We start from the raw sequence: 72,089 nt of genomic DNA, 5'->3' as shown, positions 1-72,089 counted from the left end.
GAGCGCTATAGCATCCAGATGGAACAGGAAACTACAACAATGAGCTGAAGGTAAGTGGAGCTGTTAGCAGTATTAGCGAAAGCAAACCTTTCAAAGGGTTAATTTGGTTGATTACAATCAAACAAAAAGAAAAGCAAATATCTCAATGGTGGTTTTAATATCATTGTATCTGTTGGCTTTTCCATTCAAAAGTGAATTGTATGTTTCATGGTGACTGGCCATATCTGCTCTTTGTTTAAACTCCACTCATGTAATCCTGTTCCCAAGATGTGAGGTGCTTTAAGCTGAGCACCAATCAAATGCTGCCCTCTCTACCCATACCTGTCAAAGAAGGCTGCTAATGAACCATGACCACTCAGAGCGACAGGAGGGATTCCATTCTGATTTATGAGCATTCATTAGCTGACACAGACACATTGCAAATATGATCAACTGGACAGGCCTAAAGCCAGAGAAATGTCTCCAAGCACTGCCTGTTGGACAAACTGAGACAGGATTTAACCTGATTTCTTACCAATCTGGCGTATTTGAGTAACTCTTTGTGTATTTGTACTTGTGTTTCTATTCTCCTGAAGTTAGTAATGTTTTTGGATTTTGCTGCATGCTAATGTTTTAGTTTAACTTTATGGGATGGAGCTCTCTTGGGTCAGTGTGTAGAGAGACTAAGAGTTTAGTTCTGTCTTTGGTGACGGTTGGAACATAGATCAACTAATAACTAAGAGCTTCATCTTCATGTGACAGTCCAGTGCAATGGCTGCATCACTGCTGACACTGCACCAGCCCACCTGCTGATCTTGTCTGTATACTTCAAACTTTAATCATGTCATTCAATAGGAAAATATTTCTGCCACACAAAATTCTATTCAATAGGTCCATTTCAAACTTGACCTACTTCAGTAACTAAAAATCGAAATAATTTGGCGTTTAGATTGGTCTCTTTCACATTTCTATACATATAAAGCTTATGTTCCTACACTGGCATTGAACATTGATAAAGATAATAATGTTGAGAGTTGTCCAGTATAAATGTAATTCTTAGGATAATCATCTGGGTGATTTACAGTCTGTCCTTTGGAGCCTCATGAACCTTGGCAGAATATGCAAAAAGTGAGTTATGATAGCTAAATAATATCTTTTATCTATTTTTTGTATTTTGTGCAAATGAATGTGGTCTGGAAAAATGGACAAAGAGCTAGGTATGGTGCTCAGCGTAGAAGAAGCTGACATTGCCTCTACATGAGGGGATTCAGGGTGATGTCATGATATGTAAGTTCTCTATCACCCATCTGTCCAACTCATGTGTAGCCTGACTCCAGTAACTCAGGAGATTTTGATAAGCGGCCTCAATTTAAAGAAGACTTTTTCACTTTTAATGTACTTAAATTAAACTTTCTCTTGAGCTCTCCTCCCTTATTATTTGGAGCCAAATCCTCCTGCCTGCCTGGTACTGGAACAAAATGTATTGTTTGCATTGTTCTATAATTGAGATTCTACTTATACGGTAGAAGCTCATGACTCTAAGACAGTATGTCTAAATCACAAGATGGGTTTATTATGTTTAATGTTTTTAATGAATGGATGGATCATTGAAAAGGATGGCAGCTGCATGGTGTATTGTTCTTCTGTTACCTTCATGATTTCTTTGTTCTCTGGTCTCAGCCTCTCTCTCAAAATATACCTCATTTCATTGAAAACAAGTGAGAAAATGAAATGCATACTCTGCTTTAAGGCACACCAGAGAGCATACACTAAGAATTAAAATGATCACACCAGTATTGGTGTGTGTGTGTGTGTGTGTGTGTGTGTTTGTGTGTATGCGTATGCGTGTGTACGTGTGTTTATGTGCATTAAGGGCTGGGATACTGATACACTGGTGTTTGACATAAACATTAAGCCATAGGTGTGATAGAATGGAATTACACTATATGAATTACTAATACCGTCAAGCCTGTGTGGATACATGGATCACATCAGGATATTGTCAATTATTACACACTGTATACATTGTAGTAATAGTACACAGAGGGGTAATTTTTTTGTTTGCATGCCTGTGTCTGCTGCATGCCAAATGCCTGTCGCCTAGCTTCATTACAGTTTAAATTTTATGGCCAGTCTCCATGAAAAAAAGTCATTATCTTCCTTTCCTGATGCTGAACACATCTATAGACTTCTGTAAGAATAGCCCTGGATGATAATCAGTATGCAGTATGCAGGCTTGCATAAAGACTGTATGTGTGTGTGTGTGTGTGTGAGTGTGTGTGTGTGTGTGTGTGTGTGTGTGTTCGTGCAACCCACTTTCAACCTTGAGTATGACATTAGAATTAGGTTTAGGATAAGGGAGGGGAGGGCTGAGTTAGGCATGTAGTTGACATGCTTAGAATTAGTGGAAAGTGAAAGTACTCATCCAAACGTGGCTGCAAATAGGCAAGTATTTGACTATACAATTACATCTAGTCATTTGGCAGACGTGTTTATCCAAAGTGATGTACGTATGAATTCACACACCGATGGCACAGCATCAGGGGCAGTTTTTTGGGGTATCTCACCCAAGGATTATTTTTTACGCCAATTTTTATGTTCCGCTTTTAGATTCTGGTTGTTTTACCAATATGTTTAGGTAAAATATTTTAGTTATTGGACGTAAGGATCTTAAATTACAGTAATAATTCTAAATTGGCTGTCGGCTAGATATAGCTTGACTTGACTGCCTCAACTGCTGCAAGCTTGTCTTGGTTTGTTTTTAGCCTTGTGGCTAGGTTAGCTAATCACTTTTACTGGACTTTACTCTTCTCTGTCTGTGGTTGCTTATTACCATGCTGTTGTCATTCCTGGAAAAGCTGAGGATAAATTGGGCCCATGGCATCTCTGTCTAAGATCTTCAGCATCAAATCTGGGCTGCTATCATTGAGAAAATAATAAATGATCTTTTCTAATGGCAAACACAGCTCATTGTTTGTCTAGCCACTCTGGAGCGTCCACAGCGTGACGTGCTGTACTTTGTGAAGCCAGCTCACCTGGATGAACCTCTAAACAACTCCTGGGCTGATGTTGTAAAGGTGAAGAGTAGGATCTCCCTCACTTTCTTTGACTCAAGCAGCAACGTCAATATCCTGCCTCTCTCAAGCTTCTTTTTGTTGCTAGCTGAGCATGCCAATAGTCTGGCTCTAGCCAGCCGACCCACCACGTGTGACTGGAGAGCTGCAAATGCTCAATACCAAGTGCCAACTCCCATTCAGCATCCCAAGGTGCTGGATCTAGACCACATCTAACATGTTCATTAAAATAATTTGACTGCTGCTGGAACGAAGGACTTTGTGGGTGGTTCAGTAACACTAAGGCATCTCTAGTCACTCACTAAATGAGCTTCTGAGTCCATTAAACACACTGAATGAATGGCCTTCAATATATGAATCCATTTTTAGTTTGACCCATGTTCTCTTTTTAACAGTGACGTCAAGTGAGTCTGGGCTTAGGCAAATCACTGAGCCAGCCTTTCTGATCATCTTATTGATCCTGTTTTTTTATCATCTGCAGTGATGCTGACCCTGAGCAGAGTAGAGCATAAAATAGGACACTAGCTAAGATGAAAAAAAAAAAAAACAACAACTAAGGAAGCTTCTTGTTGATACCAAAGATCTGAACTTAGGAAGAATAGACTGAACACCTTGCATACAACCTTAGTGACCTTTTTCCAGTTTAACTTTATGTCCAGGCACCAAGATATTGTCAGACTGGATAACCTCTCTCTGCTGCCCTGTAATATTCACTGAATATATAGAAGGCAAACCAAAGTAACCTGTGTGATTAAGTGCAGCCATAATTGCTCACAAGGTGTTAAAAATATCAAAAACACATAAAAGCATGTATCAGATGTACAGGTGGCAGAGTTGCCATGGATGTCAGTTCTTACTGACATCCATCCAACTGGCCATTTGGTCATCTGAGCACAAATGAGACACTAACCAATAAAGTTTAGAGCATTCTATGAGGCCTCTCAGAGGAAAGGTTGAGAAAATTTTACTTGTTTCTTCAGGGCTCAGCAATAGTTACTGCACTTCTTTTCTTCTTGCTTCTTACATTCACTTCTTACTTCTTCTTATTGCCACAACAAATGAAGCTCTAGCAGACGTTCAGTCAGGAAGACTATTCTTTGGTATGCTTAGGCCTGTGGCTTGTTTTTCATACTCTGCATTCTGTCCTCTCACACATGCTCACTCATAATTTTTTTGCTTTCTGGAGTTGTCAATTAAGATATCACCTGTTCTCATCAGCTGGTCAAATTTATCCAATAGCAGAGCGACACACTTCCACTGTTGTCTATCATCTCACTGCTGTCTCTGTAAATATGATTCTCTCTGCCTTTGTTCTTTCATGCTACTGTTATGTGCACCCCTCCACCTCACCATCACCATCCACTCCTTGCAGGTCTTCCTCATCTGTTAGGATATGCCTTTTGTCTTCTCCTAGTGTTTTTCTCTTTCCCCTTTTCCTCAGTGTTATTTGCCTGTTTGTTTGTTTCCCCTGTCTGTCTGAGACTGGGCTTGTCTTCCACACTCACTGCTGGCCCTGTCTAATTACCTGCACACCTGCAGTGTGTTAGAGTCATCATGCCGGCAGTATTTTGAGGAGACTTTCTGCAATTTACCTGGTATCATTCTACTTTATCGGGTCCTGAAAAAATTATATTTAAAAGCTAAGCCTTAACATCATCAGCCAATCAGTCAACAGTGTCATCAGCCACCGCCACCAGTGTCTGGACTCCACGGAGGGATTTATCTTGCTGCTGCTCAGGGTGATGCTCCTCGATTACTAAATGTCCCTGTGGAGTCTAAGCGCCAAAGACTTTCTAATAAGACTTAATTATCACATATAATCTGTCATAATAATATGCACATACTATTTCTAACTGAAACTTGGCTGGACTCCAGTGGTACTTCACTCTAACAGAGGCATCACTGCTGAATTCTAAACTTTTACATGTTTTCAACTCATTGCCCGGACTGCCTGTTATGATCCTGCAGACTTGTCTGTTCCTTGTGTTTCCTCTGTTTTCTGTTTCAGTTGCCTGCCTATCTCGTCAGCATGTGCCTTGCCTCAGTCCTGTCGCAACAGAGCTCCAATAGTTTTTTCTCCACTCCTTTTGAGTGCGTCTTTTGTTCTACATCAGTTATTGTTGATAAATTGTGTTCTTTTTCTAAACTCTCTGGTCTGCATCTTTGGATCCAACCAAAAACAGTCCCTGCTCCCCAGCCATCAGACCCACTGCCTGCTAGCCTCCTGTCAACTACAGTCCCTGACCCAGCTAGCCCCAGCCTGCTAGCCTCCTATCAGCTCAAGTGCCAGCATCTGCTAGCCCCTGGCCTGCTAGCCTTCTGTCAACTCCAGCGCCTGCACTGGCTAGCCACTGGACTTCTAATGTCCTACCAGCTCCAGAATTGGCTAGCCAGTGGCCTGCTTGTATCCTGTCAGCTCCAGCCCTTGAAACGTATAGCTAATACCCTCCTTGCCTTCAGCCATGTTCCGTTCCTGATTTGGGCCCCAAGATGGCCCCTGTTAGAAAGAAGCGGTTCTTGATTTCATGCCTTACTGCTGACTAGCTCCTTGCCTTCACTGCTGCCCGACTCCTTGTCCTCACCGCTGCCCAGCATCCCAGAGGTCCTGCTGCTCCTCATCCCAGAGGTCCTGCTGCCCAGCATTCAGTTTGACATCTCTCCAGTTCCCTAGCTGATCACCACCAGGTTTGCTCCTTATTCCCAGTCGGCAATTTGACAGACATCTATGCCTGGTGCTCCATCGGTGGTCCGGCCGACACTCACGCTTGAGCTGCAGCAATCCCTTGCACCAGAGCAGTATCTGTCTCTGGTGCCAAAGCTCCGGCAATCTCCTGTGCAAGAGCTGCAGCTATCTGCAGTGCCAGAGCCTCAGCCATCTCCCGAGCCAGATCTGCAGCTATCCTCTGAGCCTGAGCTGCAGCAATCCACTCTTGTCAGACCTCCAGTACTGTTCCACTCATCTGTTCAACCCTCAAGCCATCTGCCTTAGGTTGCCATTATCCAGTCCCCAGGCTGTCTGCCTGAGATGTCCCACTCTATCCATGTCCAGTCCCCAGCCTGAGGTTTCCTGCTCCACCATTATCCAACCCCAGGCCATCCGCCTGAGGTTTCCTGCTCTGCCCATGCACAGTCACCAGTCTGCCTGCCTGAAATTCCAAGCTCTGCACCTGCCTAGTTCCCAGGGTGTGGCGAGTTACTGTCATGGCTCTAGGTATTTGGTTTTATTACTTCTGTTTTATTTTGAAAAATTACCTTATGTGTCACATTTGCTTTACTTGTATTTTCCCACCTGTGTGATTGTCTGATTGTTTTCACCTGTGCCTCATTAGTTTTCTCTCTCCATTGGATTTAAGTCTGTGTGTTTCCCTCAGTCGTTGCCAGTTCACCCCTTCTATGCTGTGTCAAGATTTCCAGTTTGTGAGTGTTTCCCTGGATTACCTGTGTGTTTGGACTTTTGCCTTGTTCTCCCCCCGGACCTTTCTTGTCTTTTGGGTGTTTGAACTCTGTTCCCATTTTGCCGAATTTTGTTTGCCTTATGGACTCCTTGTTTTGGTTTTGACCCTCACCAGCCTCTTTGATTGGTTGACTTTTTGTTAATAAATTTGTTGAACTGCACCAGCTCTGCCTTATTTGGTCTGCATTCCGGTTCGATTCCTGTTTTTTCCTTGACACAACTTTCATCATGTCTGCATGTACCCATGCTTTTTAGATTCTTGCATGTTTGCCCTGTGTTATATGGTCATTCATCAGTTTCCCATGTTAATTGAAAATGTAGTGGTGATCTAAACTTTTAATGAAATATAATAGTTATAAACGAGAAAATTAAGATGGTATTTATATGTTAACATTTACCAAATTTTGCATGGCTCTTAGCAGAAAGTACAAAATTTTACGTTCTGGTTATGTTTAGACATTTCTTCAAGACGAATACAGAACCTTCACTGAGAAACACTGCACTACACTGCTATTGTGAATTGCTATTGCTGCAGCAGTCACCTACTCCTGTGCTACAAATGATCCACTGAGCCAAAGCTGCAGCTGTCTTCAGTTCTTGTGCTGTCACATTGTCCTGTTGCAGTGATACAGTGATCTGCTAAGCCTGAGCTGCAGCTGTTACTGGTTCCTGAGCTACAGCAGTCTTCAGTACCAGTGCTGCAGCCATCTCCTGTTCCTGCTGAGCTGCAGAGATATCCTGTTCCTACTGAGATGCAGCTGTCTCCTCTTCCTGAGCTGCAGCTCTCCTCTGTTCCTCTGAATGCGGCACAGGAACCAGTGACTGCTGCAGCTCAGTTAGTTGCTGCAACAGTCACTGGTTCCTGTGCTGCATTTATTTAGAAATTCCCCTGGCACAAACATTCAAACAGTATATGTGCAGTGTGCCAAGATTCGTTATTTGCCACCGTGTCTTTCAGTTTTTTATGAAGACGTAACAAGGCTTCTTAACAGAGTTGAATTTCTTCTCAGAAACATTTTTTTTGCTGTAGGTGGTCTGTTCTTTTTCCCCTGTGACTAAAAGTTGGTATTCCCCACAGTAAATAGAGTTTTATACACACTTACACAATCAGTCACAACATTAAAACCACTGACAGGTGAAGAGAATAACACTGACTGTTTGATCCATATAAAAGCAGCTGGAGATGTATAAAGTGAGGGATCCAATCAGTTTTTGGGATGAGATTTCTCTCTGAAACTGGTGGTGACACCAGAACAGTTTGGTAGTTATCACTGGTTGCTGGCTGCCGTGTAGCCTAACGTGACTAATATGAAGTTGGGAGAAAACTCAGTGTGGCAGGTAAAGTAGGCTAGTAAAGTTTAACTTAATACAACAGTTGGTCAACGAAAATAAACCCAAGTGATGCCTTTTGAATCTTATAGACAAATCTCTTCCACTGGTGAGTATCATTAGATGCTTGCATTTTCTGAAATCATTAATATTCTGCAGGCTGGAGGAGAACGTGACGGTCTTGGCCTTGATTTGCAAGTGAAGGTTATGAAGTTTATTTATATCTGTATGGTCAGTGTGCAATTTGGAAAACAAAGACATTCATGCTGAACTTTTGGCAGCAAGATTTAATTGCATTAAAATGCATAACATGATTTAATACCATAACCATAGCTATAACCACAAATTTATCTTCATTTGATATCAGTTTACATGCATTAAATATTATTAGTGTGTGTCAAATACATAACAGTGCAGGGTAGTCCCTTAGACTGACTGTGACATGATTCTATTCTAATCACATATATTTTACATGTGTTGTGAGCAGGAATTGCCAGATTTGACTAAATTGGTCAAGCAAGCATGCAACAAATCCAAAAATCAGTTTTATCTTGAGGTAGCCCTCATGCATACCACACAAATATTGACATTGTGTGCTTAATATGTGACGAACACAGCAATATATGTTGTTAAAGACATAATAACCCTAAAAAGAAGAAAAACATTATTGAGTGAGTCATGATTTGTCAGGGGCAGTTTCACATAGAAGTTACATACAACTTTCCTGGACTCTTCCAGGGCTTAATAATTACATCTGCCAAACTTTCCTACAGTTTGCCTAAATGCAATTGGATTTCATTTTGCAAAAGCTGATAAGGTCAGGCTTCTGACTGAAATTCAGGCAAATACACTGAAGGAGATGAAGACAGCCATTGGCAGAGGCAAGGTTATATTCCCAGACCAAAATTACCCTGCAGTTACAGTTGAGGTTTTATTGTTTTGGGTCAACACTTCTTTTTAATATTAACACATTGATAGTAGTTACTAACCGGTTGTTTCATATAATGGAAATATGGAACATATCACTGGGAGATGATCTGTGTAGATCCTGGGAGGAGGAGGCAGGCAGGTGAGCTGAGTCAGCAGGTTTTCAGGTGGTGGACTAGAGCTGGGTAGACTTTGAACTTAGATACACAAGGAGAACAGATTGAATAGCTCAGAAATAGGCAAGGCATACAAACTATAGCAAGAAGAAAGCACAAAGAGAGCACGATTGATTGGCACGAGGAGCAGGTGTAGGTGAGACGTGATTGCAGTAGAACCACCCAGTCCAGACAGACAGACAGAACTGAACTGAATATGTTCACTAATTGTTATATTTTGTTTACAGATGTAGTAACATTTGCACAAGTTTGTATCTTAAAGGAATGCTTACATTCAAAAGTTTTGGAATTACTGAGAAATGTTTCTGCGTTTGTTTATTTGTTTATGTGGGACAGAAGACGAGACTTTTATTCCCCAACATAGCATCAACTTGATCCAAAATAAAAATGATAATGTTACAATTTACCACAACAGAAAGAGAAGCTGCCAGCCGAGGACCAGTTAGATTGTCATACTAAGGAAACATTCATTCATTCATTCATTCATTCATCTTCTTTACCCGCGCATCCCATTTCGGGGTTGCGGGGGGCTGGAGCCTATCCCAGCTAGCAATGGGCGAGAGGCGGGGTACACCCTGAACCGGTCGCCAGCCGATCGCAGGGCTACATACACAGACACACAGACAGACAACTCACACACTCACACTCACACCTATGGACAATTTGGAGACCAATTAACCTAACGAGCATGTTTTTGGTCTGTGGGAGGAAGCCGGAGTGCCCGGAGAGAACCCACGCATGCACGGGAAGAACATGCAAACTTCACACAGAAAGGCCCTGCCCGACCCAGGGTTCGAACCAGCAACCTTCTTGCTGTGAGGCACGCCACCGTGCTGCGCCACCGTGCCGCCACTAAGGAAACATGTACTTTCTTATTTCCCAAAATAAATAAATAATTAGATTTAAAAAAAAAAAAAATCAGTGATTCCAAATTTCTGCACAGTAATATACATGTTTTATCTTGTTTGTTGGTATATACTGTTTAACTGCCAAGATGATACACCAGTTCACAGATGGGATGATTGCATGTGGGAAGCTGTGAGACCTGGTCGAGGAGAACTGGATTACCTTCCTGCCTTTGTCCACCAACATGCAGGAACCTCTGTGGAGGCGGCTGTGGCTCAGCTGGTAGAGCGGTTGTCCACTTATCACAGGCCAACATGCTAACCAGTGCGCAGCATGCAAATGAAGCAGGTGGGTCCTGATTTGTCTGTGTTTTTTATTCAGATCTGGAGAGCCAGTAGGAAGCCTTAATGCACACTTCTTCCCACCTCTTTGGCTTTCACTAGTTCAACTAGAAAACACTTTGAGCCTTACTAGCTAACTTGTAAAGTCAAAAGACACTCTGAATAGTCAACTAGTGAGCATTTTGACTTTTACTGTCCTACCAAGATACCACTCTATGGTGAGTGTGTGTGCTCACATGCTAAGATGCATGGATAGTCCTTAGATATGTCAAATAATGTCCTGCATGTTTACAGATATTGCATCATGCCCCCGCTCCTTAGATTTAAACAATTAGAATTTTTGCTGCTTGACAGCTTAGCTGTTGCGTCTGTCTCATGGGTTTGTCAGTCATTCAGTGTCTGTGTACAGTTACAGGAGTCAGGGTCAACATCATATGCTGTACATCACAAAGAGGAGCCCATTAAAAACAGAGGCTGATCTAATGATGTTTGAGACATACAAAAGTTGGTTGAAGCAGCTGCAGCAGGCTGCTGATTGAATCTGCAAATTCCAAGTATGTAATGACCTACAAACATATAAATCACACCATGATAGACAGACATTTCTGCCAATGTTGCTTTTAAGACTGCTGCTAACCTTTCTCTGTATTTGAAATATCACAGCAGCAAAGACCAAATAAATATGACAGTTAATAAGACAGAGTTCTCATAATTCTAGCATTTTGAGGTCAATTTTAATAATCACTCCTGATACTTTTGTCATTATTTCTAAGATGACATAACTTCTTTCTTCAGTTGCTATTATCTTTTATTGCTCAACTTGTAAGTGAAGACAGTATTTTTGTTTGATATCACCTATTTGGTTGCTGCCTTAGAAAGAAATCTGTAATATCAGCAGAATCAAACTGAAATACTCCTGAGGCTCCCGAGTCCTGGGACTCTGCATTGTTGGCCTATACTGTGTTTAGTGATGAAATAATGTAAGATCATTTTTTATAGTTAACAGAGTTTCAGCTGCTGCACTGCCAGTAATTCATATACTACACAGTTATTTTAGTGTGTCCCTCCTTCCCTCTAACTCTCTCAGCTCGCATACAGAAAGTGCCCTCAGGAGAACATTTAGCGTCTGCAGAGGCGTCCATTTTGAAAAACAGGCAGTCATTGTGACTGCAGCTGGTGTTTATTCAGTGCATGATTGGAGGCATTGCTTCTATTGCAGTTAAAGCTGTGATTTTTTCATCTTTAATTAAAAAGAAAAAAAAAGATAAGCTTTTATCCTCTTCCATAATATTGCTAAAGGACACGCAGTGGTTCCAGATTGTGGCTCCCGTTTGCATTTGTCTAGCTTATGACTAATTACTGTATATTGCATATACCAAATAATGTTTACAACTTAGCATTTCAAGTGTTCAGAACAGATAAAGGGTATTATAATAAAACATTGCTATATAGTGAATCTGATTGTCAGCGGAGTATTCAAAGAAGGACCACTCATGGTTTAAAAGAGGTAAAAACTTGAGACACTACCTGCTAAATTCATATTTACCTCCTCCTCAGTCAGTCGCAGTCCAAACTGTTAGAATTTTGTGACAAGGCAACAATATCACAGTGCCAAGTTGATCTCAGAGTCTCAGTGTTACCAGGAAGGTGGAGGGAAGACTGAACGAACACCGGGTGATGGCCGGCGTATTTATACTGTGTAAGCAGATGAGTCTTGATTGAATAAGTGGTCACAGGTGTGCCCAGGAGAGGAGGAGGTCGGGTCAGGCCCGCCTGCCACGCCTTGCATTAAAACACACACACACACACACACACACACACACACACACACACACACACACACACAAGACAGACAGAGCCAGATGAGACGGGGGGAAAGGGAAACACCAAAGCACAATAGAACAAAAAGGAGCGGAAGTGCAGATCCGGACACAAACTACTTTAGCGCCTGTCCCTGAGGGTATCTGCCGCTGTGGTGACTGTGGTCAATGTAATTATATTTACTGCAGTAACAGCCTTAAACATCCTCACACAGGGAAAGAGATCCCTGTGAAAGGAGTTATTTCATGTCTCACTAAGTTGGTCGTTCATCTTATCACTTGCCCCTGTGTAAGTCATACGTTAGAAAGACAAACAGTGCGCTGGAATCTCATATAGCTGCACATAAAGATGATGAGATGCACAATTTTGTTGAATTTAATCATCATATTTCATCTCTAAGATATAATTTGATTGAGAAGGTATCTGTCTCACCAAGAGGAGCTAACTTGGATGTTTTAGTTTCCAGGAGGGAACATTGTGGGATCCACTGCCTAGAACACAGTCACCTGTAAAGTGTTTTCTGTAAAGGGCCTCTAGTTATTGGATGTTTCAATTAAGTTGTTAATGGTGTTGATCCAGAGCTTATGTGTACCTTTTTCTTTATATCTATTAGAACTTTATTCAAAATCAATGTGTATATATATATATATATATATTTTTTTTTTTAACATTTTTAATGTACTTCATCACAGTATTGTAATGTTCTCACTTTGTTTGAAGTGATCTAATTCCTGTGACTGTGTTTTGATGAGTTTTGATTCATCACTTGATTGTTTTTCTCACCCTAATGCTGGAACATGATTGTCTAATCACCATCAGATGTGTTACTGGGGAGTGACTGTGTAACATTTGGCACTTGTGTTTTATGATTATTGTTGATCTTGAAGAAGGCCTGAGGGTGAAACATCATCGAAATAAAAGAGAAATGCAAAGACTGGGACACTTTTGTCCAACTGTCTGGTTCCACCACAGAGCCATGCTGTTAACATATAACTGTAATATGCTTCTTATTTCATAGCAAACTTTGATAAAAGTGAGTCCGACAGCATTTATTTTACCGATGTAAGTCTACTGTTTATAATGTAGCTTATAAGCAATGAGCAGTAGATACATGTGTGTCCCAGGCATCAGGTCTGGCTTGCAGCTCAATGACCATGCTAACCATACTATACACAAAGTTAGCTCTGCACATATTGAGAACTGAACTGTGAGTGTCCCAAACCACAGCACAGGTTAAGCATACTACAGCTGAAAATAAAAAAAGTAATGTTACCAATTATGAAATTCTTGCTGTTTGCTTGCTGCACAGAATCAGAGCCTAGAAACCCCCTCATTCTGGATAATTTTTTAATAATGTCAGCATGCAGGAAAATCCTGCTTTTCCTTCAACATAGCCCGACACTAGATACATGCCAGATGTGTTATGTTTGTGCAAAAACTCATACTGGACTGCAAACAGAAAAAACTCATAACAAATGAGACTTTAATGAGGCTAACTGAGGCTAACTCACACAGGATCGTGAAAAGAGACTGCACATCCGTTTGTGCTGTTAAAGAAAAACATTAGTGTGCACCTCTCTGCCTTCACCGTGTCACCCTCAGGAACATTCATTAAACAGCCATAAACACACAGCAACTGTGTGAGCTGTCTTAAAACACACATTTCTTCCTGCAGTCTCCTGCAGTGTGTGTGTGTGTGTGTGTGTGTGTGTGTGTGTGTGTGTGTGTGTGTGTGTCTGCTGAATGTAATATACTAACATTCACTGCTCTGACGGGGTTGCGATATACTAGCTAATTATGTGTCCTAAGATAAAGGAAGGTTTCCCTCATGGGATGTCGAACATTTACTCCTCATTACATTTGCGTTTTGAGCACAGACAACTTCACATGTTGACCTCCTCATAAAACTTTCAGCCATTGTGGTTTGTTTTCTAACCCTGTGGGGACAAACACATTTTAATGATGAGAGAGAGACAGAGAGAGCAGCAGGTGGAGGTGGAGGTGGTGTTATGCTGAGCTATGCTGTGCTGTGCTGTGTTATGCTCTCATGTTAATACTCTAAATGCTCTCTTATCAAAGACAACATTTTCAGTGTGTAGTGACTTCACAGTTGATTGAATGTTCAAATTCAAGTCTAATGAACCACGGCCACTATTTTTTCATTTTCAAAACCACAAGTTGTGTGATTCAGTCAGTCCTGTAGGATACAAAATCACAATACTGTACATAATATGCTTTTGTTATCATGCCACCCTCTGCTATTTGCATGATCTATATACAATAAGGAGAGAGGCATAGATTGCAAACCATGGCTTTGATAAATACAGTCCGTTCTATATCCTCTGTAAACTGTACTGTGTGTGAAATGATGAACCTCCAGGGTGTTGTTCCTGTTTATTAATGCAGAGTGTTAGATGTAACATGCCTTTGAAAAAGAAGCATGTAGCTGCTGGTTGTCTTTTGTTAACCTGCACAGGACTCTCATAGAGCCTGGGTGCCAGGGACAAAAGTGATTTGCCAGCACCGCTTACACACAGATTGCAAATTGTCCTAATTCACAAATTATTGTTAGATACAAGAAGACAAACAAATGTAGCTGCAATTTGTGTGTTTTCACCTTGAACAGGTTTCATGTATGGTGCATCTTGTAAATGGCTGAACGTGTCAAACACAAGTGGAAATGATGGAATGCTGCAAGTTGAATCTTGCACTTTGCAAATGTGATGCAACAGGTCCCAGCACACGTTTTGGCCTTGTCCTTGTTGAATTAAGCTCCCACTGATTAGTTTTATAATCAGAAAATGTGATCTGTTATGCAGCCACAGAAAATGCATGTTTTATTTTTTTTCCTCTTTAATTTCGGTGTATTTCATTATTTTCACATCTGGATTTTGCCGAATTTAATAATTCATTTTGAGCCCACATGCAGGCTCTTCAAGGTCTACACTTTCTTTAGTGTATTTTGAACGGCCTGAAAATAGGTTTTTTCGATTCCTGATATGGGCGTGTCCTCCACCATGCCTTCGGTGCCTGCTGCTCGAGGAAAGGGGCTTTTCTGTGTGGAGTTTGCATGTTCTCCCCGTGTTCACCTGGGGTATCCTCCTTAAAAAAAAAAACACTAAAAACTTGCAAGGGGATCACCACCTGAACAATGTCCCCGGGTGCTGGTCGGATGGCAGCCCACCACTCCTGGTCTGCCGCGGAGGAAGGATGACCAGGATGGGTTAAACATGGAGGACAAATTTCACCAAAAATTGCATGGCGTGTGCGCATGTGTGTAATGTGTGTGACAAATAAAGGGGATTGTCCCTCTGATTCTTCTTCTTCTTCTTCTTCTTAACCAACCTAATTCAGACCAAAAAAAAAACAAAAAACTCATATTGTGCTTTGTCCTTTTTTTGTGCATGTAAAAGGTCCGCAAAGTTACAAAGCCCAGAGTCCACGCCAAAGGGAGTTCCTCTTCCACAGAAAACACTGCTCCTGAACTGCCTGCCTGAAGAGCCTCATCAGTAGTCTGGCCTATTCTCCTGTTATTTGTCTTTGTCACTCTGTAACACAACACCACCTCCAGCTCAGTGACCATCCACTCACTGAAACCTTGTGAATCGACCTCACCATCTGCCATTGTTATTTCCTTACTAATGCCAGTTCCAGTAACACAAGGATGTGGAGGGGTCGAGCAATGCTCACCACATTCTCTGTTGCTGGCTGTAAGAACCAACACAAAAATCTTGTTTTCTCAACCAGGCCCAGTAACGGTATACGCTCAAGAATGCATTGATAAAAGCTGTCTGTGACCCGACTTCAAACTTGGAAGCTGTAAGTCTTGCAGGCTGACTACTTTATTTTGTAGATTAACCTGTGGAATTTAGTGCTGCTCGGCTAATGTGGCTACTCCCACAGTCTGGGAGCGATGTTGGACGAATGTTGTAATGTTGAGGGACAGAGAAACTATGTGAATGTCAGGCCTCATTTGAAACCAACTAAATAATGGGAGCAGCAGGCTGGATTCCAGTATCTGTCTTGTCATGGTGCTTAGCTTTGTGGCTGTACAAAGCCTGATCTGCTCCGGGATCCTCGCTGGTGTGTGTGTGTGTGTGTGTCGCTCTTGTTCACACATTTACTTGATTGACATGCTGTAAAGGTGACAGTATAGAAACATGTGAAAAAGAAATGGTCCCAGTTCAGCAAAAATTTTCTTGGCAACGTTGTGTAACTTGGCTCAGACCATACAAAGACTGTTACAAAGGAGTGCAGGAAATGCAGTTAAGCCAGAAACAGGGATTCTTACACACACAAACACACAGTCTCAAACTGAGAGTCACCATTTCAATTTGAACTCTTAAGTGAAGGCTCATCTTGTCAGACCAGGGGTGGGAAACCTTTTTCCTATCAAGGGCCATTTAATTTTTTCATCCTCTGAGGGCCATACTAAATTATTGAACACATATATCACACTAACCTCTAATGCAGTGGCTAGAATTGCTTCTCTTCGGTGAGGTGCCTGATATCAAATTGGTAGAGATGATGATGCTACAAGCAGCTGGTTTTCTGTTCTCAGTAGTATGTCGCTGCTTTGCAGTTCAATGATATCCTGTTATAGGTTGTCAGGCACGTCAGCTGGTTCCACATTAAATGGAAAATATTTCCCTTTTATTTGCTTTTTATGTCCTGAAACTCTCACCAAATGCCTGAGGGAGTTTCTCACTCAGCAGCATATTCAGATGTCACAGCAGACTTTTCTTCTTGCAGAGCAGGAAAATGCTTCCTCTTTCCAGTTGCTGTCGCCGCAGCTTTAATTTCACGAAGGCCAAATCTCACAGACACTTGCTATCACTGAGTTTCCACATCAGCTTTTTCTTCATTTCTATGTATTATTCCAGACAAACTGACACTACTAACAATGTTAAGGTTTGTCCGATGTTAACAGTTCAGCATGGGTAACAAAGGAACTCCATAAAATCTCTTTCTGAATGAGGTTTCAGCCTCTTAGCTATGAACTGGGTCACCACAAAACCTGCCTGCATAACACTGTCCCTGTCAGAAATGAAAGAAGCTGTTTTGGCACCCAAACTCCACCGTAGAGGATTAACTTTATCCAAGCACTTTTGTCCTTGCAACTCATACCATTTAGCATGTTTCAATGTGTAATGACGCTTATTTTGTAGACGCAATTTTGATGAATAATAGCAAAAGATGCAAATCTGCAACACATTGCATTTCCAGTGACTACTTCATAATAAAACTCTACGTGTGTTTTGCCTGTTAAATGTTTTTAATGTGAAGCTGCAACAGTAGGAAATGTCTGGCTCACAGTAACTAAGTAACTAAATAAGCATTAACTTTTTCTAGAATGTCGAGACTGACACTCTTAATTCTCATTCATTGTACTGTAATTGAATAAATATTGCAATACTTTATCACTGGGCCATAAGATTATCACCTTTGTGCTAACTCATTCAGCAATAACGGCTTAGCAGACATTTATTTAAATCAAATCTTCAAGATAATATATTTCAATAAATTATCATTATTTTTATTAATTTCTTTTTACATTTTAACTGATTGAATATGGCCACATTTGTCAAATAGGCTTAAAAGGTCCATGGCAGATTTCCAATACCTTTATGTAATATATACCAGAGGTCAAATATGAAGGTAACCTCATTTATATGATTGTCATATATTTAATCATTTGAATTTTGAATGCACTCCAAGTCTGCTTTAGGTATAATGCCTCACACATTATGAATTCACTTATTATTCCTGTGCCCCAGGACATGCTTGTTGTAGTTTTAGATTAGATAGATCTTCTGGTTTCATTTGATGTTTGTGTGAGCTCTCACATTCTAAATTAGATTTCCAATCAGGTCCCAACCTGTTACTAACACCTGAGTAACAGCTCAAAGTGCTTTACAAGAAAGAAATCACAAAAAAACAGATAAAAATGAATGTAAAATAACACAGAGAATAAACCTCACTTAATAAGGGAATGAAAGTAAGATAGAATGAGGATGAAAATAAAGACAATGCATAAGACCACAGAATAAAATGATAAAATCTAGGTAAAAATGGATTATGTAGAATGCAGAAAATCAAGTAAAATACAATAATTTAAAAGAAGTGCAGCAGTGTATAAGCGCGAGGCAGAGCACAAAAGTTTGAAGCCTGTATGAGGAAGTCATAGCTAGTTAGAGGCTAAAGTGAAGAGACTCATGTTTTCAAGTTACAGTCGGTCTTTGTTAAATCTACATGTTTGAAACATAAATGGTGAAGCTTGTAAAAAGTATTCAATTATTCACATCGCAAAACATAGAAAAATTACATTTTGCTCTGCATAAATGTCAACATTTAGTCTACTTTTAGCAGTTAGGCTAACACAAAACACAAATATTTAAACATCCTATATGAAATTTAAAGTTTAAGAGTTTGAGAACGTGCAGTTGTCAGGTACATATAAACAGTAGACACTGACAGTGTATCCATATTAATGAATTTATGAATTTACATGATAAGCAGTTCTCTGCCAACACTCCTCTCTTGCCTTATTTATAATGATTTGTTTATATTCTCCCTTGCTCTCCATTCTAACAACCTGGTCCTCTTGACTGAAGTAGAAAGTGAATGAACAATGCTCATAAATTTGGTGTTCTCATCAGCATGTACATGTGCCCATAGGTGAGTTATGATGTCAAAGGTAAATGACAGATCTTACATCCATGTTTTGCTAATTATTTGGTATGACTGTGATCTTCAATCTCTGTTTAGCTCAGCCTATGTACTTATTTGGGCAGGTGGTATCTTCCAGCTTAGTGAGGCTGATTTTTGGTATTTGCCTGTGTTTCAGTAAGCTTTTCATCAATAAATGTCACTTTTTTGCACTTACTCCTGCATATCAGCCTGCTTCTTCGACATCTCTTTTAAGGTTTTCTGGTGTCCAGCAACATCATGTGCCCTTTGTATGGGGTGGTGGTGCTGCACACAGTATGTACAAAAGTAGGCCAGTATAGATTCTGTTACATGGAGTGTTTTTCACTTTGTGCTGACAGTCAGTGGAAAACTGTACCCTTACTAAAGGTTTTGGTCAATAGCAATTACCTCTCTTCTGTCCTCAGGCAAAAAGGATTTTTGTAGCCTAATGGGGGTGATGGAGTGGCTGCTCTGGTCAGGTGATTTGAGTCACTGGTTGTGGTTGAATCGTCTTTTTTGCTTAGGAACGCTCCTAACTGAGTGAAATGACCCCCCAAGTATCTCAGTGTCAGCCATGATGCGAGCTATTTTCCTGAATTTGATATTTTCAGACTTCACTTTTACAAGAGAGAAGGATTTGAGTATATGAGGAATAAGCCATGAGTTTGAAAAATGTAAGGGTATCTAACACACGCTTGCCTGGAGCTGGAGTGTGAGCTTCTCCAAAAACAAAGAGCAGGACTGAGCTGCTATCATTACTCTAAATTCTGATACAAAAGTGAACATGAAATTAAACAGTAATAGGCTAATTAGCCCTAAATAAATTAATAATAATAAAAAAGTCCACCCCTACAGAAGAAAATTTGGCCCTTTGACAAATGCACTTGCAGACCCCTACCACACCTCATAGTATGAATAGACTACAAAACATTATGAAGTGAAACATTCTCTATTTTGAAATAAAATTGATGTTGATTAAGAGTGACATTGAATATACAGCGTAATTGGAGATCATTCACAGTGATCCTGTCCCTGGATGACTGTGGTTTAATGTGGCTTATTTCCCGATGGTTGACATCATTGTCACAGTGCTTTTATCTGCTGCAGAGTTCACACATTAACGTTACACCAGAGAATTTACTATCAGCTCCTAATTCACTGATACAGAATGTGTCTCCTCTTCTCTAGTACACAATAACTAGTGTGAATGTAGTTGTAAGAATCTGTCTGTGTCAGAAATAAATATGAACTGTCTGAGCCTTTTCTGCCCCGGTTTCATGCTGGTCCAATCACAGGAGATGTGGCATTAATTCACTGATTAAATATTATTTTATCATCACCAATCATTCAACTTGCCACCTTGAATAGAAATCAGATGTAAACCTTTGAGTGACAAGTCTGAGAACCCCTGGTTTATAGCCAGCCAAAGCACAATTAATAATCAGAGGTTTACAAACATTTTCATTTGCATATGTGATATTCCATTGTCATTAGCTATTATTAGCCCCGTCAATCATAATGAAGCAGCCATAAGGTCAAAATAAAAAGGGAGAGAGAGGGAAACAAGAAAAATTTGGTAACAATAGATGTTTATCAAACTCAATATTTTCAAGGGCCACTTGACTTCCAACTTGTTTTGAGTATTTCAGTTTGGGGCACCATGAGTCTTGTAAAGTATGCCTGCAATCATGTTTGGATATTATTCAGACCAACAGCAAATAAACAAATGCACAAATTTTGAACAGTCAGTCAGTAATTATTCTCTGAGGCGTGTTCTTTCATTTCATGGAGGTATTTCTTCATCAAAGGTCATACAGCATAGGCTCATCACAGAGTATAATATATACGGCTTCAATAGAACTGAGCATTAGAACGCTGGTGTTCCCTCTGTTATAGTTCCCTTGGTAGTTTGTGCAGACCAAGCCGCTAGACTCTGTCTTCATTAGTCTGGCTGTGGACATCCAACACATGGTGCAGTATAAATACCTAGCAGCACTTGATTTCCTGTGTAACAAACTCAAAAACTTAAGGTGCCGATAGATTACATTTCTGTAGGCAGACATGCTAAAAAGCCCAACTGGGTTCCATGGAGAAACCTTGATCCTCCCTTTCTTTTCCTGAAGAAAGAAAGAAAGAAAGAAAGAAAGAAAAAAAGAAAGAAAGAAAGAAAGAAAGACAGAAAGAAAGAAAGAAAGAAAGAAAAAGCAGGGTGCATGTTTTCAAACGCAGCATGACCAAGTGACCAACATTTCCAGCTGTTACATAGACAGGCTGGGCGTGGATGGAATGTTTGGGTCGATATAACATGTAACAAATGTACAGATGAGGCAGGATAAAGGCGTGGTAGGTCTTCATGTCATAAGAAGTTGTTGGACTGATCATTTTTAGGTTCCTGAGCTTTGAAAAGCCATCGCAGCTTTGTGATTGTGCTCTGTGTAACCAAAACAAAGAACAGGTCAGTTTCTGACATTCCTTGAACATTGAGAATGTCCTTTGAGTCAGTCATGCAACCTTCATCTGTGCACCAAGACATAAACTTTGATGTAGATCATCGGTGATCACTGCTGGCTGGTTCAAGAGTTCCAACTAACGGGACCAGTGGACAACAGCCTTTGATTATTTCCAGCCTGTCTGCACAGCCTCATAATGGGAAGATGAGGTGGTGGTTACTCTGCATGTGGACAGAAGCTCTCATCATGAGAATCCAGCTCTTTAAGCTGCTCAAACTGGTGCCAAGGTCAACTGATGGTGGATTTGTTTCCTCAAGCCCACCTGCAGTGAAGTGATGATGCAAGAACATCTTTTATTCAACAAACTGACTCTCAAAACATGCACCGGCAGAATGAGGAACAGGTTTTTCCCCCAGGCCTCGAGAAAATAACAAAAACAACAATAACAAAATAACACTCACACACACACACACACACACACACAGACTGACACACACACACACACACACACACACACACACACACACACACACACGACTATATTGTTAGAAATTTAATATATTTCTAAGTTTTTATTTTTTGTTAAGATGCATTATGTATTTTTATATATATTTTTATTTTATTTATTTTCTATGAAGGAGCCTCCCAGCAAAATTACTACACACAATTGTACTTATGCTTCAACAAACAGATCTCATCTGTAGTTAAGAACAGCTTCCATCAGCTCAGAATCATCTCCAAAATCAACCCCTCACTGTCATACCAGGATCTGGAAAAAGTTATTCATGCCTTTATTACATCTCAGCTGGATTATTGTAATTCCTCATACCTTGGTCTCCCCTCATCCCTCATATCACACCTCCAACTGGTCCAGAATGCAGCAGCTGGACTGTTGACTGGATTGAAAAAAATGGGATCATATCACACCTGTTCTGGCATCACTTCACTGCTGCAAGTACACCACAGGATCCATTTTAAAACTGTTTTAACGGTGTACAAAGCCCTCAATGGCCTGGCCCCATCCTACATTTCTGACCTTTTACACCCCCACTTGGCCCCTAGGTCCCTAAGATCTTGTAACAAGGGCCTTCTTCATATCCCCCGCTCCAGACTCAAACAGAAAGGCGACCGTGCCTTTGCTGTTGCGGCTCCACGCTTGTGGAACCAACTCCCACGACACATACGCGATGCCTCCTCCATATCTACCTTTAAATAAAGGCTTAAAACCCATCTTTACACCCCCCCCCCGCCCCCCCCCCCCCACACACACACACCTACACACCTAATTATCTTTCCTTCCATTGTTTGTCTACTGCAACTTTTGTGGATGTTTGTGAATTCTCTGTCTTCTTATTTTAATACTGTTCTTTTTACTTTATTATTATTTTTATTTAACTGCACTTTGTACGGCACTTTGGTCAGTGTGAACTGTTAGAAATGTGCTTTAAAAATAAATTTTACTTACTTACTTACTTGTGTGACTGGAGTGGCAATATACACCTTCAATCTTAAATCCTGAAATTGTGTAATCTCATCAGATATATTATTTGGACACAGTGTGTAACAAAATGATCAGTGCTGATTATTATATAAGCAAACGCAAAAGCAGTCTGCATTGTAACACACCTCATTTTAATCAGAGCAGAAAGCAAAATAAAAACAGTGTGAAAATTGGTGCCAATGCCCGGCTCTATTGAGCCCTGAGAGCAGCTGTTTTCAGTCTTCTCATGTATGAAAAAATAATTAAAACTATCTCACCACAAGGTCATTTTTAGTTGTATGGAGCTCTTTGGCTCTTTAGCTATAACTAGGCTTTTTGCTGTCAGTCAAATCTGGCAACACTGGAGAAAGAACCATCCATCCATCCATTGTGTCTCCTGTACAGGACTGTGGTACAGCTAGAGCCTACCCAGCATGCACTGGGCTAAACTCTGGGGACAGCCTGGGCAGATCTCCTTTTTATCAAACAGTCAAGCACACTCACACCTACAGGGCAATGTAGATTTTCCAGTTCACCTGAGCTGCATGTGTTTGAGCTGCGTTAGGACACAGAGTCCCTGAGGACTGCACTGTGCTGACCAGGGATTCTGCCGATGTGAACAAAATGGAGACCTTGAAGAGGTTTTAACTGCACCTCATGGTTGTGAGATGATCTATATATTGTCATGATTATTCAGAATGGATATTTTGGAGGGAGGTTAGTGCTACAAGTCTGTTTCTCTCATGATCCTCATTTTTATATTTGAAAATGTTTGAATTGGCCGGATTCACTTATGCTCTGGCACCTTAATTACTTACCATATCCACAAAGAAACCCACCTCACTACCTGTACCCTCTCCCTCCACCAATAAAGGTCAAACCATACACAAACATGATGTTGTTGTTATCGTTAGTTGTCATTGTTGCTTATTATTAGTGCTGCAACCAAGTTTTTCATTATTGATTATTCCAACTGACCTTTTTTGTTCCTTTTCAATTTTCTCTGTGAAATGTCACAGATTAGTGAAAAGCCATTACAATACTCCAGCGTCCACAATGAAACCTTCATGTTGTAGTTTGTATCAGCTCTGCCCTGTAAGAGCTGTCATTGTTGGGTTTATCCTCATGTGTATGTGCAGGCACTGTACAGTTGCCTCTCTCAGGTCCCCATGTACAGTGTACAACACTATCAGGACCTGAGATGTGCTCCCAGATTTTCCTCAGCATCAGGCAGTTAACAAGTGAAGATGGAGAAGTCCAGCCTTTATGAAGCTGTCCGCTTGTGCCCCGACTGTCATAACGGCTACAGACCTTCACCCCCGCTGTGAGGCTTGACTTGGTGCCGCTAACTCTGCAGGCTGCCTGTCAGTACTGCGCATTCTTGCCTGTGGAGGAGCTCCTCAGTGAGCTGACGCCTTCATGGTGCTCTAGGTGGAGGGCGGCGGTGATGGAAGGTGGGCTGACCATGGCGACATCCCTTTGGAGGACAAAGCAATCAAGCTAAGGCAGCACATCTGAGGGGCAACGCACGCCAGCAGAACAACCTACGAGCAGCCTCTTAGGCAGAGTCCCCCACTGTGGTCTCGCTTCACAGAGCTCCAGCCCTTCAGGGAGGCAGCATCTTCTGGGCCTGGACAACTAAAAATGCCAGTGTCCAGGTACAAGCCTTTCACCAGAGTCCACAAATACATGCCCAAAGCTTTTCCCTAGTCCAGCCACTTGAGCAGTGCCTAGCTACCATACTTCCACCCAAGGCAACATTCTTCAGTAATAGTAAACCGTCACCGCCAAGTCCTGGAGGTCAAGTTTACACTCTCTTTGTCCATTTGTACCAGTGTGCTGCTCAGATTACTGCAGATCAGAACAATGTAGCCCTGCAGTCCTCAGCTGTCTCCGCTATGGCCACTCAGCCCAGGACGTTTTTCCTGGAGCAAGCAACTGGCACCAGGAAAGCTTTGACAGCTGCCTTGAAAATGACAATGGTGGCTGCATCCAGGATTATGAGGTGGCAGACTGTGATGCAGAGAAATATTTGACTGCACATGTCTAGGCTTCCCTCTCTCTTCCAAAGCATCATAGCTCAACTGCATGAAGGAGCCAAGGAAGCAGCCACAGTGTTGTCAGCAGCACCAAAACGCTCACTCCAGGAAGAGGCATCCAGCAGCTGCTGCTGCAGCTGCGCCTCCACATGCACCCACTGAACATAAAAAACAAGGTGCGGCACCACCTCCTTCTCCCTCATGACTCAGCAGGCTCTGTGCCACCCAGCAAGAACCTGTGACTAGTGTGCAGCTGGTCTAACCAGCCCGCCGAACCACCTCCAAGACAAAGCCTGCGTTATTGGTATTGACAGGATGCAGGGAGCATTTGTGTCAATCCATCTGAGCAAAGGAAACACAATGGCAGTTTTAACGGGCACACACACACTTTTATTGTTTTTTATGTTTTGTTATTATATCTTATATGTCTTTATATATACAATTGGTTTTACTTGAAACGTAAGTACTCTGGTGAGGTAGTGTAATATCATTGGGTCCTTTTTTTCCAAACAAGGCTGACATGGTGTTATCCGTGGCGCAGGTGGTGCCTCCCTGTCTAATTGCACTTCATGTTTACAGGGTTGTGACCTGGTGTATGTTATCAGCCTGTGGATCTTGGTGTCACAGTGGTCATTGACTAAATCCATTTACTCAAGTACTATACTTAAAAACAGATTCAAGGTACTTGTACTTTAATGGAGTATTTCCAATTCGTGCAACTTTATATTTCTACGCCACTAAACTTAGAGGAAACATTGTACTTTTTACTTTACTGTATTTGCCTGACAGCTTGTTACTGGTTACTTTTTCAGACTTCAATTTGACCCTTTTTGTCCAGTGAAACCCATGTAGTTCAACTAAATGAACTATTTAAACCTCTTGGATTAGCCTTCTATGGCACAAATTTTTATTGTGGTAGTTTATTGTGACAAAATAGCCAACATAAAACATATAAGCAACATATAAAAGACATTGTGTGTCTGTGTGTGTGTATACCCTCCCTCACCCACTGACATGCATTCAAACTAACGCACATACTCATCCACACACACACACACACACACACACACACACACACACACACACACACACACACACACACACACACAGACACACACTCACACACACACACAGACCCCTGACCTCCTAACTGTCTCTCAGCTCTGATTTGGGGACAGAGGCAGTGAGCTGAATTGCTCCATCGTGTTTCAGAAAAGGTTCTTTTGTCCATTTCCTGTAAGTATCAAGACAGTAAAGTAAAAACATTGACTGTGGTCATAATTATACATCTGAGCACATCTCCCAAACTTTAGCATGATATAGCCTGAACCAAAGTGGTCTACTCAATGTTGTCCTGAGGCAACAAACAACAACAGAAAATCAAACAAACAAACACAGTTTTAGCACAGACGTAAGAACAAAATGAGTGTTTAAACAATCAAACATACTTCTTTACGCACATACCTAAATTTCTATGTGAAGATATTTTATCGGTATGATTATTGTTAGAATGTTGTATGAAATGAACGTTTTCACAGAATAGAACTGACTATCATGACTATTCCAAACAGAAATAACTCCTTGTTATGTAACAGGTTGAACCACTTGGTACCACTGAGAGCTCATCAGGATATTATTTCATTCATTCACGTGGGCCAGCGGTAATCCAGGCAGAGCCAAAGAAATATCAAGGCTGTTTGCCCTTGTTGTAGTGACAGTTTTCACATGCTGTTGAAATCTCTAATGTTACATGTTGTAATGCTTTACACTGCTAATGCACTATATGAGCAATGACAGAGAAGTTTCACTGTGGTGGATAATGAAGTTGTATTTTTCTGTATTTGCTGGTTGCATCATCGTTTTACCTTTTACACCATTTTGTCTCCTACTGTCAGTGATGTCCCTTAATTGGGGACTTTGAACTCACTGAAGGACCCTTGAGGTGTGTGAAGGTTCCAACTTGCACTCCCAGGTCCGTGTGTTCATAGATCCTGCAGATTTGCTCGTTCATGCATGAATAGCAGGTGTAGAGATGTGACAGGATGACGTCATCATGTTAAATAATATTGTGAGTGTAAAAGGGGCAGCGGGAATACCTGATATTTCCTTATTGTCTAACGAAGGTGTAGTTACGTCATTCTAGGTGCAAACAAAGAACTGCATCGATCACACAGAATCAAGTACGCTTTGACCGGAAGTGAGACGCGTTGTCTTCACAATAAAAGCGCAAACCTAAAATGGATAAAAATGAAAGAGCATTGAAATGTAACAAGTGTGGTTGCTATCAGAATTGCCAATAAAAATAATATGGTGCTGTCTGTTGTGATAAGACAACAGAAATTCTGTCATTAATTCTGATAATAATACACATTTTTCAGCTCAGACTGTAGCTTCATGATTTCCCAGTTTCTCTGTGATGTTCTTTATATTCACAGTATCTGTCTGTATGTACAATTTCCTCCTGAATCTCTGTATCTATCTCACTTATTTTTGTCTCCTTTCAGCCAACTTTCATTTCATTGTTATAGCTCACATGCAATATTTGATTAAGAATTTATTTATTTATTTTAGAAATTAGGTAGAAATTACATCCACAGTTTATACACTGAGGTCTCTCTTGAAAATGATTGAATGATTAATGATGATCAAATTGATTTTAGACTAATAATAATAATAATAATAATAATAATAATAATAATAATAATAATGTTTAATGTATTTCACAACTTTTTAAGCATTTGCTCAATGTTTTTGATTGTTTTAACTGTTGTTTTCTATGACTGTATTACATTTGCCAACAGTGGTTTTACGGCAAATCAATCCCAAAAAGTAATTTAAGCCTTGTGTCTACGCGAGGTTATGGTAGTCTGAACAGTGGACATGTGTGTAATTACAGCCTACTTTCAGTCAATTAAAATATAATTAAATATTGAGTGAGTGTTTTTCAACAAAATGCTTCAAATTGTTCTTAAAATGCACTTCAAAACTCTTAGAATTCTCTCATGAATATGTTTAACATTAGAGCATTTTGTGTTAATTTGCAGTTTTATTTCATAAAGGCTAGATTTACCTAATTGTTTGCACAGATCCATAAACAGGGTGACAAGTAAAGGAGAAGAAAGACTAGAAGACTGAAGATTAGAAGTAGTAGTCTTTAGTATTACTGGAAACTAACAACAGGGTATTTCAATTCTATAGGCTTCAACTTTTTACCTTTGCTAAGTTAATTTTTTTTGGCAAATATTCAGTCTCATATTTTACCTGTCTACTATTATAGTTATACTACAGTTACTTTACAGATTAATATTCTTTACAAAATGTATTGAGCTCATAAGATTCAATTGAGTTCAATTCAGTTTTATCTACATTGCACCAAATCACAGCAGAAGTTGTCTCAGGATAGAGCTGGTCATAGACAGATAGAACTTTACTGATCTCACAACGGGGAAATTTACTCAGGACCATGCTCTTGATCTACAGAGACCCAACATTTCCTCCATGGGCTAGCACTTGGTGATGCTTGTTAGATTACTCTACCAAACAGTATAGAAAATAGTTAAAGGAGCTCCACTCAGACCAGGTACAACATTTGTTGATTAATGAATTAGATATACAATCCAATACCATAATGTACAATGATTGTGGTCTAACAAGGACTATTCTGCATAATGAGCACCTTTACTTACTTCTCTACTCTTACTTAAGTAACGGTGTGCCATCAGTATTTTTACGTTTAGCAAAGTATTACTAATTGCTAGCTTACTAATAAGTCATGACTACCTCTTTCACCATTTCTAGTTGGGAAAAAATGAGATTGATTCTTAGTGGCGCCCCATCAAGGCTCTTATTTTGAAAGCGGAAACCGGCAGTGTTGCTGTGTATTCTTTTTAGTTTGACATAAATTGGATTTCAGTACAGCTTGTAATATCAATTCACGGACAGCTCCTTCAGCACAGCAGCACAGCTGTGATCGGTGGGAGGCCGGGAGGAGAGGAAAACATCGGACAATGGAGGCAGTCCAGCCGGCTGGGACTCACCGGGAGCATCAAAACCAACCGTGACACTAAATGTTATTTAATCAGCATTTACCTGTGCGCGTGCACATGAGGATGCGCCGTGCCTTTGCTTTGCATTTTCATTTTTTCTTGCGTAAATTGTCGGGAGATTGGAAGGGTTAAAGTTTGTCTCTGTAAACCGGGTTTGGATGCTTGTGTTGGAGGGCTGCGCGCTGCGGATTCAGAGCCAGATGATGTTGATTACTCAGAGTTCATTCTTCCTTTTGCTGGTTCTCTGATGAGAAACGTGCTGTGCTGATCAGATGATTCTCTGCTCTGATCTCAGCAACTCAGGGTGAGTGGTGTGTGCAGATACAGGTGAAATCAGACTGATAGCTCCCTGTGCACGCGCCTGCTCTGTCAGAGGCTCTGCAGCTGCTGTGACTGAGGGAATGCAGGTGGGCTCAGTGTCATCTGGTCCAGTCTGGAGGAGCAGGATGGATTCTGCCAGAAAGGTTTAACCTCCATTCTAGTTCTCGTTTCAACTTGTGTCATACAAACAGCAAATTATGTGTCAGTTTGAACTGATCTGTATCTACAGTGTGACAGCCTCCTCCTGGTCTTTGTAAGTGAGCATCTCTGATTTTGTGATGCTTTATTTGTCTTCTGTCAGGGCAAAAAAAACAACACATGAGCATTGAATTGGCATTTAGATATGTGTTGTTTCCAGGTACCAAGCTTTTTCTGAGTTAGGACACTTTCTGTAGGCCTGCTCTTGTCAGCCAGCAGCTATGGACCCCCTCCCAGAGTACTCACTGTTCCTTGTCCGGATCCTGGAGGAGCTGGACACAAAGCACAATACCATGTCCTACCAGGACCTGTGCAAGTCCCTGTGTGCTCGCTTCGACCTGGTGCACCTGGCCAAGCTCCGCAGCCTGCTCTTCTACACGGCCTGCCTCGACCCCGCCTTCCCGGCCACCCTCTTCAAAGACAAGATGCGCTGCTCCATGGAGGACCCGCAGTCCAAGAAGCTCATGGTGGCAGCAGACATTGTCACCATGTTCAACTTAATCCAGATGAATGGAGGTATAGCCAAAGACAAGCTCCCCATAGTACACAGAGCCAAGTTCCACAAGAACCAGTCAGTGGAGCTGTGCAGGTCTGACAATGATGCCTATAAGTTTCAAGACCGTGACATAGGGGTTAGTTATGAGCACGTGGATCACCTCAGAGAAGGACACCACCACCACCATCATCACCACCGCCCCCAGCAGCACACTGTGGCTCAGAGTGCCCCTCCTTGTCCTAAATCATCTGAGTGTAACAACTGCCAGCAGTTTATTCCCACCTCAGACCCTAACTTCCTTCTGGGTGTCAGCAAGGACCTGAAATGTAGAGCAGCCTCTCTGGACAAACTTCACCATCTGCCCCAGTACTCCAGCGGCAGTCCGCCCTCTCCACCCTGCGAAATGCAGAGTACTTACTTTCCTATGGACATCGACAGCGAGTCTACCACTGACCAAGAGTCATTACGGCACATCGGCCATCCAGAGCCCTACACTGTCCACCCCTGCATCCAGAAGAGGAACATCTTTAAGGAGGACTTCCACAACTTAGCGGCCTTCTCACCACAGGTTTGTGTTTTTAGGATGCTGTTGAAGGACGTTAGAGATGGAGGGCTACATTGATTCAGGGTTAATATCAATCTGCTGTTGTCAGGATTCGGATAAAAAGATGAGTGAAAAAGAATTTTGTTGTGTTGAAAAGTAATACAACAGTGTGTTGTCCTAAAGAAGAGATTAGACATTATTTGGAGAGTCAGAAATAAATTAACATTCATATATAAGGAGTTAAGATGCTTACAAGTAATTTTTCTATAACATTAATTAATCATTTAGTATATAAGCCCAACATAATATTATATAACATTTTTCATCAGTGACTTAATAATCAAAATAATCATTGATTAATTTGAAATTACTATTTTCAGCATTATTTGTTTTGCCAATTTACCAGAACTGACAGACGTTAGTCAAAGAATTATGTACAGTGTACCTCTGATACTGGGTTTCACTTCATTTGAATACATAATGAAGTGAAATGTAGCATGACCTGAAGTCAGGCTTCGAGGATGTATATCTGGCATTCTGGCTTGACCCTCATTCTGTTAAACACTGTTCAAATTCAGAATATTATAATATTAACCGTATTAGATTAGCGGAATATTAATATTGATGCATTAACATCTAAGCAGTGTTTTAATGTACATTATATGTGTATGTACTGTATTTTGATACATTAATCATATGTTTTGTGCTTAAAACTAGCATCTAACAGCTATCAGATAAATGTAGTAGAGTATAGAAGGAGGTAAGTACATTTCCTCGTGAAATGTACTGAAGTCAGTAACAAAAAATGGAAAACTCGAGTGAAAAATAAGTACTTAAAAATAATTTGAGCACAGTACATGAGTAAGTGTTTTGTTAGTTTCCACCACGGCAGAAAATAGTGAAAATACATAATATACCATATCATGTATGTGATAGACTGAATACAAGGGAGTGGCAGCAAATTTGTTTTTGTGCTTTGATTGTTAAAGGATATCTCAAAATATATCCCCTAACCCATATTCTCAAAAATTTTTCATTAACAGTCAACAGCCTCTCACACAGTGTCTATTTTATACACAGCTACTGGTTGATGGTCCGTTGATTATGTGCAGCTTACAGTAGAGGACGTGTGTTTTACTATTCTGTTTTCCTGAAATTTATTATTAGTTCCTGCTACAGTGTATCAGTTGTTTGCTCAGTTTAATCATCAATTTGTATTTTGTTTCTAGCATATGATGCATGGCAGGCTCCACAGTTTTGTGATATTTTGTAATTTGTAAATAATGTTTGTTTAGTATTATTTTGAATAATAATTGGTACCATTATTGCACTGTGTCTGCTGTGGTTACCATTGTAGGTCATCACCACTGAGTGCAAACAAGGCAGTAAAGCTGCTGACGCCTACCCCAGGAGGGAGCTACACAAGCCTGCCACCTTCTTCAACCACAGCTTTGAACTGCCCTACAGTAACCCCTACTTTGAGCCGACACTCAATTCCCCTCTTCAGGACAGACGAAGGGTAAAGCACGAGAGCCTGGATGATTTACAGGCATCGACATACTTTGGTCCGACTACTGTCTCTGAGTGCGTTAGCAACAGGAAGCACTGTAACAGAGCGGGGAAGCAGCCATCATGGCCAGTGAAGAGCCTTAGTCTCAACACAGATGAAGGCCCTCCAGACTTTGAGAGGTCATTTCTGAACAGCCGACCTCTCAAAGAAAACCACCATTGCAATATCAGCATCATCAGCACTGACAACGAGCAGCATTTTCAGAGTCCAAAGGAAAAGGTAGTAGCATCTCCATCTGGCTTTGCGAAGAAAACTAATGGAATAAAAACAAAGGATGCAGCACTGATGGCAAGTGGACCCACAGGTTTGGACAAAAGAGAAGTAGCCAAAAGGTTTAGAGACAAAAACATGAACAGTCCATCCTTTCAGGGAGGGGACAGTTCCTCTAGTGTTGGGACTCAAACAGAGCAGGCTGAGCAGAAGAAGATGAAGGAATACTCAGCAAAGTACAATGACAGAGAAAGACACACCTTCAAACACTCTGACGAGGACTCTGAGATCATTAGTGACGACATAAGTGACATTTTTCGTTTTCTGGATGACATGAGTGTTTGTGACTCTCTGGGTGTTGTCCAGCAGTCCTGCTACAACAGTAATGGGTCTCTCTCTCAGGTAACACTGAAGTCTGAAGGAGACAGCTCCCCTGAGCGCAACACGGTCAAACTAGCCAAGTCCAAGCTGGACCGTCTCTTCCATTCGCTGGAAAACACAGATGATGAGCTCAAATCGAGTGTGTGCAAGTTGGTGATGAGGATCGGTGAGATTGAGAAGAAGCTGGAGTCTCTGTCAGGGGTTCGCAGTGAGATCTCCCAGGTGCTCTCCAAACTCAACAAGCTGGATGAAAAGATCCAGGAGCCCGAGGCCAATGGGAGGCATGTGGAGACGGTGTCCGCATCTGGGTCCAATGCCACCCCTGACAAGCCGCAACCCCATCCCCGTCCACATCCGAACAACACCCTCTCACCTCGTGTTTTCCAGTGCCACACCACTGGCCACAATGCCAAAATGGACAATGGCTCTTCAGTGGAGTGGTGCTGCTCAGATGAGAGTAACACCGATAGCCTCAGGGTAAAAGCTCTGAAGAAGAGCATGTTCACCAGGAGGTCATCCCGCTCACTCAATGAGGAGAACAGTGCCACTGAGTCAAAGGTCTCTAGCATCACCAACTCTCCGCGAGACTGGAGGACAGTGTCCTACTCCTGCCACCCTGGAGACGAGGGCAAGGACAAGGACAGAGACAGAGACAGAGACAGCAAGGACAGACACCGGAAAGCCAAAGAGGTACAGCTGCTGTTATTGAATTCCCTTTTAGATTACACAGAAATACAGTATTTGACAAAAAGTATGGATTCAGTAATGGAATATTTAAAAAAGAGTATGCGTCACATAACAGAGACATCAAACGCACAACCCCAAAAACATAAATACAAACAGGCAATCATTTGCAAACAAACTGTGTTTAACAACATTAATGTTGTAATATCCTTTATAAAATCATGTGTTCACAAAGTGGTGAACTTTGCTCCATCCTTGTGAATGACTTTCGAGGATTCCCCCTTCATACCCAAACATATTTCATACGCAAACATACTGTCACCTTTTACCAATGAACCTGTTTACACCTTTAGCAGTTTTTTAAACATTCCATGTCTTTCCCAGTCTTTTGTTGCTCGTGTCCCAACTTGTGCTCCTTCTTATGGTGTTTGTTAAACTTGAGTGAGTCGATTTTGTGTACACGATAAATGTCCAGTACTCACTCACCTTTTAGCTCTGTTCAGTTCTACGACGACTCCGGAGAAAAAATATCTATCCCTTAAGCTGCTAAATGTTCACCAGGTTGTTGCTAATTGTGTCTGCTGTGTGGTGCTGGTCAGGTAATGGTGTGTTTATCCGAGCTCTTTCACTGAAAGCTGCTGTCTGCTTATGGAAACTAGGTTGATGAGAGCACTGAGTCTAAACCAAATGGTGTGTTGTGGCGATAGAAACATAAATATGAACTGAAAGATGATAAAATTCTCTGTGCAGCCAAGAGTAAATGTAGAGTTGGTGATTAATTTTATTAGCCTTCATGTTACACAGTCATTTCATTCATTGTTAATGTAGGAATACTAGTGCAACTTTGAAGCTGCTGGTATTGATCATTTAACTCTCTAACTCTAAATTCCACTGGAAAAAAAACATTAAAAAACATCATTACCATTAAATAATCCTGCACATTGATTTGTGACAGCTGACACTCATTGGCTATTTTAGGCTGTGGACATGACATGGAAGATCCTAATTGGTTAAGTGAGGTGTCAGTCGAATTGCCTACACATGAATACTTACTGGAGTCATAGTGGAAGTTTAGAACATCTGCCGGCTAATTCGAAATGATGCAACAGTTTTCTGTGGATTATTACAAGTGGATCATTTTGCTTGCTTGAGTGGTTTTTATTTTCAAATAGAAAGCTCAACATTTGGAAAAATGCTTCTTTACTTTCTTTCAGTGACTGAGATGTTCAGCTTGATATCGTTCTCATGTCTTTGTGTTTCAAATATGACTACAGTCAGGGTGTGGTTCGCCTGGCCTGGCTTAGGAAAAGCACTGAAGGCAGGGCCAAACTGCTGGTCTGGTCCTCGCCAATGCTCAGAAATAATCCTACCAATACCTCTGCTGTCTTATTACCACATTGGTTCATGTATGTTTAGCCAAAATTATGAAAATATTTGCACGTGTAGACGGCTGATGACAACTTCTATAACACATATGATAATTACAAAGAAGTACAAAGTAATATAAATATAATTACAACTATTACAAAATTCACACATATAATGAACATGGAGTAATGATAAAATGTGCCTGATAGCCAAATGTGGGATATGCATGTAAGATAAGCATGTCTAATAATAAATGATCAAATTTCCACATGTTGGCTTGTTTAGTCAAGACACTGTGAGCAAAGGTGGGAGAGCAGTGTGGAGCCTGGCTGAACATGAGAGCTCTCACAGGCCTTAAGCAGCACAATATTCAGCATTCAGGGAGGCAAAGTCGCATGCTAAATCTACCAGATGCTGCTGGTTGATTTAGCTCGTAATGAGGGCCGGGAGGAAAGGCAGCATGGCATGAAGCCAAGAGTTCAAAGTTAAAAGAGAAGAGCAAAGCGGCATCAGAGATCAGACAAAACTAGTTAATGTTTGAGGTTGAAGGGGTGGTGACTGGGGGAGTTGACCCTTGTCACCACTTAAACCAGGGGTGAGGAACCTTTTTCCAAACAAGGGCCATTTCAATTTTTAGAACATCCTTTGAGGGCCATACTGTATTACTGAATACACATATCACACTAACCTCTACAGTGGCCGGAACTGCTTCTCTTTGGTCTGGTGGACGTCTGATGTCAGATGGTAGTAATGATGATGATGATGATGATGATACTCCTCACAGCTGGTTTTTCAGATTTGGGTCAATCTGTCTTGAGCAGAGTCATTGCAAATGTCGGTTTTGAAAAGAACTGTTTTCAGTAATATGTCGCTGCTTGGCAGCTAAGTGATTTCATGTTGTAGGTTGCCAGGCACCTCAGCTGGTTCCACATGAAATGGCAAATATGTTCAGGTCCTTTTTATTTACTTATCATGTCCTGAAACTCTCACCAAATGCCTGAAGGACATTTCACACTCAGCATATTCAGATGTCACAGCAGGCTTTTGTTCTTGCAGAGTAGGAAAGTGTTCAGTGTTTCCTCTTTTCAGTTTAACTTGCCACAGCTTTAATTTCACTTCAGATGATTTCACATCAGAGAGCTGAGAAGCTGCTGGAGCTTGAGCAATAAGGTACTCCTTCACATTTTTTGAAATAAGGTTTCAGCTTCTTAGCCATTAGCTTGCTCACAACAAAACTTGCCTGCATAAGAGAGTCTCAACTCATCCAGTTGAGCATATCTGACACTGTTTCAAGCGAGATTTGTCTTTTCCATCCCTGCGAGTTTGTCCACACAAACTTGGTTTGTTGTTTACTTCAACAAAAATAATTGTTTGTCCATTTTTTTCTTGGAAAGAGCAACGCGCCGCATCTGCTTTTGTTTTCTTAACAGCCGCCATGATGCGTTGCTGTGACATCAATGCTGTGTATATGTTGCATTCAAGTATTATGTTGTCTTCTTTATCACTGAAAAAAGTAGTTGCTTTTTTGTATTTATGAGTTAATTATTACTGTATCAAAATCCCCAACTCCTGGCATAAAATGTAAAGTTACACCTCCATCAACAGATTCTCTTAGATTAGAGAGTAGTTTTCCCAAATCCATCACAGGTGACTACACCCTCACATTCTGCTAGAACCCCTGACATTAATTATTGCTGCTAAAATATACAGTACAGCAGCAATATCTAAGAACTAAAACCCAGTAAAATCAACATGCACACAACAATTCCAGTTCATGTAATTATGCTATTTATATCAGAAATATTTTTTCTGACACTTAATGCTGAGCTTACAAAGATTTTGGATGGAGGCCCAGAACCAAATAATGCTTTTGAAGCTGGATTCTTAATTGAAAAGGGATCATTCAAAGACATTTGTGTGTCTTATTAGATGCTGTTGTTCTCCATTGTCACACACACAAACTTTCTGTTGGTCAATATGAGGAGAGGGCCAGAGGTGAAGAGTTTGGCAATCTGGTTTTGGGGGAGCAGGGAAAAGCAGGTCATATGCTCGAGACGTTGTTTATCAGTGTCTTATATTAAGATACGTGTACCATCATATCCATGTAACACAGTCCTAGTTCCAGCACATCCTGACTCCACCTCCTTTTAGATACATTTCCAACTTAATTGTTTTGCTCCCTGCACAGCTCTGCTGACTGGAGACAGGCTTTTAACATACCATGTTGAAATGTCAGAATGCCTCAGCAGGTGTTAAACATGCCAGTCACTCTCTGTGACCTTTCTGCAGGGAGCTCAATGGAGCAGATATTAATTGAAATTCATCCTGACCCTGAACTGTCGTTATGCAGCCTTCTGCTGTGTCAGCACATCTCCTCAGCAGCTGTATATCATGTCACTACTATGTAATAAAAGTGACCTGGGAGTAGCATCTATCTCTTTATTATTCCCTTATTCCTTTGTAGATTCCTTATACATTTAATGAAATAACATAGAATCTAAGTACTTTAATAATTACAGGCAGATGACACTGTAGATCATAGTACCTTATATTAGCAAGACTAAAATATTTTATTATCCAAGATGAATAATCTCATCAAGCATCATTTGCATTTCTGTTTTCCAGCTGGAGTTGGCAGGGAACAAGCCTGACAAGTGACTTACATGTTTGCAGTCAATACTGTCTTTCATTAGACCCTCCATGCCTGGTAAACCCCCACCTCTTTCAAACTTAACACTTTGTAACACAGCTCTGCCGCAACCTGAGATAACCCTAATTATGAAACATCATTAGGGTTATTTTCTCACTTGACAAAACTCCTCCAGAGCCACGGAAGTCATTATGAAAACATTTTCACAGACAGAGTCCCTCTGAAGATGAGCTCTGTACTAGTTTAAAGAAAAAAATGACATTTTTCAAAATTAATATGACAAGTGAACCTGATCTTAAGAGGAGCTGTTTTCAGGCTCAGTGTTACAGTGTGTTGGGACACTTAAGTCAGTGCACTGCTAACACCTGCACAGAGTGTGTGGCCCTCCACCCTCTTCACCATCAGGTGACAAGAGGCAGAGGACAACCAATAGAAGAATTTGAGCTTTATTTAGTGTAAGTAGTTTTCAGGTCGTTCTGTGTGGTCCTGTTTTCTGTTCTATTTTAGGCTGTCTTGAATTAAGAGACATATAATCTTGTTTTAAGAACATCTATCTTGAATCTTGTTGAATGATGAACCGTCTGTCTGGTGACTTGTTGGTCATGTTGATAGCAATGTGACACCGCGGGTCCCATCAACTGCAGTCATGTTCATCTCACTAAACGTCTCCACTACTCTCCTCTCTTTTGTCTTTGTTTTACATGCTAACCTAAGTCAGTGTGCCTTGTTTCTAAATGGTAGAGAATTTTCGCAGGTTGATTGCTTCCATTATGTCGCCCTTCACTATGAATCACACACTGGGGATGAGTCACTTGAGCCACTTTAAGTAAACCCAGCTCGAGGTATCATTAATTATATTTCTGATAAAACAAAACATTGTAGTTTCTACCTCCGTTACCTTAATGTGCTCCATGAGCTGTGATTCACAGCCACTGTTGATTGTGTTGGTAAGCAGGACAAACTGCAATAACTGACCTGCTGCTTTTACGTTCATGCAACTGTCCATGTCACCTTACTGAGTATCTTTGCTCACACCCCCCATTATCCTCCTCAGCTATCACTGGACTGTTTCCAAGATGGAAGCCTTCTCCACCTTACCTGTACACACAGACATACATTTTTTATTTTACCCTCTGATTACAGTGCTCATACCTTTGTTCTCCTTCAGCTGGAAGTAAATATTCTAGTTGCATCTTGAGAGAAGCTTTTTAAATTTGTTTTTTGTTTACCTGCTTGACTCTCTTGAAAAAACATTATCATGAAAACACAGCTTGTAATGAATGTGGAAAGTGGCAAGATATCCGTGATCCAAAATAATGTCAGTCCAGCCAGCAATCAAATGGTTGTTTTTCATTACTGTAGCTGCAGATAGAGCCAGGCCTTTGACACAGGCTCATATTAGACACAGGTCATGAATTGACCTCATTATGTAAGTAAATCTCATCACATTATAGTGAGGAACTTTTGTGGTTTCTGATCTGTTTCTGCTTGGATTAGCTGTTGCAAACTCTACACTTCATCCACAGCTCATTGATGTGTTTTTAATCGTCTTTGGACAACAATGGCACAGAGAACTAAGATATATCAGGCTTTGGATACACGTTAGTGGATACTTGTTAGTGGGATCACTTCATTGCTCATTCGTTCCTGCTTGGGATTTGTTGACCATAACAAAATACAGTCAGATCCTTTAAAAAGATGGCTGGCATCATTTTATTAAGGCCTACTACTGCACCTATATTAGCGCTGTCAACAAATATACTTTGAATATATAATTGAAATGTAACCCCCCCCCCCCCCAGACATTTCATTGTGAAAATTGATATTCAGTTAAAAAAAAAAAACAAATGGAAAATAGACATACTTAAACCTCTGTGATCTTAATGTCCAGTGAAAATAATTCCACAGCTAGATGTGAAAATACTCTGCTTCACTGCCTCAGCCCTCTCTCTTTCTCCCCTCCCATTTTGGTGAGTTAAGAATTGACACCAGAGATGGTGATAATTGTTGGAATAGTGAAAGACGAATCAAGAAGGTTTTGCTGAGTTTAATATTGTTTGAGTGAAGTGTGTTTCATGATGATAAAAACTGTTGTCTGGTGTCCGGTGGCTTTGCTACAGTGATATAGCATCTGTTTCTGCTTCAACAAAAAGGATCTTAGTCTTTCACAAAAATGTCGATCTCTGTATGGATCCTTTCCATAATGTTGTCAGACACATATTATAACAATTATTATTATTATTATTATTATAACACTTATAGTGGACGGACATTGACGGTATGTGAACACCTGCAGGGATTACATTACAGTAGTTTTCGTGGCTGTTTGCTGCAGTGCTCTCGCTCAATACTGGACAAATGTGGAAAACTGTTAGAGACAAAAACATGGGAGAACAGTTCAATAATCACAGACCCTGTTTGTCAGGGACATTGAAATCTTCCAGGACACATAGATCAGCATCGAACCTAAGTGTTTTTTCAGAAGGTATAATCAAATAGAATCTTTGGCCAGTTTTGACAGAACTAATGTATAAGTCACATGAGTGGGTTCATATACATCATGGTGTGATGATAACAAGCTCTAGTATTGCAGACCACCTGCTTAGAGAGATTTTGCTCTCTCATATCTTCAATTTAAACCGCCTGCCACAACCAAAAAAGTTCTGACATCAAGCACCATCTATCAAACAAATCTTTGAAGGTTTTATAAAAAACAAGATGATTTTAAATACAACACACGCTGGTATGGGTTTTTCAAATACATTTTCCCTGGATGTCATCACTGTGTTGGCATGCTGCTGACAAACACAAGACTGTGATGTAATAAGGGCTATTCAGTTCAACATCAGCCCACATGAGCACGATACTTACACATTGTGATGATATATGACGTCATACCAGAGACATATCCAACTCCTAATTTCATAAAATGATGGAGCTGGCAGCTATCAGAAACTACTCATGTGGTCTAGGACTTGTGTTTTTCACATCTATCTCAACATTGCAGGTCATCAAATCAACATCAGAGTGTCTGTGGTTCGGTTGGCTGATATAACATGGAGTTGGTTAAAGGTCAGCTTTGTAGGTGAGCAGTCTTTGAAGCTCAGGCAGGCCTCCGTCTGACATATACATCAGTGGTTACAGATATAGGGCCACACTATTCCTTATGATGGCTCATGTCTTGGTTGTTCAGGAGCATCTTTTTATGGCTACCTTTGATGCCACTCTCCAGTATTCTAGCATTGATACGCTTGTGTGCCATTGTTAGATACATTTCAGTTTCATAACATGTTATAGTTTCCTGGATTGTATTAAGCATACTACCTCACAAGGCTGTAGTTATTTGGACTAGACTTAGACTCAGACTAAGTCTTAAGCTCAGCTCAAGTCCGAGACAAATCCAGTTTTGAGATTTGAGAGTTAAGGCCTAGTCCAAATAGACTCAAAGCCAAGTTAAGACTGAGACTAAAAAAAAAACAGTTCATTTAATATTCTTCATACTGCTGTCTTACTCTTTTACTGCCTAAATGATGCCTAATTTGTTAAAATACTGATATAATTCTGAGGTTAAATGTGACAGTGCTGGAGTAGTGAGTTTCATTCATGTTAGCTTAACATTGTTCAGGGAAAAAGGTAAAGTGGAACACCTGACATGATTCTTGCTGTACTGACTGAGTTATTGCTGGGAATTATACTGACTTTTTCAAGATACAGGTAAACAGAAAATTTTTTGAGTTTGCATAACTGGGGAACAGGGGAAACTAGAGTTTAAGGCCTTCTCTCTAATATAAGTCTGTTTCAAATAATTGCCAAGTTTCACTGTTAGAAGCCGAATCTCCTTTGCAATGTTAGATGCAAATCATGAAAGATATCTTTCCATGCATGTGTACATGAAACTATGTTGGAACTGAGGATGCATGGTTGTGACCTGGCGAAGGTTTTGTTTGTAAAGCAACAGCCGATAATTCCACAGCAGTAATGAAATCACCTATTTGCATTGTCTTACTCTGATGAGCTGGGTTTGTTGATCTACTTGTAGGTGTGTTATAAATAGTATTCGTTACGTTGCTGAATATACTGTATTACTTGGGAAACCTTGATACAGAACACACAGACTAATAGAAACAGAAATGACACCAGAAAAAACATCATATGTTACTTATGGACCAGAGGAACGTTAAATGTAAAAATTGCTAAACATGCCAGATATGTTAAGTCACATCAGGGTTTTATAGGAATCTTATCAGGACCAGAAATAGAGCTGTAATCCTAAAATGTTTCACACAGTCTTGCCAAATAATAACACGTCTCCAGCTGCCTTCATTTAATGACATTCACATTAAGGCTTGTTATTTTAATGCACACTTAATGAAATGAGAAGCTCATTCATGAGTGTCCTCAGATTTGCGTCAGCAGTTGGAGATAAATATTTGTGATGAGGCTGATGGATGGATGAATTTTTGGAGATAAAGTCCAGTTAAACTGTGATGAGGTTCATGATAATCACTAGCTGAGATGGCTGCCAGAGGAAAAACCCACACGGCTCATTATTTTTAATTAAACCCTCCCCATGCAAAGCATAACCTGCCCTCTTAAATGACACTCTGATATTGAAAAATTTCCATGGTGTAGAGCAGCCTTTCCAGTATTGCAAGAGAGCCACCAAAAAATAAAAATAAAAATACAAAATTAAAAGGCCACGTGTCTCGGACCACAATGTCAAAAATGAGTCAAAAATGAGATTGAGAGCTGAGTAAAATGAGTTATCATATTCAAGAGTCAGTCTGTTTTTAGGAACACGATATAGCCTTTTCATAAAGCACCTCATGAATCGAGAAATTAAGTCATAATAATGTTTAAGTGGCAAATATCAGTTATGTTAAGTGTGTCTTTTATAAAGACATCATAACAGTTACCTGCTTAATGTGTTTATGTGCGCTGAAGTAATATGATTATTTTCTACTTTCCACTGCAGAAAACTATACACACAGATGAAATTTGATTATGACTCATGCTAAATATCTGGTAATGCATCTGTATCATGTAATAGCGTAGTTACTCTAAAACAGCAGTTTGCATGCTGTTGGTCAGTAATTAGATTTGCATTCCACTCTGTACTATGTACTGGGAATTTTGATCCAGTAATTTATGTATGTATTACAAGGAATCTGGCGATATGACATTGCTGCTTTCAGAAAATATTTTCTTAATTATTTAAATAATTAATTGACATGAAGCACACAACCTGTTTTTACTACATGCATGTGCCTTGTGTTTATTGGTGAAAACCTATTCATTCAGTGGTTTAGCAGTCCAGTTTGGAACTGGAAGATCAATATAGTGAAGACCAGTTTTAGTCAGGCCGAGATCTGAATTATTTTGCACTCACTCACTGAGGATGCAGTAGAGCTGTCTGTGGTCTGCTTCACTGTACTAAACCAGAACCATTTTTCCTGACAGAGACATTTTCTCCATTTTATTAGTGTTGTTGATGTTGCCACTTGGCTGTTAGAAGCTGCAAATCAGTAGTGCATTGAACACAATAAAAAATAATCACCAAGTTAATGTACTCGTAACACTCCGAAAGGGCAATTCATGAGTCTGTGATCTCAATCTGAACCTGTCCAAATCTGATTAACACTCACAGAATTTGGACCTATAATGTCACAAGCATGCTGACACATGTGATACATCCTTTACAAAAAACCCGTAATTCACAAGCAGGTAGCAGTATTATTGTGTAGACCAGGGGTTCTCATCCTTGTCCCTTTGTCCAAAATGTGTTCTCAGTGTATGCGCACTGAAGGCTTCAGGCTTCCCCCTCGCATTTGTGTCATTTGCATACTGGACCATGATTAGCTCCCAAAGTAGTTGTGATATCACTAAATGCTTTTATGTACACCTGAAATTCAAGGTGATCTCAGAGACTTTCCCATTTCAGAAGATGAAAGTGAAAACAACCATCCAATGTCAAACTTTGCACATCCGTCATTTTACTGAGGGAAGCTCAAACATCCAAATGAAACAATAGTTAGAAAAACACAGCCTGGACTGGAGAGAGACTTTGACAAACAAATGCATTCCGTCAAAACTAAGTAAAAAATAAGATATTCATTAAAAATCACAGCTGTCCTGACGAATGTGCCAGAGCCACAGATAGCATCAGGAGACAGAGAGAAACAGAAAGTACGCTGGTGTGGGTGAGTGAGAGCGAGGCAGCACGTATTTGACAGAAGGAAATAAGTGACAAACTGCAGATGCCTCGTAAAATCAAACTCAGGACTTGATGAGAAATTTAGGTGGATTCACAACAGCTTGGATGAAAGGTGTGAAAAATCAATGCGTCTTTTTTCAGTTTCATCCCGTCTCATTTTTTTGAGGCTGACTTGTAAGTAGCACTTCATGGAAGTATAAGATTGGGAGGGGCAGTGAGGTTTTCACTGCTGATTGAGCGTTGCAGTACATACAGTATGAATGCACATTTGCACTCACTGTCATTCCTAATCATCTGGCCGTCATTGCTTTCACTGGCAGGAAGAGTTTGGGGCGGTGGAGAATCACTGGTTTAGATGAGCAGCATGTATTGCGGAAAACTTGCAAGATCTAACAAGATTATTCATCTGTGTGTTGATTACTGAAGGATTAATACTTGTCTGGAGGGGATTGCGGGTAAACACTAATGCCAAAGCTAATTTTGAGGAAATGCACTACATGGAGGCTGCAATAACTGACTTGTCATGTTAGTAGTTTGATAGTAAAGACAGTGTTGAGGAAGACAGCTGCAGCAATCTTCTTGCTTTGTTGCAGAAAGTGTGAGGATGGATATTAAACTCATGTCTGTGTGTTAAGGTCAGAACCTGAAGCCAGGAAGCGGTGAACTAACTTAGCATAAGAACTGTAAACTATCCAAACTTTGGCTTTGTCTCTGTCCAAAGTTCAGAAGTTTAAAGCACACCCACAAGGAGGCCTTATTCAATAAAACCAGGAGGGGATTGTGATTACTCACCAGCTGCATGTTAACTGGAACTGGAGTACAGATTTTCTGTGTGATAGTTGGCTCTGATATTACAGTGAAGTTTATCCACTTGGGGAAACCTGGCTTTTGCACCCTATTTCAGGAAAATCTGTATAAAATCTCATATGAATTATGTGTAATAATTTGTATTGGCAGATACATTTTGAAGGAAACTTAATTGCTGTTTGGATTACATTCACTGGCAATGCATTGTTACAATGCAGTAACTATAACATCCTTATTCACTAACAACCTTGCACAGCTTCAGCCAAGCTAGAGGCTACAGAACTATAAAAACCTGAGTGATGGTGTAATTCCCAATAGCAGATACTGTAGAGAAACAGATGAAATCCATTGACCGTGAACACTGTGCAGATACTTTCACAATGAACATTTTATTATTTTCTTGAAACCAAAACATAACAATCAATACATATTAGTTTTCTATGAACAGACTTGGAAGATGGATTTGGACAGCAATACCTTGCAACCTGCACTCAGCTGGTGCACTTCTTCTCTGCAAATTATCTGCTTTTTTTTTTTTTTACTTTTCTTCAGCTTCTGTTGTCCCCAGCTCCCCTATTTTGGGTTTGCCCCTCATGTATCTTCAAGTCTGTTGCTCACCTTCTAACCCGTCTCTGCAGCTGCCCTTTCTTTTTATCTGTATGGACTGTCAGTGACAAAGCCAAGCTTTTTCTCTGCAGCTCAGGCCATATCCACACCAATACAGATCAATCGGAAATATAGTTTACACGTCAAACAAATCCAGTACTGAATCTATTTTACTGCCTTAACGATTCAAATTAAGTTTAATCTTCAGAATATGTGAGTCACAAAAGTTGTGAATAACTTAAGTAACAGATTTTTTTTTTTTTGAGCAGTTGTGACGAATAGACCAGCAACAAACGACAGAGAAGTGGTTCAACTAAGCTACATTTCAATAAAAAAGAAGAAAGAAAAGAAAAGAAATCCCCCTCTGCTGGCAAATAACAAACATATTTCTTGCTGCCATCTGGAGAGAATTATTCATGGGTGAAAATGTGTGTTTTATCTTCATGTATGTGCAGGAGGTGGTGTGAGGGCTACTCAACAACCACACAAGAACATCTAAAATGATTGCATTTTACAATAGCATCACAAGGCAACTGCGGTGTGGTTAAGATAAGAAAAGTTTGTGTTTGGTCTGGATTAGAGGCAAGTGTGAAAGTTAAAGAGGCTGCAAAACATGCACCAACACATTCCTAGACAAAAAAAAATACTGTGTGCATTAATAGCAATCCAATGGACTGCAGTATTCATTCGTATCTTGGTGAAGCACATGGTTTATCCTGTGATATTGTAGAGGTGCTAACTTATCTTACTGGCTCAGAACTTAAATGTTCCATTGGTTTGACTCACCTTTTCAGTCTCTTCTCTCAAGCTTTGTCAGGGTGGAAGAAGATGGCAAAAAGAGGGAAAAAGCTTAGATAACAACGGTTGGGACTCAGCTGCCGCAGTTAGTTCCTCTGCCAATGGACTGTAGCATCAACAAGCCCACCAGCTGTAACTCCAAGATGAGCGTGCTATTTAGGGCATTTTCAAAACCACAGTCTGGCATGTTCTCTTTGTTCTGAATCAGAGGATACACTCCTTGTTTTCTTGCATTTACACCTAAATTTGGTTAGAATTTAGGCAAACTCCAAATTGAAATGTGCAACGAATTCTTGTAATACTTCCTCTTTGCTTTTTGGTTTTAATGGAATGAATTGTTGTGAATGTGTTCGTGAATGTGTTGCAGACTGTAGAAACAAAGAAGTCATGAATGTTCTGCTTTGAAACCTCTTTATCCCTCTACAGTATCTCTTAAAACTCCACTGCACAGCCATCCAATTAACACAGGCTGCCGGCTGCGACCTGAGAGCCACTTTAGCTTTCCTGCTTAATAAAGACAAACACACACACACACACTCACATGCATGTTCACACACACACACGCACATTTATATCACCTTCATTGGCCCTGGAGACAGATGTTTCTCATCGTGCTTGGTATTAATGGCAGTTGCTTGTAGGATCAATGGAGTCGATACTCTTCCTTCAGGAATGCTTTATTCTTCATTAGGATTCAAACCCTATTGAGTTTGTGCTGGTTTATTATTATTATTGGTTGTCTTTTGCCATCACTCAATATGCCATGAGCTGGAATGAGCTCGAAACTTGAAACTGTGGCACAGTATCTGCAAATGAGGTGCAAATGCTTCACAAGAATGCAAATGCTTATAGCGCCACCTTATGGTGGCAGACATAAAGTGGAAAGTTTGAAATACCAAGTCCTTCACACCATGAGTCTGATTGACTTGAGAGTTTCATATTTACTGGGGCATGTGGATGTGGTCTATCACATACTGGCTCATAACTCAAGGTGTCTTGGTTCGTCATAGAAAATTAGTTTCAGGAGGAGAGAAGGAGAGTTGAACTTTGAGTGAGCAATTATTGAAACACTACATACATTGTAATGGTGAAAAAAGTATGTGAATGGTGTTGACTCCTTTAAAACTCACTGAAGTGACTTTGCTGAGCTCTGTGAAGTCTGAAACCAGGTAGTCATTGCTTGTGGCTTGAATGTTGGGTCATTAGAACAAATTGATTTTGTTGACTACAGAAAGGTCTGTACATGGAATTGCCATTTGTGACTATATTTTTGTGTTTGAGGCTCAAATGAGGGAATGATAATTCATGAGAATAAGTGAAAAACTGCTCTCTGAAAGTGAATTAAGTCTGTTTGGGCTAAGTAATGTTATTTATATCAGATAGATACTGCATATTAAAATGTAAAAGTCTTTGTGGTAGATTCTCTTTCTATGTTATAAAAGGAATAATTAGAATACATTTTTAAGCTAGAACAAATTGAATTGACTGAGTTTTGTTACATACATGAACAACCCATATGCCACTTATATCCTCCTGACTACCAGGAAAAAAAATATTGTCCAATCACATGGTTTTTTTTTTGTTTTGTTTTTTTTCAATTCCCCCTCACCAATGGATGCCATTTTCCTTAATGAGAAAGAGAAAGGTACCAAAGCCCCACCCCTTCACATTTGGTATCATTGAAAATCCCTAAATGTCCTCTGTAGATAGCAAAAGGAGTTAATTCAGTAGTATGCAGTGGGTGGGAGATATTCAGGTTCACAAATTTGAACTACTGGTAGTCAGGAGGATATACAACACACATGTATACACATCAGATTTGTTTAAATGATTTGTAGCTGTATGTGTTTGAAAATCAACATTTATACAAGATTACCGGATCTTATTATTATTAGTATATTATTATTATAAACCTTAACCCATAGCCTCTGATTGACCCAATTACATGTCAAAAGTTTCACCCCTTTTTCTTTTAAATCTTATAAAAATGATGGTATATGTCAGTGCATATGTTCATCACAGCAGGACAGGTTTAGATAGCAGACTGCCTCCATGTGCCTCACTAATGTGCACAGTAGCATTTTACTGTCTCTCCCCAGGCATTTGCATCAGCGGTCTGATGATATTAAAAATTTAAAAATAAACCCTCTGCTCTGTAAGACCTCCTGTGCTGCTTGTCTTACAGATTATCTGTTCTTCTGGCTGAGAGTTGTGTAGTCTGGAATGGCTCAGACAAAGTCCCTGCTTGATCTAGAATGAAGAACTCCCAGAACTCCCTCGTTGGCCTGAACTAAAACAAACTACTTTATTGTGTTTCTAAAACAGAGGCTCACAAGACTGAAGACACTGAATGCACTGGTAGAAACTTCCCTGATGGTTTTTGTTTTCTCTGTTTTCCATTTCCAGGCAGAGCGAGAGCGTCAGTACGAGCTCCCCCAGGCACACCGCCCCCCTAAGCCACCAAAAGAGCCCTACCTAGTCGAGCAGGTTTTCTCACCGCACCCCTTCACCCCCTCCATGAAGCCCCATGTGAAAGGCAGCCCCCTGTACACCGACCTGAGACTCACCAGCCTGTCAGATGGCAAGCGAGGCCAGCCGTCCTGGACCATCGAGGAATATAAACGCAACTCAGCAGAGAAGGGAAAGCAGCTCACAGCTCTGGACCTGCAGGTACTGGACTCTGCAGACTCTCAGCACAGTCACAGGAGGTCTGTAGGGGAGTGAACTTAGCATAGCTGCCTGTAACTTTGTAGATATGTAAACACCTGTTACCAGGGACTGTTATGTTGTGTTCATATTGCCTTCTCTTCTGGTATTGGGGCCAGTTATTAGAAGCTTCTCTGTGCCTTCAGGAGATGTAGTGAAAAATTGAACTGTATTTCATGCTCTGATTAGTTTCTTTAAAGGTGATACCTGAACAGTGCTATCGTCAAGACCACTTAATGGACATGTTCACCATTCTTCAAGTTGGTCTTGAAAAAGCACTGAGACTGATTTTGGTGTAAAAATTCCTTTCACTCTGGTGAGTGAAATACTTTCCTAATGTGTCTTATTGCCAAGTATGTTTTCACATACAAGGCATTTTCCTTGGTGTTTTGGTGCATACCAATGAATATCAAGGTAGGAAAGTAATAGGAAGTAGGAAATAGAAACAAAGATTTTAAGTAAAGAAGCATAAATAGAAAATAGGAAGTTGATAAGAAAACTCAACAATTAAAAAAATAATGTTAAAAATATGCACAGTATGACTGCTGTTTAAATGAAAGAACTGAACTGTTTTTTGCAGGAATGTGCAAAGAATTGACCAGGGACTGTTCAGAAGGGAGGGTGAACTGAATTTTGATCCAGTAGCCAACTGTAGTAGATTAAATCACGGCCAGTGGTTGGTGTATGGATATATATCTTTGATCTGTCTTATCTATTGAGGTAAGTCTTAAACAAAACTGCAGGCCTCTGAATGCTGACCAGTGAAATTACACAGCTGTTTAATTTCACACACAGCATAAATCTGCCAACCTGGAAACAGCTAGTGAGTTAGTGGTGTCACTGACAGCAAGAATCCATCTGGCCTTACAGCAGAATTACAGCGTTGCAGTCCATCTCCAATCCCACTGTGCTTTGTTGTTGCTCAAAATATGGAGAAGCACAATGAGTCAGCTGAATGAGGCAGCTAGGCGTGCTCTGTCAGTCTTGAGAATGTTTCATCACTCATTAGAGACACTTTCGTCTGTGTGAGGCTCCACAGGAGCAGAAACTGGCTCTGTCTGATCGATTGGGCACTAAAAACAGGCTTTGACTATTTTATTTGATTGAAAAAGGTTTTCAAGGCTGACTGGAAAACTCAATTAATACTAGTTGTTTGATTCCACCAATTGAGACTGTAACCTGCCCATATTTTATTCGCCACTGTGTCACTTCTCCACATGCACACACACACTGATGTAAACCCCACTCCAGTATTGACTGTTATGTGTGACCTGCAGAGTTTCATTGATACAGTGCTTCTCCTCTTACACGTGTGTCTGTGTGGTTTCCGTTCGACTGCAGGGACCCTGTTAAGCTCTGACACGGCCACTGAGGTGCATTATTGATGGTCACTGTATGGCCTTCAGAGTCACAAGTGACCCAGAAATCAATTCCTTTCCCTGACAAGCCTCTGGCTGTAACTGAGATGCATCTGAGCCCTGTGACTGCTTCTTCAAATGTCCTTACATTGTTCCCTTTATGGCTGCAAAAGAGCTTTCACCTACTGTACCGACTGACAATATGGGAAAAGGTTTTTAGACATATTTATCAGTGTTTCTGCTTCAACCTCCATTTTTTAATATCAAATCAGATAAAATTATCATCTTAAAAATCCACTGAAACATTCATCATCAACAGAACATGAAGAAGCAACATTTCCGACGTTATGTCAAAGACATCTATTTACTGTGTTGCAGAGATTTCACAAGCTCTCTTAAACAGTCTGTTAAACAAAAAATGTCAAGAAAGGAATTATTCTTACACCTATTTTCTTTATTAAACAGAAAAATATACTGTTGGTTCTCTGAATTCAAGTTTCTCTCTTTTTACTAAACCAAGACAAGCTTAATTGCTAAATTAACAGCATAAAACATCCAAATATAACAGAAACAAAATGAAACTCACCAAAACTGTCTTTGTCATTCCACTGTTCCAACAATCACCAGCTCTAGTTTGAGCAAAGTAAACCCTTAATGTAGAGTGAAATGTGAAAATGTCCACATGTCAGTCCATCACACAAAGACGCTCCTCGATCACGCACAGCTGCGAGTCCACAGGGAATCAGTCAGCCATGCTGTAGTATGAGAGTGTTCAGCACCATGGACAGTGCAGTAGCCTCAAATAGCAACTGCAATCACATCAATGCATGCTGGGCCCTTTTTTCACAGCAGCACGACAAGCAACACAAACAACACTCCAACTGTGTATTTTCGTGACCTTGAAAATTGCTTTCCCTGTCTGTGTAGTATTTTTTGCCCTATGCAGAGTATACAGTGCACAGGTTGGGGGAGACATGCAAACTGCAAATGAGGCAGCACAAAACAATTTGCTGGTACTTTGGTGGAAAATAGAGTCTTTAGAACGTCTGTTTCTGCTGCAGAGTCACTTTGCTGCCAATCTGTTGATTGTGTAAACAAGCAAAAACACAATATTTGGAGCAAAAACCATCCCCAGCCATTGAAATCAGCATCAAAAATTAACATTATTGCAGTTAAAGCTGGAATATCAATAAATAAGCCTGCATTTATCTATAAATGATCCTTCTGCAGCTGTTTAACACTGTGTATTGTTAAACATAACACACTGTTCATTAAATCCATGCAACCATCATTGTACTAACTAACTGTTAAAAACCCAAACCATCTGCCTCTGCCTGCAGAATTGTGGATTGTGGTGCTGTGTGTTCAAATTGTGCCTCTCTGGAGAAGCCGGTTCTTCATTTGAAGAGAAGTTGTTATATTTCAGTGTGTTTGGTGAAGGTGTTTCAGAGAAAACAGACCATTAACGTGACTGTCTGAGAGTGTATTTATTAATCACCACAACCTCTCATTTATATTCCACTTCACTCACGCCTTTTGCTCTTTGCACTGCTGCACATGCATGAACTAAAATAGCAGGTGTACTTGTAGAGCCTCACAGTCGATGCACCCAAGATGCTGGTGGTTATGTTCGCATGACTGAAATAGAGTCCTGACAGAATGTAAGCAAGACAAGTCGACACCATATGACCTTTATATTTACTAATAACTGGCTTTATCCTAATGCAAGATGAGAAAAGCAGTTGAATGGCCACTTGGGTCTATCTAACCACATCTTCCAGTGAGGTTTGAACATTTGTTTGAAGATTAAAAAGAAGATAGCTGGCCAATTAGAGAGCCAGTATAGTCTGTGCCTTCCTCTTAAAATGAGTTGGTCTGAGCAGAAGGAAACACAAGTGAATGTAATCCATTGAGATCTTAATATATAACAAAATATAATTATGAAGCATTTATTAATTTCTTTTATATTACATTACAATGTAATATCAAATGGAGTACTTAAATATAGATTAGTGTCAAGACAGAGAGTGAGAGACAGTGGACAGAGAGGAGGAAGAGGAAGAGAAGCAGGGTAGTTGGCTGAAAGGATACTAAAAGCAGCACGAGAGCAAGGGCGGTTTGAAAGGCACTGTGTGTCACCACTGAACTCTGCTCCTCTCTGATAACACCAGTTATCCAGCTATGACCTTAATTGTAAGGCAGTGGGTTTCCTATTTCCTGTTCAGGAGAAGCCTTACAATCTGACTGACTGTAACATCTTTGTTGATTACAGCAGACTAACATCAGACAGATTGTTAAACATTTCAGTTATGCTTAACAATAGCAGTGACTAACAGGGATGCAGGCATTTATGGCTTCATGATGATCAACAACAGTTTACCTGCTTTTTATTCATAGGTGAGTTGAATTCATGTGTGTTGGCATGAAATGAGACATTACAAAAGTTAGATGTAATGACATTCCAGTCAGTTATGCTCCCTGTCTGTTATGACATCATACTATAGGTGTGTTTATTTTTGCCTTGAGATGCAACCTGTTGGACTGATATCAGTCCAATACTGACTCAGATAGCTGGATGGGGTATCAGTGACAATGGCCTGATGTGGTGTCTTATTTTAAAAAGCATCAATTTAGTACTTTTATATTTATGTATTTATGTGTTACATTTTGTTTTACAAAGTTAGAAAAGCAATGTTTAAGTGATCCCAGTCTGTTCCACACACTGAGGCATTTGGTTTTTTGTTTTATGCATACATATATGCATACTTTATTTGGTGAAGACACAACCATATAAACTTCTTCAACCAGCTGATATGTGGTTACACACTAATACTAGCCAGACAGAAAATATATTGAGTTTTTTACTAGCAGATGGTGCTGTGTTAGGTGGCAGCCTGTTGCAGTAGCTCCGCCATTTTCATTCGTTTTTGTTCATTGAGTGTGTTTTTTTCCATTTCTTTTAATTTCTATTTAACCGCGTTTTTGGAAACTGTGTGGTGATGTTAACACACAGTTTTACAACTTTTTGGTGGCCTCTCTTACTTGCTTTTTACACTCTTTGTAATGGAGGGCCGTACAGAGGGCAGTGAGGGCATTGTGTACAAACACGATCAGCTGATGGCATTGTGTTGACTCATGCTGCTGCCTGGAGAGAGGATTGTAGTCCCAGACGAGCTGAAGAGACAACGTCGGGGCTGCAGAGCTGGAGCCAAACGGAGGGCGAAGACACGGAGATACAGACTGTCTGTTCCGGTGATCATCATGGAAAACGTGAGGTCCTTAGCAAATAAAACAGACAAACTCATCGCGCTGGTCAGGACTACGATACCGACAGCGCAGCCTTATGGTCTTCACAGAGTCGTGGTTGCATTCAGACATCCCGGACCGGAGCTGGAGGTACCCAGCTTCAGCTGTGTGTGGGCAGACAGAGATGTGGCTCGGAACGGTAAGAAGAAGGGAGGAGGGATTGCACTGTTTGTGAATGAGACGTGGTGTAATCCCGGACATGTTACAATTATGGAACATTTCTGTAGCCTGGACATTGAGCTGCTACCTGTGGAGATGTGGCCTTACTATTTGCCTCGGGAGTTCACATCTGCCATCATGATCACTGTTTACATCCCTCCGAAGACTGACTGGGAAGCAGCACATGACGTCATCCACTCCACCATAGTGGAGCTGTAAATGCAGCAACCAAATACGGTGGTAGTCATTAATAGAGACTTTAACCACAATACTTTGGACAAAACTCTGCCAACTTTCAACCAGTTTATCAACTGTCCCACCAGAGACAACACCACACTAGACCTACTGTATGCTAATGGAAGGATGCCTACAGTGCGACAGCCCTTCCACCCTAGGGAGAGCTAATCACAGCCTGGTGTTGTTAACACCTCAGTATGTCCCTCTTGTCCAGAGGCAGCCTGTGTCCACGAGAACAGTGAGGAGGCTAATGAGTCATTACAGGACTGCTTTGAGACAACAGACTGGCGTGTGTTGTGTGAGCCACATGGGGAGGACATCAACAGCCTGACTGAATGTATCACAGAGTACATCAAATTCTGTGAACAGACCATACTGCCAACCCGGACTGTACACTGCTTTCGTAACAACAAGCCCTGGATCACCAGTGAACTGAAGAGTCTGCTGAACAAGAAGAAACAAGCTTTCAGGTCAGGGGACAAAAAAGAACTGAGGAGTGTTCAACACGAGCTGAGGGAGAAGCTGAGGCAGAGCAGAGATGCCTACAGGAGGAAGCTGGAGGCCAAACTCCAGCAGAACAGAGTGAAGGATGTGTGGACAAGAATGAAGGAGATCATGGGGCTCAAGGCAAAATACAGACCAGCAGCCAGCAGCCTTGAGAGGGCCAATGAGCTAAACCACTTTTTCAACAGGTTTAGCTCACAGCCAGGTGTGGCCCTACATTCCCCCGCCCCTTCACACCTCCCCACTATCCACACCCCTCTGCCCCAGCTTTCTCCCTGCAACCCTCAACCCTCCCAGGTGATCCCTTCCTTGGACTCAACCCCCACATCCCCCACCATCCCCCACAGCACCCCCTCCACTAGCACCATCCCTTGCCTGACTGCGTGCCAGGTAAGAAGACAGCTGGAGATGCTGCCAGCTGTCTGTGATCCTGGGTCACCTCCTTAACCTGAGCCTGAGCCTACAGAGAATCCCGTTGCTGTGGAAGACGTCCCGCAGGGTTCCTGTTCCAAAGAAGAAATCTCCATCTGGCCCCGATGACTACCAACCCGTTGCCCTTACAATGCTCATGATGAAGGTGCTGGAGAGGCTGGTCCTGGCCCACCTCTGACCGCAGGCGAAATCATCGCTGGACCCTTTACAGTTCGCCTACCAACCCCATCTGGGTGTGGACGATGCCATCATACACCTGCTGCAGCTTGCACCCCTGGATTGTAGCAGCAGCACTGTGAGGATCACTTTCTTTGGTTTCTCAAGTTAATACCATTCAGTCACTGCTCCTGGGTGAGAAGCTGCGAGTGATGGGAGTCAACGCGCCCACAATCTACCTGACAGACAGTCCGCAGTTTGTCTGACTGGGCAATGTTCTGTCTGAGAGCGTGGAAAGTAGTACAGGAGCACCACAGGTGTCTCCTTTTCTCTTCACCTTGTACACCTCAGACTTTCAGTACAACTCTTCATCAGTTCAACAGACTGAACTGGAAAACTAACATCAACACTGTCTACAAGAAGAGGATGAGCAGACTCTATTTCCTGAGGAGGCTCAGATCATTCAATGTGTGCTGCAAGATGCTAGAGATCTTCTACCAGTCTGTTGTTGCCAGTGCACAACACCAACAGACTGAACAAACTGATCAGGAAGGCCGGCTCTGTTATTGGCTGCAAACTAGACACTGTTGAGGAGGTGGTGGAGAGGAGGACACTGGACAGACTGTTATCCATCATGGATAACCCTGAACATCCTCTTCACCACCTTGTGGACAGACAGCAGAGCTCCTTCTCCAATAGACCGCTCCGCTGTCATAAGGACTGCTTCAGGAAATCATTCCTGCCACGAGCCATCACACTGTACATCAGTAACTTAAACATTTAATCCACCAACCTCACAAACCCCAATATTTTACATATTATCTGCACTACTGCAACATTGCACATACAGTCTACTGATTACATTTATTTATAATCTGAAACTGCACAAATTTTTTGCTGTAAATACTTGTTTATACACTTGGTGATATTGTATTTTTATTATATTATTATAATATTATATATTATATTACTATATATTTAGGTATACTTAGTTATATTTTTATTTTCAACAAACAGCTGTTATTTCTGTTTTTGTTACTTTTTTGTTGAATTTTTAAACAATTGCCGTATACATTCTGTGTTTGTCTTTATGTTTAATTGCTACTGCAACAAGATAATTTCCCAAATTGGGATCAATAAAGGAACAGTCTGAAGTCTAAAGTCTACTCTGTTGTCTGTCTTTCCAGCCATCCAAAGGTATCTGTTCAGTCTGCTGTCCCTTATTTGAGTGATGTTACCCACAGTCAAGCCACAATTATGCACGTCAGGTCAGCAGCCCTAACCCAGGCACACTGGATGCTGACAGTGAAAACAGTTCACACAGTTTCATGAGAAATCATAGATCAATTCAAAACCTGCTGCTAATATCTCCCACAGGACTGTCAGACTAGTCTTGTGTTGTGTATCACAAACACTGGCTAATCAGGGCCAACAGCTGCGTGTCTCTTCTTTTCTTTAATGAGTCTGGCCAAAGTATCGCCTGAAGCTGTGAATTTTTAATTATTGCACAGGCAGATGTGTGGCTGTGATCCACAGCATAATGTGATGAAGATTGCTCAGGTTGAGTTTGTTGAGCGTTGTGCTGATCAGTAAAATCATGTACTATTATGCACAGAAAATAGGACGATCACAAGGAAAGTAACAAATGAATTCAAGTTTAAGAGACATCATTAGCTCATGGCAGTATATTTGAACTGATGTATTCATATTTGCAACCCAGAATTTCCCAGACAGCAATAAGTATGAGTTATCATGACTTTTCCTCTGATTTCATCTGAGGAAAACTAATGATTGATGATCCACCTGATTCCCAAACTGTCAATGCATCATGTTGTTTAAAGAGGATGAAGGTAGCCAATGTGATTGGCCATTATTTTTGTAAAGCTTCTAACGCGCTCATGTGTAATGCATGGTAATGTATTTTTTCTGATCCCACTCTGTATTCAAGTGTGCCAGAAAAGCCTGACCATGAAATTAACCAAGGTGTGTTCAGCACACCCCAGTGCACACTGGCCAGTCAGAAGTGACAATGAGGCTCATTCGTAAATGTTCTTCCCACTAAAATATTTCATTAAAACAGAAAAGACAAAAGAAAACATACATCTGGCCCAGAAACCACTCTGAAAATAGATGTTAGCACAAAGCTAATTCTGCCACTGTGACATGTAGCATGTAACAACTTTGAAATTAGTTTGACTCTCAAGATTATTCTGCCCTAATCACTTACAAACTTGATTGTTTGCCCACAAATTGAATGTGATTTTAGTCAATTAGTGTTAACACATTTTGATTTTTAAGATAATACAAACACCGGCTGCTCCAAGTCTCCTGCCTTTCCCTTGCTTGCTAAATGAAAGTGGAAGAGTAACTACATTGCATGTCAAGTCTTCTTAGCAAGGTTAGCACCAGCGCTATTTTGTCATCTGTCATCACACAAGATCACCTCATGTTACCAAGGTAACTTGGTTGTCACAAGCCAAAAACTCCGACACTCTACACTACAAACAGAATTCATGTGAATATCTTTACTCAGGAAGAACTTTTCCAAATTTTTCATTGACCTAAAACTGTGTGTGTGTGTGTGTGTGTGTGTGTGTGTGTGTGTGTGTGTGTGTGAATGAATAGAAAAAGCTAAGGTTTGGAAAATACCTGTGTGGACTAGGGCTGAGTCTGGTGCTTAAATCCACTGCCTCAGCTTTTATTTTGAAAGCAAAAGGAAAGATCTAACAGGATGGCCTTTCACTTCCAGGTCAAATTGAAAAGGTTACACTCTTACGCTCAGGGGATAAAGACTGCCAAGTCTTCTTTTATCATTACAAATGAGAGAAGCCCTGTTGCTGGCTCAAATGTAGTTACACAATTCCTCCTCTGTTCACACTGATGATTCTGTCCTCCCCTGTGAGCAAATCTAATTCTGTTCTCACAAATCTGTGCCTGTTCACTCTTGCAGGTAAACTTGCTGACTGAGTAGTGCTGGAATTTGTTGTGCTCTCTCAAATCTTTTGTCGTCAATATACTTCAATAAAAGATGACAAGCAACTCCAGCAGCCCTGGTGGACCTGGACCATAAAACCTTCTCAACAAAGACTTGAAAGAGGACAGACTGTACATACTCACCCGAGGCCAAACTCAATGACACCATTCTTGTTTCTTCTCACACAGAGGAGAAGAGACACAATATGCTAAGACAGGGTGAGGCAGACAATTGCAGACATTGCATGAAGCTGTTGTTAAACCTATAATTATCAAGATTATCAATATATTACAGCCCATTCTGATTCTATTTAAAATCAGTAAATATTCATATATTTAATATATTTGCATTCTGTTACTGTCTCTGTCAATAGCATAGCGTTAGTGCTTGAACTTACTCCTGCATGGGATTCAGACTGCACTCTCATACAGAAAACCATGCAGCAGTTGTAGCGGACATGAAGCAGATGACAGCATTTGATCCTGAGTTCAGTAATTGCTGTGTCAGATGACACTGTTAACTGTCTTGAGTTATTTGTTAAAACATGAGCTGCTGAATCCTCTTATCCCAGGTTTTGTTGCACTCTTGTTCTGTTGTATTGAGCGTCTCACTCTGGCACATGTACATGCATTTAAACATACAGCTGCAGGCTGTCTTTTCACACACTGCTTTCTGCGTGGACACATTGGACCACATGTCTCCCACTGAGCGGAAATAAAGCTCAGCAACCAACTCTAGTACACTGACCAGCATCTAAAGACACTCTGTGTTGTGGAAACATGCTAAGTCCCTCTCTCCTTGTGTCAACAACAAACTGGCAATGAATGAAAATCAAGGACTAGAAAGCACATGTAGACAAATTAAAGCTGTGCCAGGCAATGTTTCGATGTGAAATACGCCCATCTTGTCAGTGTAAATCAGAAAGTGGGGCAGCAACAGAAAAGTTGACATGTAGCACTGGTTGGAAATCTGACATACAGAAAGAGAAGTATAATTTAGATGTCTCCTAAATAGTTTACACTTTACACCGCCTCCCAAAAGAACAATGCTACATCCACAGTCGATTCACAACACAGCTTTTCATACTGTCTCCGGTTTCATGCACACACCACACAACATTTCATCGATCTGCCTGCCTGTGCCTGGCTCCATCGTACCCTCACTCATGGACAAGACCCTGAGAGACTTGAACTCCCTCACTTGCGATGAATCACTTATCTTTTGTTGTGTGCATCCCAGCTTTCTTTCTTTCTTTCTTTATTAGACAAGACAAAACACTGACAAAACAACAAGAGGTAGATAAGAACAGTAAGAACAGTAAATACAGGCTGATTAACTGAGTTTCATGGGAAATAACAGAACAGATCAAAAATCTGCACTGATACTAGAAATAATTAAATGAATAGAAGAAAAATGTGTGCATGAAAGAGTGACTAAATGTAAAACATATGAGATCAATAGATGGGAAAGAGAAACAATAGTAAATACACACACACACACACACACACACACACACACACACACATATATATATACACTTAAACTACTACAACATTGGAACATATAGTCTTCCATAGTTTTATCTACCCATTTACTGTATAATGTGTCATATTAATGTGGAACATGTTTCTGGTTTGTCGCTCTGCCTATTGCTCCTTCTATCATAGTATATACAGGAATCATTTAAAATATCAATATGCTGTTAGTTGCAAGTCTTACAATGAAGAATGTCTCTCCTGCACCGTATTCTGCAAAGCCATTACAGAGCAGATTGGAAAAACAAAATCAATCTCTGATGCAGAGCCAGTTTTTTGTGGATGTAGACTCTTGCACTAACTGTGTTCTCATCTCGGCTCCAGCGAATGTATCTCCACTCTCCGCCTTAAGAAGAAAATGTTAGCTGCACATTATTGATTTGGAGATGGTATAGTTTAACTGACTGAAACTATGCACCTCAGTTAGAGCCTCCTTGGTTGTCCTGGTGTTCCAGGTTTAAGATGCTGATGGTGTGATGGCTCAGTTCCTTCGGGGGACATTCGTTGTTTGTTGCATGTTGTCCCTCATATCTCACCTCATTTCCTGTCAGCTCTCTACTGTCCCTGTTAATCGAGGCAAAATCACTACAAAGAAGAGCTCCCCGGTGGCAGTCTGTGCAGTCATTAGTTTCTTCGAGATGCAGAGTGCACAGTGCCATCAAGTGCACCGTGCAGAGTGCACAGAAACCGTGGTCGGTGGTGCAGATTGTGCTGGGGCACACAGGAAGACAGGATGAGATTAGGAAGAATGCAGGATCATATTTTATCCTTGGTTGTATTAGGAGTCAGTCATGGCCAGTCACAATTACTCCTCTCATCCCTCTGTAGGCTCCTCTCATTAGCACACAGCCAGAGCTCACCATCTGCTCTTTGTTTGGCATTAAGAAATGGCCAGATATTGAGATCATTTACTTTTCTTTCAAAGCACCTGTTTTTTATTTGTTTATGAGATATTCTGTGTGTGTGTGTGTGTGTGTGTGTGTGTGTGTGTGTGTGTGTGTGTGTGTTGCTATTGAGATATATGTAGCTACAATCAACAATCTGGTAAATCATGTGAAGCTGAGGAAATCAATCAGAATTAAAGCACACAGCAACTTGTCTCCAGTACACTGTGCTTCATTGACCTCATCATACTTTTTCAGCTTTTTTGCCTTCACCAGTGTGGTAGCTCAGCCTTGGTGCATGGTGTGCTGGAGAAGAGCTGTGTACGTTTCAGTTTGCTCATGCTGGTTTAAACTTCTCTGTTTTTGCTTTCAGCATTACAAAAAGCTTACAAATCTACCATAACATGCATTCAACCACACTTATGTGGTATGTATGTTTTCTTAATATTTGTATATTCCAGGGATATTGTAAATTCTTAAATGAAGCTGGTATTGACATAATAACCGAGTCTAGCACAAACAAGGCTGGGATTACTTTTACACTAATGTTTCACATTGTAAATTCAGCATAACGTATATTTCCACTAGACCAGGGGTTCCCAAACTTTTGCAGCTCGAGACCCATACTTACAAAACTACATTCTAAATTATTGAAACTGTATCTACATTTATAAAGAACATAACAAAATGACTTTAAAATGTGTATGACAGAGAAGATATTATCATTAAAAACTGAATGCATTGCTTTTCTGCTGTCAAAACATTCTCTCTTGAAAGTCACTTCTTTACACAGCAAGTATTTGTTTCACTTGCCCCAAAATATTAGTTGCTGGATGTAACTCCAGTTCTCTGAGTATGAGCATCGTCCCGTCTTCTATTTTAAGTGGGACAATGAATTTACGTCAAACCATTGTAATGCATTTTACTCAAACTGACGACCTAATAAAAATGGGTTTATGGCCTATTTTGGGAAATGCTGCACTATACTAATTCCATCAGAAGAGCAACAGTCATGTCATAGTCACCAGCATGAGCTACGATCAATTTCTTTTTGAACAGAAACTGTGTGCATTCACCAAATAGTTAACCAGTTATTTATGCTCTCCTGTTTTTTTTTTAGTGTCGTTAAGCTTCTTTAAGGGAAACTTAATACGTCATGTGGATGTTTCAAATACGAAGCCTACCAAGAATGGGAGGGTTAACTCCATTGTGGAACCTTTGTGGAGGTAGTGTTTCATTGCTGGTAGAAATGACAGAAAAAAAGTAACATGGAAACAAAAGCAGTGTGAAAATTTAAAAAAGAAGTAGAAAACAGGGAAGTTTCCCAAGAAAAATAAATGAAAAAAAATCTTTACTGTAAACGTGTCTCAAATAAAGGCCTACCTCTCTTTATAGTGTCTTTTCCCCTTAGAGGTATGCACTAAGGGGAAAGGCACAGCTCACCTGTGTATATATCTCAGATGGTCTCTAAATAGTGTTCAAGTGTTTAAACAAGCTGTCATGCTGTGGCTGTGAAAATCTATTTTGGAACAAGACAAGGTGGAAAAGGAAATTGAAAACTCCAGAACACCTGGCTCCAAAGTAGAAGCCTGTGTTTTGACCGTGTGTTCCTCTGGTCAAAACACAGGTAAAGGTTTTAACTTCCTTATCATCAAATCAGGAAGTGTATGTGTTCATGCGTTTTCCTCATAGGCAGCTGTCAGTTCTCAGACCTGTTCATCCTCTTATTTATTGCATCTGTTTGTTTCATCAGACCCAGGAGTCCCTAAACCCCAACAACTTGGAGTACTGGATGGAGGATGTGTACACACCAGGATATGATTCACTGCTCAAGAGGAAAGAGGCAGAGTTCAGGAGGGCTAAGGTGTGTAAGATTGGAGCGCTGATTGCAGCCGCTACCTGCACTGTGATCTTGGTCATCGTTGTTCCAATTTGCACCATGAAAACATAAAAGAGCCAAGATGGAGTGACTACAGCAGTTGAAGGATTTTTGTTTTTAATGCAGTATTTACTTCTGGTGGACTTTCTTGCCAATATAAAATGATTAGGACAGCTCCTGTACAATAGAAATGAATTCAGCAAGTGCATAATATATACTATATATCTATTGGTTTAACAGTTGTAGTTTATTGTATTGTAATAAACTGTGCGAGACAGTTGGAAGCTCTTTAGTTTAATTGTCTATCTTAAACAGCTACAGCAGATGAACACTGAAATAAATTGGATTTGTTATTGTAGCCAGCGAATGATATTTTTATTTTTCGTATAATTACTGTACAGTGTATTTTGATCAAAGTTATTTTTGATGAATTATCTGGTTGAATGTGAGAATTTATCTTTATTTTATTATCTTCAATAACAGCAAGCATTTTAAGTAAGGAAATTTGGGCACACATTTTTCTAATTAGAAATATATTGAAGTACTTTAGTTTAAATAGAAGTGTACTTGTACATAAATTGCAGACACAGTGTGACTACACAGCCAATCTGAATGTATTGATAATGTTAGCCTACTCACTTGGAAATGAATGACTTGAGATGTAACTTGAATGTTGCTGCCCTCTCATTTCTCTGAATTGTAACCAGCCAACAGCACATACCTGCTCCTCTTCCTGAAACGGTGGATTTGTTCTTTTCTTTCTAAATGTTTGCTCAGTGAATACTTTGAGTTCTGCATCAGTGTACTCTAGTTAGGCTCACCTGGCAGGATTGTAGGGCTGACTGGGCCAGCTTCCCTCATTAATACAAACTGAACAGAACAGCATCTCTCTCAGAGTGGGCTCGTCCATCCATTCACTGCTGCAGTCTCTTTGAATGCCTTAAAGTACAAGCACTTCTGTAGCTCAACCGGCCCACCTATTACCATGCCCATTTCAGAGCCTGGTAACAATGTGTTTATCCTCCATATAGAATAGTAGCTTAAAGTTTAGTTTTTGCTAGACTGGTTTGATTCTATATTTTTCTGACTGTCAACAAATTGCACCAAGGTCTTTCTGACTTCCTTAACCTCACTGTGGCACTCATCCTCAATCCCTTTGTCTTTGACATAAAACCTTCAATCAGAAATGTATGTAAGTTTCAAATTTTCCTTTTTTTTGTACAAAGGCTCAATAATCTCCTATTTCTTTTTAGCAAGTATTACTCACACACACACACACGGTGTATTTGTTGAGGACTATTTTCAGTGTCATTTTAATACACATTTGATGTTCCAGTGAGAAATTCCATCAGCAGCAGGATGGTGAGCTGTATGTGGTATTAGGTCAACATGACCGAAAATTGTGTGTGTTCATGGTAATGAAGGAACATGTCACACGGTGAGGCTCATTGATGTGTTTTTAATCATTATTGGACAACAATGCAGCTGTATAGCACAGACTAATAAGGTACGCAGACAATACTTGTAAGCAGGATCGTTTCATTTTTTGGTTTGGGTTTGCAGGTAGCATTTGTTGACAATAAGAACGATACAACATGTTATTCTTTAATCTCTATATAGCCCTGATGCCCTCTTTACACTGTTCATCTACTAGATCGTTATGATGTTTTGCACAGCAGGCCTGCAACAAATCGTACTTTTATGAATCACATAATGTTCATGAGAGGAGTTCAGGCAGCTGTAGTGGGTGGTGCTGTGCCATTGGACTCCATTATGTTCAGGATACAGGATTAGACCGGTTCCAGACCCCTGAATCGCCATCCATACACTCTGATTTGTTCAGTGATTAAAGCAGGTCTGGTTTTGTGGTCATTGATGGGTGTCTCAGCCTGTTGGAGAAGCAATCAAGCAATCAGAGCTTTGTATGCTGGTTCAAGAATGGGAACGTCATCTTCCCATACACAGCTAGCTTTCTACCAGGCTACACCAATGAAAAACAGCAACACATGACCACAAAAATGAGAATAGCTGTGCAGGCTGTTGTAAGTTGACAGAAATAAATATTGACTGGAAATTATGTTGGGTAATGAATTATTTTGGCAAAACAAAAGAAAATTAAGCCCCCTCCCAACCAGAAAACAACCAACAAGAACACAATGTTACAGTGAATGAATACAGTGAAATGAAATACCATTTCAGTCTGATGATCAGGCTTTATATAGCCTTTATAGCAATTACAGCAATGACCTACAAGGTTTAGGCTGAAGCCATATAAACACATACGGTATACGAGCGTGACAGGATATGAAACCATGATTTTATATTTGTTTATGATTTAAATTTCTGACATGCACATGCATTTTTGTCCTTATGATGGCTCCATGGATTCCCATAAATTCTTGAAAAATGCATTTTTTAATTGTCCCAACACACATATACATTTCTTTAAGATAATGCTCACCCTTTCTGCAAACAGGTTTTGAATTTTTACTGTATGTAAGGTTTTGTGTTTTATACATTCTTTGAACAATACTGTAATCAATCAGATCACTAAATTTTCACAAGAAGAGCTTTAGAAGGGTCGTGATGATCCGATTTGGCAATAAAACTTATGGCTGTCTTTCATAGTATGAAAACTGGGATTTTATGCATTTGATGATGATGTATGGAACAACAGCTGAGCAGCAACACACAGAGCATAGAACATGTTCTGATTTGACAGATCCTAAGCATTTCATCATAGTCTAATTGATGCTAATTAGACATTTTTCAGGATCATTTCTGCTACATATCAGTTAAGACAACAAAAACTTTATTCTCTTTTTAAATTTCTGGAAAATTTGTGCTTGTTTTAGTTTCTCAAATGCTTGTATGAATAAAGCAAATCCACCACCACCACCACCAACTACAGCCCTCACAATGCTCACTGAGTGACAGGATACAACCCCAGCTGTGGATTAAACTGCATCTCTTGTGACCATTATGAGGCACCCGGTAATGTTTACTCCTCCCCACTGATTGATTAAAAGCTCTCTCAGCCTATATGCCACATCAGTGCAGCACTGAGGTCCAGCAGTTGACATCACAGCGTCTAACAGCTGCGATACTGATGGGCGGATAACATGTTATTTTAAGAACTGCTGGCGTGTAAATGCATTAACACTGACTGCTGAGGTAACTAGTTTCACAGAATTGATACGTTGAATAAAAAAATGCACAACTGAAAAAAGTATGGATGCAAGGAGTGAAAAGCACTGTGGTACGAGAGAAAACTACACCATTGCTCTTTTTGAATATGAAGCCGCAGAGTTCACAAGGCTCTTCATGAAGTTTCTATCATAACTTCAATTCATATATGATCTAAATGGAATCAGTGAGGGTTGATTTCACACACTGATCCTAAGTGTGATTATTCTGAGCAGAGTGTTTGGCCTTCAGCCAAGCTATGTCCACATAAACCCTGCAGCAGGTTACGGCGTTTGCTGTAGGTCTCATTAGCTAATTAAGAAACAGATGGGGCTCATTGTGTGGGATGAACCTCAAATTGCATACAGATGAGAGGCGGACATTCAGTAGTCACACATCATATTTATGATTTGTATGTGTTTTTTTTTTTATTACTTTGGCACTGTACCATAGAGGGATTGTGCTGAACTAAAGTGCATGGTAGTGCATACTACTATTTTTAGCAGCCCAGTGTCCCCAGGAATTACATCCTCTTTACTAAACCTCACATGTTATGTCTAGTGCCAATTTTCAGTGCCAATGCAGGACATAATGGGCCACAACCGCACTCTTTTGTAGTTTAACCATACTGTAGGTGCCATGTGCAGATATTGAAGAACTGGAAATACTGGCACTGGAGGAAAGAAAATCATGCATATAGTACAGGCCTTTTCAGAACTGTTCTTTTGTGGCAATAAGGTTGATTTCTAGGCTTGCTAACGGCTGAGCAGGAACAGAATAGATCTCATATATGGCTTGCTCTTTTTTTTTTTTTTTTTCTCCAACTATATCACCAAAGATCTTAAGAGCTCATTTTAAAACAAATACTGATTAGGTGAAAATCAGCCCTGATGGACTGGTGCGCTACATCTGCCCTTCAGTATGGTGCCTGGTGCCTGATGGTGACATCATTGTAATAGTGCAGTACATCTCAGTATCATTCCTGTAGGGAGGACTGAACATGCTAAGGAACAGGTTGTGGTGGCTGATGGGAAAGGGCTGTGAAATTAAATGGATCCTCTCCCAACAGATCCCTCTGACTGGCTGCCTGACCTCCTATTCGTGGTTCACTTTTTAATCAGTATGTCAAATATCATTGTTCAGGATACCAGATTATTTCCCTCCTCTTAATCACTGTACTAAATACAGTAAGTGCTTCTGGTTTAGACTGTGAGTCCAAACCATGTGTGTCTGCTGTCTGTAATGAAGACAGATGCTGAACCCAGCTGTAAGCAGAGAGCCACTGTTAGTGTTTCTGTTTCTGGAACTGTTAACCATCCACTGCATTGGATCTGCATTTAGTACAGGAAATGGGAGCTGCAGCACACTGTAGAAGTCTGTAAATAGTTTCAGGTTGGAGGCACATTGTGGAAGCAGGTGTCAACTGGAATATTATGATAATAAAACTGTATTGTTCTGACTGTTAATGGATCTGTGTTTTTTATGTTACCACATTACGTTTCGTCTGGTATACCTTAGAATATTTCAGCACTGATGGAAGACATTCTTATGCATATATACACCAAATAGATCTTTTATTACCTTTGGCAAGATCCTCACCAGGAATAATCCTCTTTTACACACCATCGTTATTATTCTGTCTGGGTGCTTTTTAATTGATCCACAAACTGCTATTCAAACATTGAAATGGTTATTAGGTAATGCCTGATTTGACTTTTTAAAACTATTTTATAGTGCTTAATGTAAACGTTTCTCTTTTTTTAATTATAGCAGTAAATAGGTGGAATGTTCAAATTTACCCCCTTTCAAAACCGATTAAGAAGATGAAGCAGAGACTCTCTCGTCTTTTAGCTGTAACTGTAAACACACTGAACCACCCTTTGAACTTACTTTATGTTATTTTATTTTTACAGCATTTGTGAAACTTCCTCCAAACATTGCCTGATTTTACCATTGGTGTTTAAAGCAATGGGTTAGTGTTAAAATGGAGTGAAATCATGCCAGGTAGTTGTCTTACCCCTACTAATCATCAGTCCACTGTGTGCAGCCAAAGTGTTTTTATGCCGTGCTTTAACAATTTATCTTCTTGTTTAAGTTTTGAGATATTTCATGCCTTTTTTCATGGTCACTGTATGTCTATGTTAAAGGCTAGAGTCAATAACGTCAACAACAAAATGAGAGACTGTAGTTTTTCTAACAAAATAACAGGTTATCTATCTCTAAATCTGGTCTGCTCTGTCCCAAAACATGACAGTAACACTGATATTCTGTCAACTGATGACACAGGACAAAAGGACAATAAAATTCACTTGAAGATTAGCAAGGCTGCATTCAGTCAGTGGATACACTTCCATATGGTTGTTCTCATCACAGTAAACTGACACCGCGACCCCTGCAGCGATTCCTGTCTTGTCCGATCCAGCCAACTTTCCTATCTGTTTTTACAGAAGCTCGTGCCATCAGCCCCTGAAACTTCTGAACTGCAATCAAGCATCATTTTTCCGCTGAACCAGAAAATACTGCTATTTCTAGTTATCGTCATCATCCTTGATCCAAGTCCGACATGCTTCTATATCTTTAAATAAGCTGCATTTTAGGTTACACTTTCTGGGCCAGTTGCATCCATGTTTGGCCAGCTGAATGCTCCTGATAGTCTAAGCACTGACACACAAAGTGGGACACACCACACAGAGAGGTACTGAGAGAGAGAACTGTCAATGAGAATAATGCTGTTTGTAGTGTGGTCTATCTGCAGAATGATCGGAGAAATCAAGATTGTTAAGGTAAAACCTGAGAGTAACTAACGATTAAAGGAAAACACAGGCGAGGCAACGCTTTTGAGTGATAGATTGCCCATCAATTATGCATTTCAGTTTGACTGACAGAACTGTTAAGCTGCCAGCAGCAAATGATCAGAAGCCACATCCTTCTGAAAATGCAGTTTCGTGATGTTGCTGTTTCTGTGACAGCCAATTCTACTTTTATTGCTGACTGTCGGCCCCAAGGTGCAGTAAACGCTATCGACGTAGCTTTTTGATGCTGTAGCTACAAACAGCAAGGCAGGGCAGAAAATCCTGCAATCTTCTGCAGAAAGGTATATCCTCAAGACCTAAACACTCACAGAGAGATGGATAGAAAGGATAGAGATACTGCACCTTTGTCCATGCAACACCTGGCAGCTACCAGTTTAGATGAGTCCCAAACATTACACAAAGCTTTAGAGCAGGAGCTGACCGGAATGACAATGCAAAAGGGATAAGCTCCCTGATCCACCTCTGCCACTGTCGCACAATACATCGTGGTTGGATTATAGATGCCATCATTGTGGATGTCATGATAAGAAATGTTTCATGCTGCTTTGTGTTTGTGTGTTTTTGATTTCAAGCAACTCTCTGAATAAAACAACAGTATATGTTGTTCGTCTGTGCCCTTCAGAACAACAAATAGAAGCATTTTCTGATCTGACACCCCTATTGGCAGGATGACATGATTCGTCAGTGCCTTTGAATACCGTTGGAAAGAAAAGCCATTTTATGATGTGACAACACATGGTTAGAGCTCGTTTAGGTTTTGGCACAAAAAACCCAATATAGACTGTTGGGAATCAGCGGGAAATGAACAGCGGTGTCCTGTGTTAAAGGCATCGTTTTGTTGACTCATTCATCCAGCCCAAACTCCTCCCTGTGCAGACTTTGTCGTTATAATAACGTCATCTGAATTCCTCCTTTGCTCTCCTCACAATTCCATAAAGCTGGCTTTGTCATTTCACTGTCGACATATGTCATTTTGAGACATTTGCTGAAATGACTGACGTCTGAGTTCTGCATGGCCAGACAGTCTCTCCAATTTACATGTGTAGCTGCAGTGGTTGTGTATTGGACTGAGAGCGCTGCTAAATCTCCTCTGGTACACAGTGGTGGAACAGATCCAGTGTGACACTGACAAGGCTGAAGCTGCTGCTACAAGACATGCTGCTTTTACTGAGAACTGTCGGTGTTCAGTTTGGCTGAGATCTGGTGACTGTGGAGGTCAGTCTGATTCAGATCATTTTCATCCTCATCAAACAACACAGAGACCCCTTCCATTCTCCATGCTTCAACATGTGTATACACACACACACACACACACACACACACACACACACACACATACATACACACACACATACATATACCATACACACACACACACACACACACACACATATATATATATATATATATATATATAATTATGAGCAACATCAATTTGCAGTGCTGAAGAGATGCAAAGCTGTGATTAGTAAGAGGGAGCTTCAACAAAAAGCACTCATCAATAAATGTGGCCTGAATGATAATTCAGAAATAAAGAAGGGAAAAACAAATCCGGGTAGGGTTTGGAACACAAACATTCGTTAAGTGACTGTAAATTATCTAACAGGGAAATTAATATAAAGATTTAGTAAAGGAGAAAAAGAAATTACCTCCACAGGCCAGTGATTTTAATCCCATACAGAGTGCATATGTGGATCATTTATCACCTACTTTAGTGATAATTACAGACAAATTTTCCCACTATTTTTCTGCGATTTTATGGTCCTCCGGCAAATCAAATCCTGCCCAGAGCAATGTCCTTGTATTATAATGTGGTTCTCTGAGTTTTTTGTGCTTTTGCTAAACTGAAAAAACATGTTAACACCAGCATATATTAAGTATTCAGTGAGAAAATATAGTAGTGTGCATAGTGCATATAACATGTCAGCTACAGGTTGGTACTGGTATTATCTGTTGCCTGGTCCTGCAGAATGTCCATGTCTTTTACAGACCACATCCTATCGTTTCACGAGGGATGGTCTGAATGCAGAGAAAACTGAGCGGACTCACGCCACGCTACAGCTACAAACTACATGCAGGCTTTTAAACAGCAGGTCCAAAACCACACTGCCACACAGCTGATTACAAAGAAAACATCCACTCTATGAACTGCAAAAAATCAGCTCTGAAAAACATGACTGCAGTAAAATGGGTGAAAGATTACAAAATAAGCAAAATAATCAGTCAACAGAACAGGAAAATTTTACCTACCAAGATGTAAAAAAAAAATCTAGTCTTAATGAACATTATCTTAAACATAGTGCATCCAGACTAAAAACAGGTCCATTTGTTTGGATGAAATCAGATTTGTGCATGTTAGTGCTCAACAGCTTTATAACTCTGGAGCTTGAAACAAGTGTAATAAAAGCTGCGCAGTCAGAGGATATGTCTTGCCAGACAAAAAAACAACACCTACACTACCTTGATTCAAGACACTTAATCCTCCTTAGATTTCACTTTTTGCAGCGTACTGCAGCTGAGTTTGCTGCAGACTGTGGAGCCTAGTGCTTTGACATATCTGTGGAAAGCTAATGTTTCTGTTTCACACTATGTGAGCAGAATATCATTTACAGTAAAAATGTGTTGCGTTTCACATCAGAAGGCAGCATCTCTCAGCCAAAGCAATCCACCTGAGACAGGCCTGAACTGATGCTCACTCTGCCATGCTGTGTATAATGCCTATGTATTCAACCTGGTGTCACGTCAAAGTGTGTAATACACCCACAACTCAATGGCAGTCCACTGTGTCCATGTCACATTTTGCGTTGCCTTCTCATTTCATCATCAGACTGCATTATCTGCCGCTGAGGACGCTTTGAAACAGTCCGATTCAGCAGTGAGGGAAGGTGAGGAATGTGATCTGTGGCCGTTTTTGCTGCAGGCTGAAGAATCTGCCCTCAGAACTCTGCTGCAGATTTTCAACCAGTGTTGCATAGCATCCAGTGACCTCAACTGTTTCTCCACTTGACTTCAATGAGGAGGGAAAATGTGTGAGCTCTCCCTTCTGAAAATGCAAGAGGAAGAGCCTGGATTTGTTGACTGAAGATAAAACAGCTCAGCCTAGGTCAGGCAGCATTTATAACTTCCTTTGCAGAGGTTTCAGTTTGTTCAGATGATGCAGCGCACTGATCAGACCAAATCTGAAATCCACTGGAGGTCATAAAGGTGAGGGTAGGACTTCTGCTTCTCCTCCAGGAACATGTTCACTGGTTCAAAAATTCAAAAACCAGGAAAGCATCTCACAGAGCAGAAAAAGCAGATCACTGGGATCAAGATTAGCCACAAGGTTTTTGAACTACCTGTGACTGAGAGCACAAGTGCAAGTGTAATTCACATTTTCCAGTGCAGGTTTCGTGATGTGGTCTCACAGTTCAGCTCTTTAAACAACAGATGCTCTTGGTGGATGATGCAGTGAAATCCAAAAATCTGGAAACAGTCATCATCTTTACACAATCCTACAAGAACATTTGTAAATCCCAACATAGCTCATGTGGTGTCTGTGGCTATTGCTGTTGGTTTCATTAAATGCATAAGAATAATAATTGGCCTTCTCAACAACAGTCATCAGTATCCATTTCGGATTAATGCGACAGGTCCTGTGTTTTAATGGAGCGATGTTGAGTAGCTCTCTAATTGTGCAGTCTTCTGATACAGACTGTAGAAATATTGCTGTGACTTACCTTGCACATGGAAATATCAGCATTTCTCAAGATGTAATAAACGTAACTGTATTTCAGTTGGGTTGTTCATGTCTGATATTCTCTGTGCTGCGTGCATGTGTTGTACCAAACGCCTCAAACTGTCATGTTCAGGACAGGCGATATCAACATCCCTGAGGCACATCTTCACAGATTCCACTTTACAGTAGAGCTTTTTTACATGATCAGTGCTCCATAGCAGCTGATATATGAAGCCAGTGTTACTGTGTCTGAGTGCTTCATAACTCATAAAATGCTGAGACTGCTTCTCTGACTGATGTTTCAATGCATTTTCCTCGTGCTTGAGCAGTTGAAATTGTGCTGGAGATTTGAAGCCTTAAAATGAAACAGTGAAGTCTGGCATATTAAGAAGAAAGTTTTCCATTCACATTCCCGGTTCCATCAGCTTTAAGCTTTCCTCACTCTTTCAAGGCAATTCATTCAGTGGCCTTACAGATGTTCCATCAAATTACCATCAAATGCGAGAGAGTATTACTGTATGCTACATGCATGACCCAGGAGAGAGTCCTTGATAAATCACATGACAACAAATGTATTGATTTTTTTATATTTCTAAATCTAAATGCATTTTGTGTGTATTGAATAACAAATGATGCATGTAAACAGAACATACAGATATAGGAGATGCGGTCTAGGAACAGGTGAAGAGCTGCAGGTTGGCCCCTCCTGGTGGAGAGGAATCTTATTATCTCACATAGTATGA

The 72,089-nt window shown here is 40.5% G+C and overlaps 1 protein-coding gene across 1 annotated transcript; it reads left to right on the top strand.

Moving 5' to 3' along the window:
- Positions 1–28,517: 28,517 nt before the first annotated feature.
- minar1 (membrane integral NOTCH2 associated receptor 1) lies at positions 28,518–64,439 on the top strand. Its single transcript, XM_076730032.1, has 4 exons — positions 28,518–30,235; positions 31,569–33,062; positions 47,906–48,169; positions 61,504–64,439. The coding sequence occupies exons 1-4, from the start codon at positions 29,393–29,395 to the stop codon at positions 61,699–61,701; spliced, it is 2,799 nt and encodes a 932-aa protein (XP_076586147.1). The 5' UTR covers positions 28,518–29,392; the 3' UTR covers positions 61,702–64,439.
- Positions 64,440–72,089: the final 7,650 nt, after the last annotated feature.

This window comes from Chaetodon auriga, chromosome 1 (assembly GCF_051107435.1).
Source record: "Chaetodon auriga isolate fChaAug3 chromosome 1, fChaAug3.hap1, whole genome shotgun sequence".
Lineage (NCBI taxonomy): Eukaryota > Metazoa > Chordata > Actinopteri > Chaetodontiformes > Chaetodontidae > Chaetodon > Chaetodon auriga.
Note: the sequence above shows the minus strand (reverse complement) of the source record. Positions and strands in the feature narration are given on the sequence as shown.

Bases quoted from the DNA above. Each gene is read 5' to 3' on its own strand.
- minar1 (XM_076730032.1), top strand. From the start codon at position 29,393: ATGGACCCCCTCCCAGAGTACTCACTGTTCCTTGTCCGGATCCTGGAG. The intron at 33,063-47,905 runs GTACAGCTGCTG...TTCCATTTCCAG, and splicing joins GACACCGGAAAGCCAAAGAG to GCAGAGCGAGAGCGTCAGTA. The intron at 48,170-61,503 runs GTACTGGACTCT...TTGTTTCATCAG, and splicing joins TCACAGCTCTGGACCTGCAG to ACCCAGGAGTCCCTAAACCC.